Source organism: Bos grunniens, chromosome 23 (genome assembly GCF_055505025.1).
Source record: "Bos grunniens cultivar Pamir isolate PY7600 chromosome 23, Bosgru_T2T1.0, whole genome shotgun sequence".
Classification (NCBI taxonomy): Eukaryota; Metazoa; Chordata; class Mammalia; order Artiodactyla; family Bovidae; genus Bos; species Bos grunniens.
In genome coordinates this window covers 50,130,001-50,200,821 of record NC_141187.1, presented here as the reverse complement: position 1 = coordinate 50,200,821, position 70,821 = coordinate 50,130,001, and the positions used below count along the sequence as shown (strand labels likewise).

At 49.4% G+C, this 70,821-nt stretch overlaps 1 protein-coding gene across 3 annotated transcripts; it reads left to right on the top strand.

Annotated features, from left to right (window-relative positions):
• Positions 1-11,000: 11,000 nt before the first annotated feature.
• Positions 11,001-53,663, top strand: LY86 (lymphocyte antigen 86). 3 transcript variants are annotated; one of them, XM_086370906.1, is made up of 6 exons: positions 11,001-11,387; positions 12,203-12,352; positions 39,329-39,415; positions 40,636-40,764; positions 49,258-49,310; positions 53,270-53,663. In XM_086370906.1, the coding sequence occupies exons 2-6, from the start codon at positions 12,226-12,228 to the stop codon at positions 53,351-53,353; spliced, it is 480 nt and encodes a 159-aa protein (XP_086227032.1). In that variant the 5' UTR covers positions 11,001-11,387; positions 12,203-12,225; the 3' UTR covers positions 53,354-53,663. The 3 variants fall into 3 exon arrangements, with proteins under 3 accessions (XP_086227032.1, XP_086227033.1, XP_086227031.1); XM_086370907.1 differs by lacking the exon at positions 11,001-11,387 and adding an exon at positions 11,715-11,911; XM_086370905.1 differs by lacking the exon at positions 11,001-11,387 and having other exon boundaries at positions 12,098-12,352.
• Positions 53,664-70,821: the final 17,158 nt, after the last annotated feature.

Sequence of the window (70,821 nt, the reverse complement as noted above, 5' to 3'; positions counted from 1 at the left end):
AGGAAAGTCTGGGGGTCAGATCTAGAGCCATCCAGGGCTGGGGGCCCTGTATCTGCCTCCCAGAAAGGGGCTTGCTCTGCCTTTCTGCCCGTGGCTGGGCCGTGGACACAAAAGAGGTTAAGCTAATAAGATGCGAGGACTTCTTAAAGGTGTGTGTTTTCCAGTTTCTCCAACTGTCTGAAGCTTCATCCTTGGGGAAATTTTCAACACTGGTGTACTCTCAAGAGAGATTATTTCCCCTGTTTGGTAAAGGAGAAACTATTTATATATTTCCACAATTTACACTGCAACAAAGACATGTGGATTTATTTAAATATTTCCTGACAGGGCAGCTTTAACATGTTATATTAATCTGCCAAAGACAACTCATTACAGCTGCAGAAAAACATCCCCTGCTTACCCACAGGGAAAAAAAAAAAAAAAAAACATTTACAAAAATCAAAAAAGCTGATCACTTTAAAAGTTGCTCTTGCCACGGAAAATGTGAAAATTAAAGAAACACGAAATGGTTACATCAGAACAGGAAGCTGACTGAAGACCCTGTAGATATTCTTCATGGTTTGAGGAAACGATATTAAAAATGAAAGTAACGGTCTCCACTTGCAGCAACTAGTTGAACATTACCTTTAACTTTTCTTTCTAAATTGGTCAAGTGCTGTGTAGCCGCTGTGAAAGACACAAATGCTGTAGAAACACACTTCTAGAATCTCCCTCCTTCACTGCGGGTCACAGATTATTGGACTGCTGTGATGTTTGCATATATAACTTTCAGCATAAGATTCATAGTAGGCATTTCAAGGATACAGTGTTCACTTCTTGCTCAAACAGTACGAGCTTCTTGACCCTGTCTCCCTAGCTACATCACAAACCTCCTCCACGTGGAGCGTCCATCTGGGCTATCACATCGTCCGCTTGGGCCTTGGGGCACGAGGAATCAAGGCCAGCACGCTGATGCTTATCCTGCTCATTATACTGTGAGTAACCAAGGCCTTTGTCTCTGACCCTGAGTTTCACGTCTTGTGCCCACACCCATGAAGCAGTAACAGGTAAGGCCCCTTAGCTTCCAAGGAAGGTAAAGTCTGTGAATCTCCACAGTTCTTAACAATTGTTTAAGAAAAAAATCAATGCATTGCGAAGTTTATAACATATGTAGAAGTTAAATGAGTATGATAGAATAAGCAATGAAAAAGATTAAATGGAAATGTATTTACTGCAAGTTTTTATGGATGCGTGCTATAACAGAACAACGCTGTCTAACAGACACATACCACAAACCAGAAATGCAGGCCGTATATGTAACCTTAAATTCTCTAGAGACATAAAAAAGAGGAAGTTAATGGTAGTATTTCATTTAACTCAGCATCTTCAAAATACTATCATTTCAACCTTCAATCAACATAAAAAAATTCAGTTATGTATTTTACATTCTTTTCTTATACTAATTCTTTGAAAATGAGCGTATATTTAAACCACCAGCATAATCTGTTCATTTAAGCCCCATTTCAAATGCTAACGAAGCTACAGACTAACCTATTGGACAGCACAGCTCTAAAACCACTGAACATAAAACAAGGAGGGACGGCTGAAGAGTGGACAGAGATAAAATGGAATACTGATGAAATACTATACCAACCCAGAAGAAGTCAGGAAAGAAAAGAACAGGCTGAGAAGTGATGGCACAAATGACCCATTTGGATGTGGCACACTAATTCTTCACCTCCAGGGCGGAGGAAAGATGAGCACGGAGGCTCAGGTCGTGTGAAGAATTTTGGTCCTAAATATGCCATTCATAATCCTTGGGGATTTAGACAAGAGACCTCATCCTCCTCAATTTGCATATATTTCTTTATCATGTAGTGTATCTGTTTATGGCAGCAATAAATGTTACATTTCAGAAAGTGGATTTGGATGTTAGCCCCAGATTTGAGTCTGGACTCTGCCCTCATGTGACTTTGGACAAATTGCTTAATTGTCCTAAAGTTCAGTTCTTTCTTCTCCATAGTGGGTATTATATAACACCTACCTTAAATCCACACAAAACACAGTGTCCATCATTTTAGAAGCCTTCGAGAATATTAAGTGGTTTTATTATTATTATTAAACCAACTAGGACCCTGAACTATGGGTTAGACACCATTCAAGGCAGCGGTGACTCAAGGCTGAATGGCAAAGTCTCTTTCTACAAAAGAGAAGCCGGACATCTACCTGACTGCCTACTAACATGGCTATTACGGGGCTAAGGTAGGAACACAGAGAGAAGCATTAAGGTAAAAACATGTGTTCCTTATGTCAGTGTTCATACTGTGATGTGTAATCTTTTTCTTTGACAAAATACAGTATCCAGGGAGCCTGGAATAATCATGAATAAAGTTCTGTTCTGCTCATGATTTCAAAAAATTAACAGACTTTATTCTACAAGTGAATGCTTCTGCTGCTGCTGCCAAGTCACTTCAGTCGTGTCCGGCTCTGTGCGACCCCATAGACGGCAGCCCACCAGGCTCCGCCGTCCCTGGGATTCTCCAGGCAAGAACATGGAGTGGGTTGCCATTTCCTTCTCCAATGCATGAAAGTGAAAAGTGAAAGTGAAGTCGCTCAGTCGTGTCCGACTCTTAGCGACCCCATGGACTGCAGCCCACCAGGCTCCTCTGTCCATGGGATTTTTCAGGCAAGAGTACTGGAGTGGGGTGCCATTGCCTTCTGCACAAGTGAATGAGGAGCAAATTATTCTCCTTTAAGACTTCCCTGGTGACTCAGATGGTAAAGAATCTGCCTGCAAACCAGAAGACCTGGGTTTGATCCCTGGGTGGGATCGAACCCCTGGAGAAGATCCCCTGGAGAAGGAAATGGCAACCCACTCCAGTGTTCTTGCCTGGAGAATTCCATGGACAGAGAAGCCTGGGGGCTACAGTCCATGGGGTTGCAAAGAGTCGGACACAAATGAGTGACCACCACTTTCACTTAACTGAAAAGAGCAGTTTCTATTTGTTCACTAAGAAGCTCCAATCTTCTGAATCTTACCGTTGGGAACTAGCATTTTATTGATATTTTTCTTCTCTAGCATCCTTTTACAAAAGTATTGTGGTCATTCATGTGTCTGACCTAGCCCCTAGTTTATAAAGTGAGAGTTATTCCGTAGAGAAGATTACCAGGTTTTTGATGCCAAACATATAACAAGCACTTTTTCATACCTACTCGATTTAGTTTTGTTTTCAAGCCTGAAATGTGGATTTAGCAAGCTTCCTTTAATAGATGAGAGTCTGGGACTTGCGAGGGTCATACAGTGGTCGGTGGTGGGGCCAGAATGTGGATGAAGGTCAGCCTGATTGCACCCGCCCCTTGTAAAGCTTCCTCTTATGGTGGGTGCTTCAGAGAGGTTGCACAATAGTATTTCCCATTTGTTCAGAGTACAAGCAATCGGTCACATATCTTCAGCTGCTCTTACCAAATATTCGGAGGCTCTCCAAGCAGATCATATGCTCCAAGCTGCAGTAGCAACGGCGGCAGCAACAGTCTGGGGTCACGAGTTCCCTGTCAAGCCAGCGCGATACCCCTGAAGAATTCTCCTTTTCCTACGTGACGTTTAAGTTGCGTGTGTGGGTTCTAAGTCGCTTCAGTTGTGTCCGACTCTGCAACCTTATGGGCTATAGCCCACCAGGTTGCTCTGTCCATGGGACTCTCCAGGCAAGAATACTGGTGTGGGTTGCCATGCCCTCCCCCAGGGAACACTTCCTGACCCAGGGACCACACCCATGTCTCTTGTATCTCCCCTGGGACGGGGGTTCTTTGCCACCAGCACCACCTGGGAAACCTGACTTCTAGTTTAATCGTCTACAATTATTCAGGTTAATATAATGTCTTATATCAAGAATTCTCGTTTGTTTTTCTATATTCAGATCAGATCACATCAGTGGCTCAGTCGTGTCTGACTCTTTGCGACCCCATGAATCGCAGCATGCCAGGCCTCCCTGTCCATCACCAACTCCCGGAGTTCCCTCAGACTCACGTCCCTCGTGTCAGTGATGCCATCCAGCCATCTCATCCTCTGTCGTCCCCTTCTCCTCCTGCCCCCAATCCCTCCCAGCATCAGAGTCTTTTCCAATGAGTCAACTCTTCGCATGAGGTGGCCAAAGTACTGGAGTTTCAGCTTCAGCATCATTCCTTCCAAAGAAATCCCAGGGCTGACCTCCTTCAGAATGGACTGGTTGGATCTCCTTGCAGTCCAAGGGACTCTCAAGAGTCTTCTCCAACATCACAGTTCAAAAGCATCAATTCTTCCATGCTCAGCCCTCTTCACAGTCCAACTCTCACATCCATACATGACCACTGGAAAAACCATAGCCTTGATTAAATGGACCTTTGTTGGCAAAGCAATGTCTCTGCTTTTGAATATGCTATCTAGGTTGGTCATAACTTTCCTTCCAAGGAGTAAGCGTCTTTTAATTTCATGGCTGCAGTCACCATCTGCAGTGATTTTGGAGCCCCCCCAAAATAAAGTCTGCCACTGTTTCCACTGTTTCTCCATCTATTTCCCATGCAGTGGTGGGACCAGATGCCATGATCTTCGTTTTCTGAATGTTGAGCTTTAAGCCAACTTTTTCACTGTCCTCTTTCACATTCATCAAGAGGCTTTTTAGTTCCTCTTCACTTTCTGCCTTAAGGGTGGCGTCATCTGCATATCTGAGGTTATTGATAATTTCTCCTGGCAATCTTGATTCCAGCTTGTGTTTCTTCCAGTCCAGCGTTGCTCATGATGTACTCTGCATATAAGTTAAATAAACAGCACTAAATATTTCTATATTTTCTTAACAGTCTGTGTTGTCCTCTGGGTAAACCTAAGTCTTGAACAAATCTCACGGCAAGGTCTTCCTTACCTGCACCAGCTCATACAACCATTTACCCCAAAGATAAAGAACACTGGGCCGAAAAGGAGGCAGCAGTAAATGTCTGTTGATTGGATTTTCGTGAGGATCTAAATTCAGCACCTCTTACTTTCTGTCTCTCTTGTGCAAATTTGACATCATCATAGAAAAATGAGCACTAGACATGCATGAGAATTTACAAAGGAATAAGTACACATGACCGATAATAATAACATCAAAAGTGTTTAACTGTACTAGTGCTGAAATAAATAAAAATAAATTGAAGGGGAAACCAATATTTATCTACTAAATCAACAAAAACCATTTAAAAATAATAATACCTGGTTGCTGAGGGGATCGTTATACTGTTTGTGGAAAACTGTATGATAGGATGTATCAAAAGCCTTAAAATCTGGTGATTCTTCACCTTGCTGTGCCCCTGAAATGCTATAAGTCAACCATAATCCAATAGAAAAATATACATATTAAGAAAAAAGTCTGGTGATTCTTTTCATGAAGCATTTCACTTTTAGGCATTTACCCTCAGGAAGTAATCATGGCGGCACAAAAATATAGAAGAAGAACATTCACTATAGCAGCATCTCCCATTATTGTGCTGTTAACAGTAGTCTAAATGTCTGAAGTATAAACTGATTCAGTAAATCATGATCAGTCCGTGCAGTAGAATACTATACAGTGACTAACAGTCATGTCACGGAAGGGACTGTGAACGACTCACGTGAATCCTGCAGTGTGTTGCAGTGTGTGCAGTTTGCACAGTGTGGTTGTGTGTGTGAGTACCAAACGAGCATTTCACAAAATGTCAGTAGGGCTTATCTCTGGATGTTGAGATTATGGGTGATGATTTTTCTTCTTTGTCCAGCTTCCCTGCCCCATCTCCCTGCAGGGGAGGGTTATCTCCAAAGTCTTTCAATTAAGATGTATTAATTTAAGAATGAGAAGAGAAAAAGAAACTGTGATGCATTTTTGAGAAACAATGACATCACACTTTAACTTCTTGGGGAGCCCAGACTCTCAGGCAAGGGTGAGCTCTTGCTTTGCCCTACCTGGGAGATGACTCAGAAGTCCAGAAGTCCAGTCTCCAAGGCCAAAAAGACGAGTTTATCGGGTCACACCCATCCTCCGTACTTCATCCATTCAGTCTAAAGTGTTTTACCGAGTACCTGCCCTGTGCAGGGGTACAACAGGCAAGAGGAGAAGAGGGAAAGAGAAAGGAGAAAGGATGAGGAGGGAGGGAAGAAGAAAGCCTTCTAATGTACTATGAGGGACTCTGACGTCAACAACGTGGTGGCCAGGAGCAGCGCTGTGAACCAGCCCTCGGGTGCACAAGCTTGTTCTGGAGGGAGTTGCCAGGGCGGCACAGCTTCCTTCAGAGCTCAGGCACGAAGGCGAGAAAGAGGTACGCTCATCCAGTGCAAGGTAACAGGACGGGCTGGAGACACTGGCTCAGGAGGGAGCAGGGTTGCTATAGAGACAGAGAGAGGGCTGGGCCAGCAGGGGTTGGAGCAGAAGAGACCAGACCACAGGCAAATCTTGTGGCCACGTTCTGGGGCCCACTGAAGGACTCTGGATCTGGGAGCAGCCGGGGGATCTTAGGAGACCCCGAGGAGCCCCATCCCGGGCGGCGGCGGGCAGACCTGAGCGGGAAGAGAGACCCTCATGCAGTCACAAGGAAATCGCCCGGTGATGCACAGACTATTTTTAAGTGACTTCATCTTTGACTCCCTGCCAGGGAGTCTCCGATCTTAAGGTTCAAAAGCTCGAACAAAGGAAAGACCAGCTTTTTGAGTGTGAAGTGATAACGCAGGGCGGTGGCTTTCCAACACAATTAAATTCTAGGTGAGCAGAGCCCACAGCTGTGGAAAGCACGGTTTGCCTGGAAAGTACAAAGTGCCTTTTTCCCGCTTTATTCATCAATAACCCTACAATTGGAGCTGACACATCCAAGCTTCAAAGTGAAAGCAAAGAGCTCAGTTTGTGAATATTAAGCGGCTTGCCCAGAGATGGTCTGACCCTTAGGTTTCAGCAGCGTCCAGTGGTGACAGAAAAGGGGCCTAACGTTCATCAGACCCCTTCAGGGCTGGGCGGCTCACTGGCCGGCTGTGGGCTCTCTCTTCTGAATTCTCAAGGTCCTGTTTTCGATTTCTAGTGGGGAAGAGATTTCTTCTAATGAGAAGATATTTATGTCCATCCATTTAGTCACCTGCCATGGGATGCAGGGCCTGGCTTTGGCTGAAAAGAAACGTCTGCAAACTAGATTACTGAGAAACTCTTGAACCTGGCAGTTAGCACTTCTCCCCAAGTCTGCTTTCCTCTAAAAATATAAGTATTAATTTTTTTAAAAAGGTGGGTTCTCCTGGGGGTGGATCTCTCAGAGGCCCAAGAGGCGGTGGGAAGACTCTACTGAAGACCCTCGCTGGCTGGCACCAACCCTGTGAGATGCACGTTACCCACACGACAAACAGTAGATGTGAGAACAGTTAAAGAGCAAAACCTCATCGCTCAGCCCTGAAGTGGCGGGGGCGGGGGGCACCAAATGGGGTCACACAGTAAGTAGCACGGCTTCCTGCCATCTGCACAGGCAAGGAGCTGTTGTTCCTGTTGCACTCAATCCGGAAGACGAGAGTGAGAGGAGATCACAGCTGTCCCCTCCCTCCGAGGGGTGGCAGAGGCCAGGGTCAGCCCACAGAGGAAGGGAGCAGAGTGGCAGCACTCAGGAGGGGAACTATCCCCTAGTATCACAAATAGTGGAGAGCAGCCACCATCGGATGCAGTGGACCATTGCAGAATGCAGAAGACACGCTGGCGTGGGAGACAGAGTCCTGTGTAGTCAGAGCTGTTGCCCTGCTGTCGGCGCGTGAAATATATTGATGGCTCACGCTGGCCTGAAGCCCCATCCATGCACCGCAGAAGGGCTGTGTGCGCCGAGCGTGAACCCCTGTCCTGTCCTCAGTGCGCACACATGCACACATACACATGCACACACACACATACACACACACGCGTGCACACACATATGCATTCCTGGAGTGTTTAAGTCTCCACGAAACCTGTGAGGGTCACGGGGTGGCAAGGAAGCCAATCCCCGCAGCAAAAACTCCAGCATCCAATCCGTCCAGAGACGACCCTGGGCTCTGCCGCCTGCCGCCGGCCGCTTGCTCCACCCCCAGAGGCCGCGTGTCAGCGGCTCCCGCCTGGCTCTCTCCCCGACTCCTTCTCTCTCTCCCTTCCCTCGCACTCAGAGCCCGGTCACCTGCTGTCCCTTCTCCTGTGGGGCGGCGTCGCCCTCCTCCACTTCCGTCTTTGGGCTCCTGCCCTCAGGCTCCCGCTCATCCTTACAGTCTCTCCTGAAACACCAGAGTTTTCTTAAGAGCGCGGGCACTGACAGCCACCCTGATGAGAACATTCTTACCGGGCAAGAAAAGAAAGCCACCATTGCCAAGCGAACCTCTGTGGAAAGAAAGCAGCTGGCGACGGGGAGGAAGACAGTTATTTAAGAGTAGAAGGGAAATCTGAACAGGACAGAACAGTGCGGTGACTTCAGCAGGGCGTGGTCGGGGCCTCGAAGTCAACACCAGAGCTTGGGGGTATATTCAGTCACTATTTACATACACATACTATTTACATGCACATAACAATACATACATGTAACATAGTTACATACACGTAAGGACAGAGGATGAGATGCTTGGACGGCATCACCAACTTGATGGACATGAGTTTGAGTAAGCTCCGGGAGTTGGTGATGAACAGGGAGGCCTGGCATGCTGCAGTCCATGGGATCACAGAGAGTCGGACACGACTCAGCAACTGAATTGAACTGAACTGAACCATCTTTCGGGGCTTCCCAGGAGGTGATAGTGGAAAAGAACCCACACCCAGTGCAGGAGACATAAGAGGCGTGGGTTCAATCCCTGGGTTGGGAAGATCCCCTGGAAAAGGAAATGGCAACCCACTCCAGTATTCTCGCCTGGAGAACCCCATGGACAGAGGAGCCTGGCGGGCTTCAGCCTATAGGGTAGCAAAGAGTCAGATGGGATTGAAGCGACTTAGCACACAGGCCCACAATCGTCTTTCAAATAAGGATACAAACTGACTCTAATTTTATTTTATAATTAATATATGCTGCTGCTAAGTCACTTCAGTCGTGTCTGACTCTGTGCGACCCCAGAGATGGCAGCCCACGAGGCTCCCCCCGTCCCTGGGATTCTCCAGGCAAGAACACTGGAGTGGGTTGCCATTTCCTTCTCCAATGCATGAAAGTGAAAAGTGAAAGTGAGGTCGCTCAGTCGTGTCTGACTCTTCACAACCACATGGGCTGCAGCCTACCAGGCTCCTCCATCCATGGGATTTTCCAGGCAAGAGTACTGGAGTGGGGTGCCATCGCCCTCTCCGATAATTAATATATAATTATTTTAATATACTGAGGAGCAGGACCTTCTCAGTGAATTCTTTGGCTGCCTTCATGAAGCTTCTGGTTAAAGGACTCAACACACTCTGCTTTGACTGGACCAGGCAAGCCACAGCTGATTATTTCAGGCCAGTCCTAGTTCTCGGGAAGCAGGACTCCTTAGAGCAAGTGGCTGGCTACTTCTCATCTTTTTACAGATGTGCTACGTTTTATACAAAGTATTGCCTGTCATTTAGCACAGAACATTTTATTAGGAACTTAGATGAGTTTTTAAACAAATCGTACACTCTGCAACAGATCAAGTCCTCTGGCCTAGAGCAGAGCTTCTCACACTGTGGCCCCCAGACCAGCAACCATGACCTCCCCTGGAAACTTGTTAGAAACGCAAGCCCTCAGCCCCACCGCAGACCTCTAGGACTGGGAACTCGGTGTGAAGGAGCCCTCCAAGTGAGGCCGACCCCCTCGTAAGTCCAAGAACCGCTGCTCCAGACCCACCGCACCTCCAGAGCCTCTCAGTAGTCCATACTGAATATTTCTAGATGCCAAGGCGTGCGCTTGGTCACTCAGTCGTGTCCAACTCTTTGCAACCCCACGGACGGTAGCCCATCAGGCTCCTCAGGCAAGAATATTGGAGCAGGTTGCCATTTCCTTCTCCAGGGGATCTTCCTTCTCCAGGAATTGAATCTGTGTTTCCTGTGTTGGCAGGCCGATTCTCTACCACTGCGCCACCTGGAAAGCCCCTAGATGTCAAAACAGCCTCTGAACGATGACTTTTTTCACGGCAAGGTCCTTTGATTTACAAAAGTCTGCAGCCCAGTCCTCAGATGAGCTGGCCTCCCTCTTGGGGCTGCTCTTGGGGCTGCTCTTGGGGCATCTCTCCTGCCCGCCTCTCCTGGTCCTCCACCTGGTGGGTGGGGCTGCTCCCAGGGGTGGAGGGGCGTGGCCTCAGCTGCTCTTTACCCTGGCTGTTCAGAGCCGTCTCAACGAGGAGCCCTCAGAGGTCCCTAGAGAAAGGCTCCACGTCCCTGTCCTGGAGTCACTGCTGATCGCGGGCTCCCAGGGCCCACAGCTCTCTCAGGGCCTTGCGCTCTCACCTCAACTCTGTTCACAGCGCGACGCCCTCCTGCCCACTCGGACCCTGCAGAGCCACCTCGTCTCTTCTCATAGAAGTTTACTCCCCTCTCCTCTCCTCTGGGGCTCAGATTTCCCCTTGGGTTTCACAAAAAGCCAGTGGTTCTTCAATTTGAACAGGTGTCAGACCCACCTGATGGGCTTATCAAGACACAGTGCTGGCCCCGCCCAGGAGTTTCCGATTCAGCGGGTTCTCAGCCTGCAGCAGTGGAAGAATTTACATTTCTAACAAGCTCTTGGTGCAAGTTGATGCTGTGGTCTAGGAATCCTACTTTGAGCATCTCTGTTGAAAACCAACATCAGTGAACCTAAAAAACTAACAAACAAAAAAACCAGTCCCCAAATGACCACACCCTTTCATCTCCCAAGAAATCCAAAGTATCCTTCAATTAAGTCAACTTATTTCACTGGTAATTAAGTTCCACTTACTGCGAAAAAAGAAGTTTTGAAGTTACTTCAATTCTTATTTAAGCCATCAGCAGAAATAGTCAATTTACTCAATGTACTCAGAGAAATGCTTTTCCTCCCAGGGGAAATAGTGTTCTCTGCAGCTTCTAAAATCTGCTGGCCCCAGCCCTGACTCTGGTTCCCTTAAGCTAAGGAGGAGCTGGGGTTGGGCTGGGGACCAGGGGTGAGAAGTTTCGCTGTCACAATTCAGGACGATGGAGGATGGGGAACAGGGAGAGAGACTCTTGGCTTTGAATAAGAAGAGGGAGGTGACATCAGTAACCCTGCCACTGACCCGAAGCATCAGGCTCCAGGCTTCCTAGGGAAGCCCTGACTTCTCCACCCCTCCCCGTCCTTCCCACTAAGCTGAGCCCAGAAACAGAACCCAGCTCACTTCTCAGGGCTCTTGCCTGCATCTCCTCTCCAGAGACCACAGCAGCTGCCCCCAAGGACACAGCCCTGCTCCCCCAGCTGAAGTCTGAATCCTGGAGTGGAAGCCAGAGCGAAGTGCCAACAGGGTAAGAGCCTCATTCCAGACCTCAGAGGTCCTTCTGCAGCCCCCCCAAAGGCCAGACCCCCAGTTCATAACCCACATCAGAGCCCCCTTGGGACAGTATGCCAGTGATGGAAAACACGTAGAGGCCTGTGGTTTCGCTCTCCTGAGTTCACTGCTCTACCTGGGGGCGGGGTTCCAGGGAGGGTGGGTCTATATGTGGGCAAGGCTGCAAAGAGGGGCCGCTTATAACAAAGGGAGAGCTGTGTGGAGGGCGGGGCTACAAGGGGGGCGGGGCTTCAAGGGGGGCGGGGTTATAAGGAAGGCTGTTTGCGGGCCCAGCCAAAAGGTCACGCGTTACTTGCTGCCCCTTCTCTTTGAAAACAGAAAGTCAAACATGCCCCACCCCAGACCTAGACTAGCCTCGCCTGTTGATTCAAGCTCCAAAGGTTCAGGGAACTGCATTCAGAGGCCCCTGCTAGCTGCCTTTGGACTTCCCTGGTGGCTCAGTAAAGAATCTGAACACTGCCTGCAATGCAGGAGACTGAGGTTCGATCCCTGGGTGGGGAGGATCCCCTGGAGAAGGAAATGGCAACCCACTCCAGTATTCTTGCCTGCAGAATCCCATGGATAGAGGAGCCTGGTGGGTTATCCAAATCCCTGGGGTCGCAATGAGTTGGACACCGCTTAGAGACTAAATTACCACCAACGGCCTTTTGCTTCTCACAGTGGTTCCCCAGGAGCATAAAATAGGAGAAGTGAAACTGATCATGTCACTGCTTGATAAGGGCGGAGGAAGCACATGGACGACACTGTTTATTGGGCCGTGTTATCGTGCAGGTCACACACAGGGTCTCCGCGCCATGAAAGGGTTCGCAGCTGCCCTCCTCATCTGGACTCTGCTGTCTCCCCGGAGAGCTGGCGGGGAGGCCTGGCCCACGCACACGGCCTGCAGGAACGGGAATCTGCAAGTGCTCTACCAGAGCTGCGGTAAGTGCTTTCTGAACGTCGGTTTCTGTTTACGGGGAAGGCAAGGCCCACACGTGTGAGATGCTCAAGCGCTTTATGGGGGTGGGGGAAGGGCAGGGAGACAGCGGATGAATGGGTAGGTGTGGAGCACAGGAAGCCCTGGGCAGAGAAGCTGTCTGGCGGGAGAGACCTGGAGAGCACGACCAGAGGGCCAGAAAAGCACAGTGACTCTCTAGATCAGAAGGGAGAGGAAGATCTGCCTGCAATGCGGAAGACCTGGGTTCGATCCCTGGGTCAGAGAAGAGAGGTGGCTACCCACTCCAGTATTCTTGCCTGGAGAATTCCATGGACAGAGGGTCCTAGTGGGCTACCATGCATACAATCACTAACCTCACAGAGCCTGAAAAAGAGCAGACTGACCGGTGAGTCTACCAAGTCATGAAACCTTGCCAGTTCAGGATCAGGAAGAGAAGCTTCCATCAGTTCAGTTCAGTCACTCAGTCGTGTCCAACTCTGCAACCCTGTGGACAGAAGCGCACCAGGCTTTCCTGTCCATCATGAACTCCCGGAGCTTGCTCAAACTCATGTCTACCGAGTTGGTGATGCCATCGTGGTGAAGTTTCCATGACCTCCCCCAACTGCTCACCCGGGGCTCCTCTCCAGGTTACGTTGTTTGTGAGTCGAGTGAAAAGATGGTTTATGACAAAGGAGAAGACTCCTGTCCTTCTGATGATGCTGCCAGAACTCCTCTCACAGCAGCAACGTCATTTATTCATTCAACAAACACTTATCCGGCTGCTGCCAATGCCACGGTTTTCTCTAGCTCTGGACATGATAAGAGGGATGAGCCAAGGCTGTTACCCCACCGGTCAAGCGTAGACAGCAACCAGCACGCAGCCTAGTGAATAGAGCGCAGGGAGCTGCCGTGATCAGGGTCTGAGCCGAGTCTTTGGAGGGTATGTTTGTTTTCTGGGGCCATCAAAACACCACGGGCCGAGGGGCTTCAACAGTAGAGGCTGCAAGTCTTGCAAGACCAAGGTGCCAGCAGGACTCGTTGCTCCTGGGCTTGCAGGTGGCCTCCTCCTCCTCCTGTCTTCACCTGCTCTTTGTTCTGTGCCCACATGTCCCTTGTGTGTCTGTGTCCATTCTCATGAGGACATCAGTCATAGCGGATTAAGGCCCACCCATCCAGGAAGATCCCCTGGAGGAACAAGTGGCAACCCACTCCAGGAGCCTTGCCTGGGAAATCCCACGGACAGGGGAGCCTGGCAGGCTGCAGTCCATGGGGTCGCAAGGAACCAGACAGGACTGGGTGGCTGAGCACAGATACACACATTCAGTTCATAAAGGGGCCTGAGTGGGGAGAAATGAGCCCAGTCTCAGGATTGCATTGTTGAATGAAGATGAGAGGGACTGGCTCACGAAGTCATGACCTTGTGAAACATGACATCTTGGCGGTAGACAGGGGGCAAAATGCTGCTCAGACTGTAGGCAGTGGAAAGCAGATGCCCTTTAAGTACCCAAGCCGGCCCCACAATATGCCAACGAGGGTCATCAATGTTACACTGAGCAGAAGCTGGACCCTACGACTGGCACCCAAGGAGTGCCTCACAGATGTCCAGACTTGACTCTTAAAAAGAGGGAACATCGAAGATTGAAATACACACACACACACACACACACACACACACACACACAAATTTTGTTTAATGTAGAAGAGAAGGAAAGACTGGGTGCTGGAAGTGTTCATTGCCTTCCTCTTGCTCTTCCCTTGGGGATGGGATGCTTTCTGCTGGCATCTGTTCATCTTCAGGGCAGGATGAGAAGCAAAGCTTGAGATGAATGCACCGCTCAGGATTTGTTTTTCCAGTTCACCCTCCCACAAATGGTTGCCATGGCTGGTCCACCCCTCAGACCAGCCTGCAGCCTGTGTCCAAGCCTGGCAACCACCTCTCCTGCCGCTGCCAGGAGCAGATGCTCCAGGGAAACGGATCATGTCGCTGCAGCCTGGGCAGAACCCCTCCCTCTGAAGAGGCGGCTGCTCTGTGGAGTCAATGAGTGCTGGTCACAGCCTTGCTCTAAGCACTCAGTGGAAGAAATGAGGGAGACGCAGTTCTAGTCCAAGAGCAGCGGGAGGAGGGGCCAAGCAACAGGGTGAACGCCTCGTGGGAAGGGCTGGACTGGAGACGGCAGGGATGCGATGATGGCTGGAGAGGGTGAGGCTGAGTCTAAGCCACCAGGGAACCTGTCCTCAAGCTTGAGTTCAACCATGTGGGATGATGAGAACAGTGATTACAGCATCTCATGTTCATAAAGGGCACATGTGTTAGGCGTCACACTAAGTACTTTCTAAGCGTTATTTTTATTTACAGATGTGTAAACTGAGGGTGCATGCTAAGTCACTTCAGGCATGTCTGACTCTTTGCCACCCCATGGACTGTAGCCCGCCAGGCTCCTCTGTCCATGGGATTCTCCAGGCAAGAATCCTGGAGTGGGTTGCCATGCCCTTCTCCAGGGGATCTTCCAACCCAGGGATCGAACCCAGGTCTCCCGCATTGTGGGCAGATTCTTTACCATCTGAGCCACCAGGGAAGCCTGAGAATACTGGAGTGGGTTGCCATGCCCTTCTCCAGGGGATCTCCCGGAACCAGGGATGAAACCTTGCATCAGACATGATGAGCAGTGAAACAGCAACAAACTGAGGGTGAGTGACGTCAGATAACTTTTCTGACGCCACCAGGTGGCAGCGGCAGAGTGACGCCCTCCAGGGGCACAGGACAGGCATTAAGCAAATATCTGTGGAGTTAAAATGCATTGATTCCAGGCCACTCTGAATCAACTGGCGTCTAGAATGTTGTCAGAAGGCAAATGGCGTAGGGGTGGGAGCGGGAAGGAGCATTTAGGCCGAGGACCATGTGAGTGAAGGCTGGGGAGCAGGTTTAGCCTCAGGGGCTGGGGAAGGGCTGGGACACGGGGGAGGGTGAGCAATGAGGCGGGAAGGGTGAGCAGAGCCCAGGAGTGATGGGTGACTTTAACATGTCAGTGCAGCCAGGGCCCGGGATGCTCCGATGGCTGGTTAAACATCATGTCCGGGGTGTCTCTGAGAGGTTTCCAGAGGAGATGAGCGCTGGTGCGGTGGACTGAGTAAAGCAGATGGTCCTCCCGGTGCGGGCGGGCAGCTCCCAACCTGTGAGGCCTGACGCCCGCACAAAGGCGGGGGCAGGGAGTACTCACTCTCTGCCTGACTGTGAGGCTGGGGTGCCCATCTCCCACCTGCAGTGTCCCCACCCCGGGTCTCAGGCCTTCAGGCCACACCAGCGGCCTTCCTGGGGCTCCGGCTCACAGATGGCAGACTCTGAACATCTCAGGTTCCATCATCACACGAGCCTACACCGTGTAACAAGTCTCTTTCTAGGACAGATACAGATATGTGTCATGATCACCAACACGTCATGACCTGTGTGGGGGTTGGAAAAGAATCTCCAGGCAGGATGAAAGGAGAATAAAGTTTATTAGAGTGGGAGACACTCTTAGAACAGCGGGCTGGCTCCAGGGAGAGCCAACCCTTTCAAGGGCTAGTAGCCAATGTTTATAGCCTCAAAACAGAAAAAATTCCTACTGGAAAGGGTGGCATTAGGTGATGGGTTAAGATGGTATAGGGTGGCTAACAGGGTAGAAATTTTACCTAACATAGAGTCAGGGAACTAGCCACTGGCCGGAGGCTCACGGCAGCAGTTGCTATGGGTTCGGTCAGTTCCAGAGATGTTTGTCCTGTGACCTTGGGACAGGACTCCACACAGAGGGCATAGGTTCAATCCCTGGTCTGGGAGCTAAGATCCTCTATGATGCATGGTGCAGCAAAAGAAAAAAAAAACCAATAATCCAGGAAGGAATTTCTGGGAGCCTACATTAGCATCATTTCAACATCCTTAATGTCAGAGGGAGACTTTGATGTACACCGGGGTCAGCAGAGAGGAAAGTGGTGTCCTGGGAGCTCCCCCAGAGATGGGTCTCCCTCCTATCTTGCCAGCTATCGAGCTGTGGGGGACCGAATGGCTGCACCCCCCTCCCCGATGGAGAAGCCCCCTCAGCTACTGCATTCGCTGCAGGACAGACTCTCAAGGTATCCCACCAGTGAGGCCTGTAAAGACTGTGCTGTGATGCTGCATCCAGGCCTGGGCTTTAGATGTCTTTGGGCACAGCGGGCTCCTGGAATCCCTGTACAGGTGTGTTCACATCACGATCGTCCACGGATGTGGAAGAAGCAGCAATCAAGGATTCGCTGTCTTCCGGGTTTAGTGCTTCCTTTCCCCCTTCTCTGCTCGTTTTATAATCTCAGTGGGAAGGGGAGATCATAGGCTAAAAACTGTTCTGAACAATATAAAAATCCTCAAGTTGAAAGAAGGAACTTCACAAGCAGTTACTGGGTGCTGGCCTTAGACCAGGAAGTGAGCAGAAGTGTCTGAAAAAGCAGAAGTCCTGCTCCGTCCAAATGCTGGTGCTGCCGCAGAGAAGAGGGTGACAGTCTTTACAAAAGCAAAAGGGGGAATTAAAGCAGTCGGGGGGCCTTTCTTCTGTTAAATCCTAGGGCAGTTTCCAGGGCTAGAAAAAACCCAGGGCCCCCCCTCGCATACCTGCCCAAACGTCCACCAGTGAGGTTATTTCGGCTTCTGTCACATAAAGACGGGAGGTGGATCACGAGAGTACAGGTGATGAGAAGATGAACCAGAGATTGGGGGAAACAGAGCCGGGAAGGGAATAACGAAGCCAGCACGTGGGGGCAGGGAGGTCAGGAAACTTACAACAGGGGAGGCTGCGTGAGGCCTAAGAGCTTGGGGTCTGGAGTCCGCAAACCTCACTCCAGCCCCTGGGCAATCCTGCTTCCTCTCCGGTGATAGTCAAGAGGGTATGTGAGTTTCTTGCGGTGGCGGTAACAAGGTACCACTTGACACTTAGCGGCTTTAAAGAATTCTTAAATCCTGAGAGTTTTGGAGGCCAGGAGTCCAAAGTCAGTTTTGCTGGGTCCAAGAGGACCCTCCCTTGAACTCCCCAGGGAAGGAGACTGTCCTCGCGTCTTCCAGCGTCTGCATCCCTGGCTCACAGCCCCTTCCTGCATTTCCAAAGCCAGCAGCACAGCGTCTGGCGTCCACGGTCACATCCCTTCCTTCTTCTGTGTCCTGTCTCCCTCGGCCTCCCTCTTGGGAGGCCCCCTGAGATTAGGACGATCTCACAGTCTCAGGATCCTTAGCACAGTCAGTTCTGCACAGTCCTCTGTGCTACCTGAGGGAAGACTCACAGATCCTGGGGATGGAGACATGGATATCTTTGGGAACCATTCTCCAGCCCACTGCACTAGGGATAAGAATCTTATCAGCATCTCAGGGCTGTGTGAGAATCAGGTGAAATGTGATGAGCATATACTAAGCGCTCAGTAAGTCTTTGCTGCTGATGACTTGTGAGATACTTCACAGTCACTATGGGTATATTTGACCACAAGCTTCCTAGAAGTTGGGACTTCCCTGGTGGCTCAGACAGTCAAGAATCTGCCTGCAATATGGGAGACCTGGGTTCGATCCCTAGGTCAGAAAGATCCCCAGGAGAATGGAATGACAACCCACTCCAGTATTCTTGCCTGGGAAATCCCATGGACAGAGGAATCTGGAAGGCTACATCCATGGGGTTGCAAGGAGCTGGACATGACTGAGCAACTAACGTTACACCGTTTACAAAATCAAACCAGTTTTTAAGGAGATGTCCAGCTTTTCCTGACCCTGGGATAAGCCGTGAGGAACTTCTCTGTAGCGTAGATGTTACCCTGGACAGCATTTCCACAGGCAAAGCCACAGTGACTCATGCCTGGTGCCCTCAGCGTGGACCAAGGGCTCGTCACCAAAATGCAACTGGAGATGATTTTGCAAAGGGCTGCAGTGGAAGCTTCTCTGAGTGTGGCCCTTGCAGGTCTGAGTTGCTCAAGGGGAAGTTGGGTGCCCATAAGAACGAGTGAGTTACACGTGGTCCAGGACTCACTGCATCCGTGAATGTCATTGTGGCCATTGCTGCTGTTACTGCTGTGATGGGGTTTTTGGTAAGAGTTGGAAAGCAGTTGTATTTTCTGACAACAGCCTTGAGTGTAGATCCTAGTGTTGTCAGTTAACATGCCTTGACATCAACCAGACAAAGAGGAGGGTCAGAAAAAGTAAGAGACGTGTATACAGGTGGGGAACAGGTGCTCCCCTCCAAACCTCAACCCCAAACAACGGTTCGGGAGAGGAGGTTAACTGAAAGAAAAGGGCCACCCGCCCAGGAACTATGTGCCATCTGGCTTGGTTCCTTCTCTGGGAAGCCGTGTGATGCTCCAGGACTTCCCTCTAGGATGTAGAGTAGCCGAGTGAGCATCTCGGGAGCCCTCTGCGGTCCTCCAGGGACCAAGCGCGTCCATCTGGGATCTGGGTGCAGCCCCGGGGGCGGGGGCCTTCCTGTGCAGCAGGCAAAGGGCAAGCTGGCACTGTGAAGGACCCACCTCCTTGCGAGGGACCCAACAAGGCTGAGCTGTGCCTCCGCGCCTTCTTGAGAGTCTGCGCCAGTTTCCCCCGCAGAGCCTCTCTGCCTCCGGAACAGAAAGGGGTGGGGGGCGGTAACCAGCCAATGGCCGGGAAGAGGAAGAAAAAGATCCGGGGCCCATAAGGCGCTGCTTCCAAGCCTCAGTTCAGCTCAGTTCAATCGCTCAAGTCGTGTTCGACTCTCTGCGACCCCATGAATCGCAGCACGCCAGGCCTCCCTGTCCATCACCAACTCCCGGAGTTCACTCAAACTCATGTCCATCGAGTTGGTAATGCCGTCCAGCCATCTCATCCTCTGTCATCCCTTTCTTCTCCTGACCCCAATCCCTCCCAGCATCAGAGTCTTTTCCAATGAGTCAGCTCTTCGCATGAGGTGGCCAAAGTACTGGAGTTTCAGCTTTAGCATCAGTCCTTCCAATGAGCACCCAGGACTGACCTCCTTTAGAATGGACTAGTTGGATCTCTTTGCAGTCCAAGGGACTCTCAAGAGTCTTCTCCAACACCACAGTTCAAAAGCATCAATTCTTCGGTGCTCAGCTTTCTTCACAGTCCAACTCTCACATCCATACATGACCACTGGAAAAACCATAGCCTTTACTAGACAGACCTTTGTTGGCAAAGTAATGTCTCTGCTTTTCAATATGCTATCTAGGCTGGTCATAACTTTCCTTTCAAGGAGTAAGCATCTTTTAATTTCATGGCTGCAATCACCATCTGCAGTGATTTTGGAGCCCCCAAAACTAAAGTCTGACACTGTTTCCACTCTTTCCCCATCTATTTCCTATAAAGTGATGGGACCAGATGCCATGATCTTAGTTTTCTGAATGTTGAGCTTTAAGCCAACTTTTCCACTGTCCTCTTTCACTTTCATCAAGAGGCTTTTTAGTTCCTCTTCACTTTCTGCCATAAGGGTGGTGTCATCTGCATATCTGAGATTATTGGTATTTCTCCCGGCAATCTTGATTCCAGCTTGTGCTTCTTCCAGCCCAGCGTTTCTCATGATGTACTCTGCATAGAAGTTAAATAAGCAGGGTGTCAACATACAGCCTTGACGTACTCCTTTTCCTATTTGGAACCAGTCTGTTGTTCCATGTCCAGTTCTAACTATTGCTTCCTGACCTGCATATAGGTTTCTCAAGAGAAATCCAAGCCTCCAGTGGGGGGTTAACCCTGCTCCCGGGAGCACAGTGAGGTCAGTGGGGGGTTCACCCTGCTGCCGGGGGCCACAGTGAAGTCAGTTCAGGTTCACCCTGGCTGCTGCGAGCACAGTGAGGGCAGCAGGCTCCCCTGAGTGCGGCCTGGCATCTCTCCTCTGGCTGGGTGGGTGCTGCGTAAGCCCCAGGAGAAATCCAGAGGAGCACGATCAGGGCTCCCTTCAGCTGTTCACCCTTAGCATCCTTTCCCATAGCTGCGGCCTTTCTATTTGGGGGTCTTCTCTGTGTTTTAGTGTTCAATTCTATTAAGAGGTTTTCCTGGTGGTTCAGTCAATAAAGAATCCGCCTGCAGTGAAAGAGATGAGGGTTTGATCCCTGGGTCAGGAAGATCCCCTAGAGAAGGAAATGGCAACCCACTGCAGTATTCTTGCCTGGAGAATTCCATGGACAGAGGAGCCTGGCCACAGTGCTTGAGGTCACGAGTTCCACACAGTTGTAGCAACTAAACCGCCACCGTGTTCTATTAAAATATCCCTTTAAACAATTAAACTCTATTTGCATAACCAAAGCTTTGTAAATTTAAAAAATTGGTTTTATCACAGGCATACATCCATGGGTCGCAAACTTACTAGTAGAATTGTCTTAAGCAGGTAAACAAATACAACCAATTTGCTTAAATGCTTTAAAATCTTTAAAATCATACAAAGTAAGCACAGGTTATCACAGTGACTGTTCACTTACTAGGACCCTTTTCTTAAACTAGTGTCAAGATATTGGTTGTTCAGTCACTCGGTCATGTCCAACTCTTTGCAACCCCATGGACTGCAGCACACCCAACTTCCCTGTCCTTCACCATCTCCCGGAGCTTCCTCAAACTCATGTCTATTGAGTCCGTGATGCCATCCAAGCATCTCTACTGTGGATTTTACTTAATCATCTCTACACCGATATTTATTCTTCCTTGTATTCTTACTTTTTTTGGAGTTATAGCAATGGAAGTGTGAAAGTGTTAGTCACTCAGTTATGTCCAACTCTTTGCGACCCCACGGACTGTAAGCCCACCAGGCTCCCCATCCATGGAATTCTCCAGGCTTGAATACTGGAGTGGGTAGCCAATCCTTTCTCCAGGGGATCTTCCCGACCCAGAGATCGAACCCAGGTCTCCCGCATTGCAGGTAGATTCTTTACCATCTGAGCCACGAGGAAAGCCCAGTTATAGCAATAACTAGGTCAGTATTTTCCAAGGATATGTTCCAGACCAAACATAAAGCCTGTCATTCAGACTAGCCAGAACAAAGGTTTTAAGTTACCAATCAATTGATCCTGGGCCTGGTCAGCCAGCAAGTTGACATCTCTGCACTTGAACTTGACCTATTACATCCTGAAGACCTTTCAGCCCCTTCCTGTCTCAGGGCTCCCTATGTCCTGCTGCTTCTCCGGCCACTGATGCGTGTTTCTCTGGGTCATTGTGAAGCCACCGTACCATCATTATGCATCAACCTGGCCTGTCAGCATTGCTGGAAACATACACCCACCACCCTAATGTCAGAAATACAGTGAGGGGATCATTTAGCAGCCACAACGTATTTTATCTTCTGCACAGCTGAGGCTCACCTTAACATATTTAGCAAACTTATTCTCTTAGAACTAGCACTGGGTTATCTTTTTACTTTGTGTTTGCTGATGCTGGTTTGACTCTCGTCCAGCTTTCAGTCCAATTTTTACATAAGACCACTTGAGCTGATCAGTCCTTCTGTTTTAATTTTTTCCAAGCCCTTGTGTTCATATGTATATATTTATATACATTTTATATATATACACACACACACACATATGTTTTTTTTCCTGGCTTATTCACGATGCTTTGTCTTCACTCCTACCTACTTACAAAGATAGAAACAAATCCTGTGGTTCTCTCTAGCCTATCCAAACTGGTGGAAACGTTCTGGATCCCCAAAGAACTAAGAACAAGGCTTCATGCCCATCCAGGGTTTGTGATGTGACGCAACTTCCTTCTCGTCCATGCTCAGGCTGCCTCACCCAGACAGGCCTGAGAAGTGACTCTGAAAGGCAGAATCCCCGGAGGTGACGTCTTCAGGAGCCCCGCACGGTGGGCACTGCCTTTCTCCCTGGTCCCAGAATCTGCCTGGTGGCACCCGAGTCCGCAGAAGGGAGCAAGTCCCTGGCGGCCCCCTCCCACCTGCCCCCTCCCGGTCAGAGAAGGCATTACAGCTGCCCACCCCCGGCATCGGCTCGCAGTCTTTTTCAGCTCCAAGGCCAGCACAGAGGACTTGGTCTCTCCGACTGTGGTCTGCAGAGGCTGTGAAGCTGCAGGAAGGAGGCACGCTCTAGCCTGGGCGGGGTTCCTAGAGCATCTGCTGGGCTCGGCCTCACGCTCTGTGGGGCTCAGGCATCCGTCCCTGACCGGGGCCTTGTGGCCGTCTACTGTGGTCCTGGATGTTACTTGGCCTTGAAAGGAGCCTGGCAGCCAGGGTCTGTCCATGACGACCTATTTCTCCACAAGCCTGGTGCTCTGCAGGCATATGGGGAGGGGTCAGCATCCTTCCACCCCCACGCCCGCACCCAGCAGGCACGGGGCAGACAGGGGACCTCTTACAGAACTTGGAAATGTTCTGGCCAGACAGAACCCCAGGGCTTCATTCCAAGCGTCTCCTCATCCAGAAGAGGAAACTCGGAGCCAGGGAAGTAGCGTGTTCTGACCACAAGCCACGGAGCAGCGTGGCGGCCGCTCCGCCCCTGAACCCTCCTGGGCAGCCCTGCCTCCTGTCTCCTCCGTGAACACCAGGGTGTGAAACGCACCTGATCTCAGATCAAGGATGGCACCTACACTGCGACCAGACCCTCTCCTTCCTACTCACACCCCCGATCCTCTTTCTAGGCAGGCCTTCTCTGAAAGCCATGTGCCCACATCCCTTCCTGCCAGGCCCAGGCAAAACAAGACCCTCTGTGTCTGCAAGACTTGAGGGGGCTCATTTACAATACTGAGAGGACCATTTAGTTCCATAAAAGTTCTATCACTGCCAACTGTACATAGAAGTGACATGGTTCCAGAGAACAGTGAAGGCGATGCTTGTTTAGGAGGAAAGCTGCCTTCTCCTGTGGTATGAGCCCCGTCAAGGGTTCTAGCAGTACTTAGGAAGCAGATGACCGTCACAGAGGACAATGATGGAAATGGGACAGGTGACTCGGACCCCGAAGCCCACAGCTTGATGCCAGCAGCCGGCTTCTTCTGGTCCCTTCTCCATGTGTACAAAAGCTTGCTGAGAGCAGCCAGCTTCTGGCATCAAGGACAATGCCCAAGTCCCACCTGCGTCCCCCGGGATCGGCAGGCTCAGGTCTAGAGCCTGGATGGTGCCTATTCTGGGAGCACAGCACTGGAGGCCTGGTTCTCTGGCATCAATACTCCAGTCTGGCCGGCACGGAGCCGCTGGAATCCAAGCCGGATGGAGAATGGGCAGGGAGATCCTCTCCCAGGGAGCACAGCTTTTCTGCCTCACACTTAGCTTCGGTTTTAACTAAACGAAAGAGCAATTCTTGTGTCAGTGAATATGCACATTTCAAAAAAAAAATCCTGGAGGAGGACAGAGCATTGCCAGTGGCTCTTGGTTTATTTGAAGCAGCGGCTGAACAGCAAGTATCGTGTCCAATCGTGTCTGAGGTTTTAGAGCCAGTCGCCAAAACAAGGAGCAGGAGGCGCCTGTGCAAACGCTGCTGATTCCCAGGGTCTCAGGGACGCCGCCTTCCTGGGGGAGTGGACCTTCAGAAAGGCAGTGACGGAGAAGCCAGAGAGCAGAGACCACTGTTCCCTTCCTGCCTGACTCGTCATTGCCTTACCTCTCACCCGCTCCAGAGCCCGAGTCAGATGCTCAAACACCTTCATGGAAAAGGCAAGTTGTGAAGGAAGGGGGTCAGTTGCAACACACAGTAAAAGTTGCAAGGACTAGAGGTCATCTCATCTCAAGGAGGAAACTACTGTTCCGCTCCATTTGATCTCCAGGAGGGATTTGGAGACCTAAGACACCCAACCTTCTCCTTTTTCAAAAGAAAAGCTCCTAATCGAGAAGCACCGCCTCCTGATTTATGAACATGGCAGCTGGCCTAGGTGTTCCTTAACCTCGTGAAGGGCAGCGACACAGCTCTGAGAGCTAGGGGTAAATCAGGCTCTAGCAATTTACAGCCTCTGCTGTAGAGAGAGGAGATGTTAGTCTGGTCACACCTTTTTTTTTTAGATACCTCGTCCTGAAGGCCTTCCCTTCCTGGATGCAGAACATCTCAAAAAAAAAGCATCTTACTGTTCAGTTTTACCATCTCTATCCTCTGTATCAAAGTGATATCACCACGTGAATCCCCAAGAATTACAAATACGTAACTTAGGGGTGTGTGCGTGTGTGTGTGTGTGTGTGTGTGCTCAGGCATGTCCAACTCTTTCGCGACCCTATGGACTGTAGCCCGCCAGGCTCATCTGTCTGTGGGATTTCCCAGGCAAGAATATGGAAGTGGGTTGTCATTTCCTCCTCTAGGGGATCTTCCCAACCCAGGGATTAAACCCATGTTTCTTGCGTCTCCTGCATTGGCAGGCAGATCCTTTACCACTAATGCAAAGCCGCCAAAGTAAGGAATCCACCTACTCAATTCAGAGTGTCCTTGCTAGCCCAGGAACCCAGTGTTCAAGCATGTCCAGGTCATGCTATTTCCGTCAGCACCCCAACACCTGACATTGCTAGGTAGATTTTGGCCCAAATCTGTTGAACTGTTTCTTGCCACCTACAGTCATCACTAAAATGTGTATTTCTATTAAAAAAGGGCAAGAAAGCAGGAGGCCTGAATATGAAGGACTCTGAAGATAAAACTATTTCTTTGCTGTTATCTTTGAGTCCACAGCATTTAGCACCATATACGTCATCAACAGTCATTACAAATTAGTGGAGTAGGTTTAAGTTATAGGGTTTCCTGAGAAATGACCAGTGACACAAGGAATCAAGTGCAAATTTATTTGAGAAATGATTCTTGGAAGAACCAAAAGAGAGTGAAGAAGTGAGTCAGGGAAGAAAAGGAAGCCGATCAGGTGACCACTGTGGGCAGCTGAAGCCCAGTCCTTCTGGGGCTCCTGGGAGACCCGAGAGACGTGCCTGGGGTGGTCAGATCTGAAGGGAGAGGGAACTGGAGTGTTAGTCTGGCCACTTCCGTGTGTCATGGTGGTTCCTGGGTACGTTGTTTCCCCAGCACGTCTGGCCTGACTGTGTACAGAACAAACTCACTCCCACACCCAGAGAAAGCCCTCAGGCAGAGCCATGGAACTTTCAGGAAGACTTTGGAGAGAATAAATGCCCTGCTACAGTGTCCTTGTGCATTGAAATCCCTCCCATACACAAAAGCATCCATAAACAGGACACTGGTGAGAGAGACCAAGACAGCCCATAAAAAATGACCAGCGCACCCTGGAACGGGCACGCTGCGGCCTCCACAGGATGGAAAACTGTCTTGCTATAAAATCTGTGGGTAAAATGTGACACAAATCTTTCTATACACATAGCTGAGCTTGCCTGAAAGAACAGGAGATCTCTGGGAGCCAGAATGGAAAGAAAGCACAAATGCAGGGTGCAGAGGGCACTGAGGTTGTGTCTGGCTCAGGCCCTGAGTTGGTCTCCACGAGCCAGAACGCGGCTTCAGCAGCTGTGTGCACGTCTGGTCACTGCGGCCTGTACGGCGCAAAATGGGACTTGATCCCATCGTGAAGCCAGGACCTGCCGAGAGTGACAGCCCCAATAAACAGTGGATGAGAAACAAAGGAACTTACCGGACTCTGTGCGGCCTCTGGAGGAAATAACGCTTCTCTGAGAACCAGGAGCTCCATACCTGATATCAACACAGTTTTGAGGCTCAAGTGTGTAGTCCCTTCATGATCCAGACGATCCCAAATCTAGAAATCACATTAAAGTGGGCCTCACCGGGGAATACCTGAGACGTGTTGGCAGAAGAAAATGTCAGTTTTCTCCAGAGGAACACCTACTCTCAATTTAACTTTCACACGATTTCTGAAGATTCAGCTTACAGTCCAAAATTTAAGACCACAAGGAAATAAACCACCATAAGGCAAAGGCAGCAGAAAAACAAAATGCAGAATTCTACCCCGAATACATTAGATTTGGAAAATGTGAAATACAGACTGTAGAAGAGAGAACACCTGATTTGTTTAAAGAAGTGAAAGACAGAATCTAAAACACGAGAAAGGAAAAACAGAACGTCAAAAAAAAAAAAAAAAAAACCTGAAAGATTTGACAAAGAATCAAACAGAAGCCCTTAAAATATTTAATTGTTGAAATACAAAGCCTCAGGGCTAGGTTAGAACACAGATTTAAAAATGGCCTAGAGAGAGGGACCCCCCTGGTGACCAGTGGCTAAGATTCTGTGATGCCCGTGCAGGCTCGGTCTCTGCTCAGGGAACTAGGTCCTGAATGCCACTTAAAAAAGAGAGAATCCTGCCTGTCGCAACAAAGATGCCACCGGTCACTAACTTAGAGAGAACTAATGAACTGGACAAAAGGGCGGTGATATTATTCAAAATGCATCACAGAGAGATAAAGAGATACAAGCTTCAGCTACAACACAAAATAGAGAAAACAGGGAAAATGCAATTTCTGAAGAAAAATACTGGAATTTTCTAGAATTAATGAAAGACCTAAACCACCAAATTCACTGCACACAAATTCCATGTGGGATTCATAAATAGATACCAAAACTAGACCCCCTGGAATAAAATCGCAAGTTAACAAAGGAAAAAAAAGTAATTGGTGTAAGGAGAAAGATAAATCACATAGCAAGAAATTTTATTTAGAGTGATAGCAGATTTTAATATAGCAACATCAGTATACTCAGAAGAAAAAACAGCAATCAACCTTGACTTCTGTCTTTAGGTAACTATCATGCCAAAACTAGAGGGAATTAAAGACTCTTTTGGACAAACAAAATCTAGAGTTTGCCACTAAAAAACTCTCAGTAATGGAACTTCCTAAGGAACACTTCAGAAAGAAGTAAAATGATCCCAGAAATAAGTTCTGAATTGCAAGATGGACTGGGACAAAAGAACTGACAAATTTAAATAAGCAATGAATGTGAGGATGATAAAAATATCTAATTTGAAATAAGAATTCATTTATTTCTTATTGTAGCATAATGAATTACCCTAAAATTTAGCCGCTTAAAACAACAAACATTATCTCACAGTTTTTAATGGCTGACTTTATATGTATATATATAATCACACCTTTTTATCCCTTCGTCCACCGGTGGACATTTATGATGCTTCCATGTCTGGACTCTAGTCGGTGATGCTGCTGTGAACATGGTGGTACAGATCTCTTTTCCAAGTTCGCGTTTGTGTTTCCTTTGGATGTACTCCCAGAAGCAGAATTGCTAAATCATATGGTAGTTCTATTTTTAATTTTTTGAGGCTCTGCCAGCTTGGATTTTGAAAATCAGCTCCCTGCTCTTTAAAGAAATGCACCTAAAATGCTGTTCTACAGCGAGCGTCCCATTGAATGGTGAAACGTGGGAAGCATTCTCTTTAAAACCAAGAATCAGGCAAATGGGAGTGCCTACCGTCACCGCTTCCGTTCAGCGTGGTGCTGAAGGCCGTCACCAGCACAGAAAATACAGCATTTAAGGGTCTGCAGAGAGGATACAAAATAGTATTGTAGGCATGCAGTGTGACAACATAGAAACGTGTAACCTAAAATGTATGGAATTAATGACAGTTGAGTTACAGTTTATTTTGAAATCGATGTATTGCATTATTCCAAGAGATAGCTAGTATGTGTAGCTTTGGTGAATTCACTTTCACAGCTGTAGAACATATCATTTGTGCATAGACTACAATTATATACATTCTCCTTCCAATAGATATTTAGGTTGCTTCCAGTTTTTCACAGTTACAAACTGTTGTGAGCATCTATTATTTACGTCTCCTTATCTCAGAAAAAACTTCCTAGCCCAGGACTTTTCTTTCCGTTTTTCTGAGGCTTAAGCCTGGGCAAAGGTAGCGCATTTCTCTCGTTTCACCAGTTTTGTCTGGTAATGTTTCCATACAGAAACGGTTTTTAAACGCTATGTTCTGAAAACACAAGAGCAGATGGCAAGAAAAGGCTGAACGGTATCCAAATGGTTCCAGCCGTGGCGCGAAGGAGACGGGTGAGGTGTTGAGTCAGGCCTGCCTGAGACTTTACTTTGATCAGCTCACGGGCAGCCCTGAACTTGTGTGCAGCCCGGTGGGAGTAAGAAGGCTGTGGGTATTCAGCAGGTGCACGGCTCTCATTTATCAGTCTGAAGTCAGCTTTCCCATCTTATTTTTCATTTCAGTTTGCCATCTTCTAACAGAACTCTTTTTATATTTTTAGCAAAAGTATATTTAATCCTCTAAACAGGAGGAAAATATAATAGGATTGTGTTGGTCCAGGAAGCAGAGAAATGATTCCTCTTCTCAATTAAGAATTTATTTTGCTGGCAGAGGGTCCAAACCAAAGGCAGCTGGTTCTTCTCTCCTCCGGCATCTGGCAGTGAGTGTTTGCAGACCTGGGTCATTCATGCCACAAGATCCTACTCCTGGGTGGTCCATGCCCTGCAGACGAGAAACTTCTCCCTCTTTCCCATCAGGGAGAGCTCTATTGCAGAGTTGGAACGTCCAGCAGACTCCTTCTGGCTTCATCACATAATGTGAGATGCGGGGGGTGGGGGGGGGAGTGGTTTGTGGTTCTAGGAATGAGGATTTTGTTTCCCTGATCAGTACAAGACATCCTGGTAGAAACTCCCGTTAGGTAACCTCTCCACCTTGTCAGGAGAAGGTTCTTGAGAGTCCCTTGGGCAGCAAGGAGGTCAAATCAATCAACCCTAAGGGAAATCAACCCTGAATGATTGGAAGAACTGATGCTGAAGTTGAAGCTCCAATACTTTGGCCACCTGATGTGAAGAACTGATTCTTTAGAAAAGACCCTGATGCTGGGAAAGACTGAAGGCAGGAGAAGGGGACGGCAGAGGATAAGATGGTTAGATAGCATCACTGACTCAATGGGCATGAATCTGAGCAAACTCAGGGAGATAGTGAAGGACAGGGAAGCCTGGCATGCTGCAGTCCATGGGGTCACAGAGAGTAGGACATGACTGAGCGACTGAACAGCAACAGACACCTTCTCAGGGAAGGTCCATGGTCTCTTTAGGAAGAGTCAACTGCATGTCCTGGAGATGCTGGAGAATGCTGTGTCTCTAATTTTCGGATAAAGAATGAGTCTGTGGTCCCCCCTTGAACACCGCCCTCCTCATTCCAGGGCCTTCGTGGGGCACTCATGCTCATTCTAAATCAGGGTGGCCGGACTCAGAAACAGTGCCACTCTCTGTCCCCTTTGCCGAATGCTAACCATGAAGAGGAAGGTCTTCACACGTGTTATGTACTGAATGTGTCCCCTCAGAATTCGTATGCTGGGGCTCTAAACCCCGATGTGATGGAGTGTGTGTGTGTTTATGTTCTCAGTCGTGTCTGACTCTCTGCAACCCCATGGACTGTAGCCTGCCAGGCTCGTCTGTCCATGGGATTTTCCCAGGCAAGAATACTGGAGTGGGTTGCCATTTCTTCCTCCTCTTCCCCACCCATGTCTTCTGCATTGGCAGGTAGATTCTTTACCACTGTGCTACTGAGGAAGCCCATAAGGTGATGGTATTTGGAGGTAATTCGGGTTAGATGAGGTCAGGAGCGTGGGGACCCATGATGGGATTAGTGTCCTTCTGAGAGGAAGAGACCAGAGTGGATGCTCTCTCTGCCTCTGCTGGGTGAGGACGCACAGAGAAGTCTGCAAACCTGGCAGAGGGCCCCCACTAGGCACCAAATCAGCTAGCATCCTGACCTTGGACTCCCAGCCCCCAGAACTTTGAGAAATAAGCATTTGTTTGTCATTTCAGCCACTCAGTCTGTGGTATTTTGTTATGACAGCCCGACAGACTAAGATAGACCACCAGCTCCGTCAGTAGTCTTGCTTCTCAGGGAAAGTGTAAATTGGTGTTTCGTCGTGTGGCTCTGATGGGGGATTGGAGACAGCAGTGGACAGTTTCTTACCAGGCGTGGGGAGGGCAGTACTCGAGGGAGAAGAACTGTTTAATAAACTGATCTCATACTAGAAGCACGGGAGAAATGAGTCTTAAGAATTCTGCCCGCCTCTGTGTGACAGAGTATGGCCAAAACTGCCTTAGGGGTCTTGAAGACAGCGATGGGAAGGAGACGGGAGGCTGAGCAAGGAAACCCCCACATAGCTGGCTATCCAAGCCACCCTCTCCGACACCCGTTAACAGCAATGAGCCACTGCTGCACGCCCAACTCATGGCTTCCAGGATTCGATCTTCCTGGGAACAGTCATCTCATGTCAGGGAGGGAGTTTTGCCTGAACCCGGAAGGTTGAGTGGGCATAGAAGTTGTCAACCCCATACTGACCACAGGCCTCTCCTGATTTCTCCCAGGGAACAAGCTTCTCCTGGGAGAACCTGCCTACCATGCTGGAGGGAATGGAAAATGCACAGCCACTCTGGAAAACAGGCTGTTTCTTGTAAAACCAGACATACGCTTACCATAGAACCCAGGAACCTCAGTCCTGGGTATGTATCTCGGAGAAATGCAGACCGTGTTCACACAAAAACCTGAGTGTGGAAGATCATGACAGCTTTATTCGTAATGCCCCCAAACTGGACAGATGTCCTTCTACATGAAGGACAGGTGCGCAGCTAGGCTGTGAAATATCCACACTGCAGAAAAAAAGCTCCTGAGATACACAGCCACTTGAATGGGTCTCCAGGGCCACTTGGAGAAAGAAAAAATCCAATCTTAAAAGGTTGCATATGTGCTGATTATTTTATAATATCTACAAATATTGAATCACTACACTGTATGCAGAAAACTAATATGATACAGTATTGTAAGTCTACTATACTCGATTAAAAATAAATGTGTACATGTTTTTATATTTTAATATATATATGACGAGTTAAAAAGAACACTTCCATACTTTATGGTTCCACATGTGTAACTTTCTCAAGATGACAGAATTGTGTTGCTGAAGCAGTGATTTGTGGTTGCTGGGGTGGGAAAGGGGAGCTGGAGCCACAAGTGATTGTCAAGGTGCAGAACGAGGAAGGTTCTTCATGTCTGTGTCTTGACTGTAGCGGTGGAAGTTGAAGCTATGAATAGCAACCCCACCACTAAGATTGACTTTAACCTGCAAAGGGATCAGCCCAGGTAACGTGGGGTGAGTGTGCAGACACGGCTTGCACACAGAAGACCGTTTGACTCTATGTTGACCATAAAATAAGAGATTTAAAGTACATGTGTATCTTTTATTGAGTTTATGTTTTGGCCATGTAATGTCATAACTAGATGATGGAAGCATTATACTCCAGATGAAAGCAGAAGCGTTTTCTGGTTCGTCCGTGTATCCCCAAGGCTGTGTATCAGGTCCTCAGCAAAATGAATGAGGAGTTGAGTTGCATTTCCCATTCTTCAGCCACTAATGTGCACTGTCAGTGGGAAGACAAGTTCAAGTTTGTTTGTACTCTTATGGTCAGATTTTATGTGGCACCATGATACCCCCAGGTCTTCCCAGATGGCACCAATGGTAAAGAATCTGCCTGCCAATGCAGGAGACACAAGAGATGCGGGTTCGGTCCCTGAATTGGGAAGATCCCCTGGAGGAGGAAATGGCAACCCACTCCAGTATTCTTATCTGGGAAATCCCATGGACAGAGGAGCCTGGTGGGCCCCAGTCCACTGGGCTGCAGAGTTGGACACGGCTGAGTGCTGAGCGCAGGGCATGTGATACCCCACGATAACACACAATAAAACTGCATTTAGTGTTTGAAGTGCAAAAGATCAGTCGTAAGAGCTTCGAATGGGTCGTTATTTCCCTTGAGATATTTGGCAAGGTGTTTTCGATGAAAGCTCATCTCCATTGCTTTTTAATCTCTTTTTGGCCTCAAATGTTTATAATATAAAAAACCACGTCCTCCTAAGCTCGTGGAAGTCAGGCTCCGGTTATCCCTGGGGAATGGAATTCAGAGGCCAAAAGAGGGTGCAGATTCACACCCTTTATCTGTCAGTAATGAGTTCCAATGAATCCCGTTTCTTTTGCAGTTAGAAGTAAACAAGATAAGGGATACAGACTTTTGAACTTGGCAGCCAAAACCTACCTTCACACTCAAAAATGCGTTCGCCCAGCTTCCAGGCGGGCTGTGGGATGTAGGCGTTCTTGCCCGCAGTGTTACGAACAGTAGCCGTTCCACTGGGCTGGTGCTCATTGCGTTTGGTTGTGTCTGAGATTAGGAACCATGTTTAAGCATTTTTGAACACCCAGTCTATGTATCCAGGCTTCCCTGATGGCTCAGGTGGTAAAGAATCTTCCTGCAACGTGGAAGACCCGGGTTCAATTCCTGGATCAAGAAGATCTCCTGGAGAAGGGAATGGCTCCCCACTCTAGTATTCTTGCCTAGAGGCTTATATGGACAGAGGAGCCTGGCAAGCTATACAGACCACGGGGTCATAAAGAGTCGGACACAACTGAGTGGCTAACACTTTCACACTTTCACTTCTCTACATAACCACGCTGAAGAAACAGAAATCCAGATCACATACCCGTCTTTGGCTGTGTGAGTCAATTCTCAATGAAATGCTGACCGAGGAGACTGGAATGGGGGCAGAACTGCTATTATTTGAAATGCAATGGCCCGTCGGGAGCTTTGCGTGCTATTCTGCAGTAATAAGATTTGACAGGTGGGGAAAAAGGAGAGACCAGGAAATAACAGAACAACTAGCTAGAATGCATTTACCACCTCGTAAGTCATTTCTTTCTCTTCAAAGGCAGGAAAAGAGGATGGGGCAGGGGGGAAAGGAACACACCACAGCACGTCAAGGACAGAAAAGAGGAAATTAATTTTGTGTTGCCATGGTAACGGATTTCCAGCCATGGCATCTCACGGAAGCCTTCCCATCATCTTTTTTTTTTTTTCAAGGATCCACAATGACCCTTGAATGTTATCATAGCAATCACACAAGAAAATTAAAATACCCCATCAAAACACAGCCATATAAGAAGGCAAACTTTCAGATCCACGCACAACTAGGCCTGTATGGCGAACAGAACACAAGCTTGCAAAACTAGTAACCACCCCACCTAAAGGAAGAAGTCAAACGCAAGATCTGTTTATTTTGTTTTATTTGCAGAAGAATTCTGAAAGACAGCAGAGGTCCATCTGCTAATATTTGGCCTGAGACAAGATTTTCATCCACACTCAGAAACTCCATCCTAAGCGCCAAAGCAAATACCTCTGTTATGATGATAATAAAGTTAATATGCACTAACACCTTTCCGAAGAGTATTCCAAGTGCAGGGGAAATTAGTCACTGGCTTCAAAACTCAGGCTTCCCAAGTGACTGCTGGCACCCACCAGCGCCAACATGAAAGTCCAGCTTCCCTCCTGCTCTCGTTCAACTGCTTGACCTTGCCTCTTTTCCGTGTATTTATCCAACCAGCTGAGATATGTGGTTTGTGGACACGTCCACTGTGATCAACCAGCCCCATGTCCACTGTGATCAAACCAGTCCATCCTAAAGGAAGTCAACCCTGGATATTCATTGGAAGGACTGATGCTAAAGCTGAAGCTCCAATATTTTGGCCACCTGATGCAAAGAGCCGACTCTTTGGAAAAGACCCTGATGCTGGGGAACATTGAAGGCAAAAGGAGAAGAGGGCGACAGAGGTTTGGATGGTTGGGTGGCATCACCAACTCAATGGACATGAGTTTGAGCAAACTCTGGGAGATGGTGAAAGACAGGGAAGCCTGGTGTGCTGCAGGCGACTGGGTCACAAAGAGTCAGACATGACTTAGCGACTGAACAACGACAACAGGCAGAGCTGTGCAATTTGGAAAACGGGACCAGCTGCATGAGACTTGTCCCCTCCTGTGTCCCTCAAACCACCCAACCGGCAGCACAGAGGCTGCAGGGAGCAGAGTGACTGCCGTGAACTCGAGGCCTTCGGGATACGCGTGTGCCTGAGACATATCAGCAGCAGCCCAGCCCGGTGCGCCCACCTGGCCCCATCGGGCCCCACCGACCTCGGAGAGGAATCGCACTTCCCCAGGCCGTGCCGCTGGGCTTTGTTTTCTTGCCCTGATCCCAGCTGAGAGCCCAATGCTGGCCAGAAATGCCCCAGGCCAGCTCATCCTCTCCCGGATGACCGCTTGAGTCCAGCCCCTCCCGGGAGAGCACAGGCCATCAACAGATCTTAAGGCCCCAGAATGGCTCTGGAGCTGAGATGTGTGAAGACCCTACACACACTAAGCCGCATCTGTCTTTCTAAGTCTCTTCTACTCCAACGAAGGAGTGCGAACTGGTTCAGGGACGCGTGTGACCAGCACTGCCCTTAGTGAGAAGGCAGATGCTCCTGGCTGCTTCCCCAGCTGCTCCCTCACCCTTCTCCCTGGGGATTTAGTGTCCGCTGTTTGGAGGAGGCTGCCTTCCAGACACACCTGTGCCCCGGGCGTGGGGGCAGCGGGGCAGCTTGGGGGGCATTACGCTCACCCACTGTAACTGCTGCCCTCTCTCAGGCGGACACCATACAGGAGGACTGAGCAGACAGAATAGAGGTAGAGCTTAGAGGCTAAGGAAAAAAAAACTCGATGAAGAGATCATATATCTCACCCTGAAGCTTCTCGTCTTTTCTCAGCTCATTCGCTGCCGTACAGCAAAGTGTCAGGAAGAAATATTTATCTCCGCGCTTGAAGCCCAGGAACACCACTCTCATTAACTCCCCAGTTTTATTCTTTCAGAAGATCCAAATTCAGATAATCTCGTTTCTATGTGGTCAAATTACCCAGGGCAAGTGTCCAAGGAAAAACCCCCCACCCTGGTCTCCAGTCAACTCTCACTCCATATTAAGGAGATCTGCTTTAAAAATGCAGCCCACTTTCTTTATTTTGGTAGCTGATTCTGTAGATGTTTGTCTGGCAACTGAGAAAGCAGTTCTTCAAAGCAGTGGTTCCTCACCAGGTGAGTTCATTCCCAAGAGGGTATTTAGTAAAATCCGTAACCTTTTTTGTTGAACTTGGGGCTGGGATGCTACTGGGTCTAGTAGGTTAGAGGTGTAGGTAAGATCCTACAGCACACAGAAAAAAAAAAAAAAGGATTTTCCTCAAAAAGGATTTCTGACCCAAAATGTCCATGGTGACAAAGTTGAGAAATCTGGCTTTCAAGTTCTCCATAAGTTTACTGTATATAATCCCTATTATTCATTCAACAAACTACTACTTGGAACCTAGTATAATCTTTTTCTTATGAATGTCTTTGTTTTCTTATTTAATTTATTTTGTTTTTCGGCCGTGCTAAGTCGTGTGGAATCTTATTTCCCAGACCAGGGCTCGAACCCACTTGCCCAGCAATGGAAGCAGGAAGCTTTAGCAGCTGGGCCACCAGGACAGTCCCACGTAGGATGATCTTAGCACGTGACGCTGGGCTCTGAGGCTGGGCCGCTTGCCCTGAAGCATCTAGTAGAGGAAAGGCAGAGGTTTACAAGAAAATAAAAAATATTTTTTACAGAGCGTGCTAAGTGCCCGAGTGAAAATACCAGTCGATAGAGGAAAGGCCGTAAGTGCGTGAGGGTGTGCTTGGGGGACAGAGGAACAGATGTTATTTTCCCCGAGACAACTGTGAACTACATGTTCACTCTAAAGTACAAAATTCATTCTCAAAAAAAAAATTAAATTAAATTCACTCTCAAGTATAAAATTGAAATAACTGCTAGGAAAGATCACCAAAGCCCTAAGCGCTTCTTAAGCCGTCTGTCTTTCTGTGTTACAGTCACATCCTCAGAGAGAAGCGGCCCGCTGTTTCCTCTGTGACTTTGCTCCTTACTAAGATGATTTTCTTCACAATAGTATTTTTCCAGCACCAGGGAGATGTTTGATTTTCTTCTTCTGGCCTCACTTTATTCTCTCCAGCTATGCCTTTAAAATATTGATCCACACAGTGTGAGTCTGTGCCTGATAATTAGCTAATCGACACATGCTTATCCCCTTTTATCTTTCCTCAAATCGCAACTTAAATTTGTTCACAATCTTGAGGATGCATTTTTCTAAGCCTCTGTTGGTCGGCCTCTTTTTTAATACCGAGGGCCAAATATGTAGCGGGAAAAACTGTCTCCTTAAGCCCTGCTCCCATATTCCAAACTGAAATAAATGCCAGGAAGGCACAAACATGCTGATGAACGAGTAAAATGGGCATCAGAGAAAATGGCTTATCCCTCCAGGAAATTGGTGACCAGATCATAGGCGTTTCATCAGACAAAAGTGCACCTAGATTAGATTCGCAGGGCTGAACAGCCTAGTGATCATTTCCACGGCACACACCACAGACAATTATGCGTCTTCCAGGCCAGCAGTGTGATGATTAAACTGTCTGGAATGCTCCCACCAACAAATGTGAGCTCATAGCTAAGCTGAAATTGAGGCCAGTTATGAAATAGAAGTGCCAGGTGCCACAGGCCGGCACACAGAGTATCCCAGGCATCGCACTAATCGGTCATTAACATCCACCTTCCGGGCTCTGCTTCACGTGCCTCTGTGCAGTAGTGGGTGGCAACTTTTTATTTGTTTGTTTTTAAGTCTGAGTTTGAATCCTGACTCTGCCATTTTCTAGGTCTTAAACCTGGATAAGTCAACACCGCCTCTCTGAGTCTTAATTTTCCCATCGGTGAAATGAGGATGACCAGGCCTGTCTCTCAAGATTGTCATTCTTTCCATCAGTCCAGGTCCAGTCAGAAATTCAGAAACCCCATCAGTTATTTCAACAGAAAATTTAATACAAGGTATTGGTTAAGCAGTTGTTCAGTTCAGTTCAGTTGCTCAGTTGTGTCTGACTCTTTGCGACCCCATGGACTGCAGCACACCAGGCCACCCTGTCCATCACCAACTCCCGGAGTTTACTCAAACTCACATCCATGGAGTCAGTGATGCCATCCAACCATCTCATCCTCTGTCGTCCCCTTCTCCTCCCACCTTCAATCTTTCCCAGAATCAGGGTCTTTTCAAATGAGTCAGCTCTTCACATCAGGTGGCCAAAGTATTGGAGTTTCAGCTTCAGCATCAGTCCTTCCAATGAATATTCAGGACTGATTTCCTTTAGGAGGGACTGGTTGGATCTCCTTGCAGTCCAAGGAATTCTCAAGAGTCTCCTCTAACAGCACAGTTCAAAAGCATCAGTTCTTCGGTGCTCAGTTTTCTTTATAGTCCAACTCTCACAAGCAATTTTTAGGGAACCAGAAAAGAAAAAAAAAGAAAAAAACCACCAATGAGGAAGAAGCTACCCGCCAAGGGCTGTGAGCAGAGGACAGAGGTGAAGGGTGTTAGAATGTAGAAGTGTGACAGCAGAGCCCTTGAAGGGCTGAGATGCAGGCAGCCTCGGAAGAGGTGCCACCCTCTGAGTTACCATCGACACAGAAGCTTTGGGGGCGGCAGAGCTGAGCCTCAGCTGATTCTAGGAAGGTACAAAAGAGAGCTGGACTCTGGAACCAGCTGCCACTGCCAGGCAATAGGCCTTCAACAGGGGACACGCTTGAACATCGGCAGGAGTGTGAAGGAGAAGTCCTTCTCCCGCTCAGCCCGCCTCTTTCTGGCGCATCTCTGGCAGGTGGCAAAGTAGAAATGTTAATGCAAAGAGCCCCCAGCTTCTCACAGCAGAGCCCTGAAGGCCAATTTGAAGCTGAGAGAAAATAGCTTAATACATAACCCATTCATCCACGCCTTGTGCGCATTTATGGAGTGCTTACTTCGTGTTTGACCTCAAGGCTCTGCGCTAGGCGCAGAGAATTAGGTGGAAACCCCGTGAAGTGCCCTATGGCTCAGCGACTCACGTAACGCAGACCCTCACTTAAAATCAGCTATCTTCTCTGGGGCCCAGAGGGAAACATAAGTGAAAAGGAAATGGAAAACAAAGCAACACGAAAGAAACAGAACTCCAGCTCCTGCCTGTCGAGAGGTCTGCGTTTAGGTTAATTATTGTGAGGCAAGCCAAACGTCAAGGCACAAAGTCACACATGCTTGTGCGCCTTAAATAGTACTTGAGACACAACTGTTTGAAGAGCTCAGAGAAGCAGAAGAATATCTGGGGGACTGTCAGGGAAATCGGGAGCAGGGCGTGGCAACCCGCTCTGGGATTCTTGCCTGGAGAATCCTATGCGCAGAAGAGCCGGGTGGGCTACGGTCCATGGGGTCGCAAAGAGTCAGACACGGCTGAAGCGACTTAGCACAGTACAGGGAAACCTTCACCAAAAAAAAAGTGGGAATGAACGACTTTAGTTTGTAGACAATGGCCTGAACTGGTGAGACCAGGATACAGCAGAAAGCGCCTGGAGCTTGCTGGAAAACTTGCCAGGTGGGGCTGACGTTGCCACCAAGACCTCTGAGAATGGAGTGTGGACTTTGATGCGGGAAACGGAACTTGGGGCCAGCAGAGCATTTCTTGATTCTCTCTAAGGCATAGATGAGCCACTGGGATGTTGAGAATGAGCAGAAATTATACGTAAAAAATATTGTTTTTGTAGCTTTTCGATTTAACACAATACCTTTCAGATAGTGGGATATTTGGAAACAGTTGCTGTGTTGAATGGGATGGGGTGGGATGAAGTGATAAAGGCAGGTCTTAACTTTGAAGAGCTGCCCTATTTTCCCTTGTTTGAAATATAGTACGACATGCCTTGTGAAGTACTTCAGGCAATCAATTTTAAGGACAAAAGTTCAGGAAATAAAAGCAAGCAATAATCAGAGTTTTAACAAGTAAAGATAGAACCCACCTAGGATTTTTCTGGTGGTCTGGTGGTTAAGATTCTGCGCTTCACCGCAGGGGCCGCAAGTTCGAGCCCTGGTTGGGGAACTAAGATCTCATGTGCTGAGTGGTGTGGCCGAAAAGTTAGCAAAAAAAGATGAAACCCACCCATCAGGACCCTGCGCTCATTTCTTAGCCTGAGACCTGCCATCAGCGTGAACATGGCGTCGAGTTTGCAGAGACGGGGAGGGGCAGTTGAAAGCATCATGGACTTCGGTGAGAAGCGTGCTGGGCAATGTGCTGCCAAGTCCATTCCAGGGACTCACGTGGGAAAAAGGCACAGGATGGGTGTGAGTCTTGAGTGTGAGCATGCAGACCATGTGGTGTCCTCACGTCTAACCCGTCGCTTTCTTCTTGGCAGACCCATTGCAAGATTTTGGCTTTTCTGTCGACCAGTGTGCCAGACAATTAAAACCAAATATCAACATTAGATTTGGAATGGTTCTGAGTAAGTAAACATTGCTGACAGCACATAAAACATGACACAGCCTCTTCGTGGCTCAGACACCCGGTTATTTGTATTTGCTGTGGTGGCTGAGCCGCTGCGTCCCATCATTCTCTGGAATTAACTATTTCCATTTCCATTTTCATTTCTCTCTCTGGGTAATATCCAGATAGAGCAGAACTCTCAATTAAAGCTGTTCTTTTGTGAAAAGAGACCCTAGACACTCATTTGGGTGCTATAAGCACCTGGAATCAGTATATCCAATAACAACAACAAAAAGAAAATATTTTGAGCCTAAGTATCAATGTTTGCTCAAAAGAAGGCTTTTTTGCTTAGTTGTCTCAGCCACAAACAAGTCTGGTACCAGCAGCATGGTTTATCCTCGCATTATTTCATTCCACAAATAGCTCATCTAAGCTCTTAAACCCGGACACGGGCAAAGACGTGGAATATCTTCTCCCTCCACCAAGTCAATGAGCCAGGATGCTTTCAGGTTGTTTATTTTTATTTTTACGTGGCCATGTCATCACAGTTGATCATCACATTGCTATAGCTGCTAGACTCTCTCCTTTCTCACAGTTTCCTCAAAACAAGAGCAGAAGGATTTAATAAATTGAGCATATGGACTCTTTCCAGAGAAATGGAGGGAACATTCCCGGACGCCGAGAACTCTCAGGCATCTTGGCATTTCCAGACCTTGCACAGTGTCTGGGCTCCATACCAACAGCTCCGGGAATGCTGTAGGGAGAAAAAGAGGACTAGAAGGAAGGGAGTGAGCAGAATCTAAACAGGGAGGAAAGGAGAAAAGGGCGGAGAGTCGGGAGCCGGCTGTGCAGAGCGGCCAGAAGCTTCCTGTGTGATAATGGACATCAGCAGTGGGGATTACAGGCTGGACCGCAGCCCGCCACTCTTGGGGGAGGCACCTGGGACCACGTAGCTGAGAAGCTGTAGGAGCCAGGTCCCCAGGGTCCACAGCGTCAGGGCACGGGTGCAGGTCAGCTAGCAGCTCCAGGCAGGTGAAGTCAGTGAAAGGCTTTCATCCACAGGCATGTCCCAGTCGCACTGCCCAAAGGCTGTTTTACCAAAACAGAAAGCTGTTCGCCATACGGCGCAGACTTCTGGCGATGAAAGGTCCTTCAGCTCAGGCTTTTATGATTTCTGAACACTCTGATGCTCAGCGAAGCCCACACTAACAGGAAAGCTGGTCTCCCCTTTGCCCCCAGGGGAGGACATCGAGCAGCTGTTTCTGGATGTCGCGCTCTTCAGTAAAGGACTGTCCATCCTGAACTTCTCCTACCCCGTCTGCGAAGTGGATCTACCCAAGTTTTCTTTCTGTGGAAGAAGGAAAGGAGGTAGGTGTTTGGCTGGCTGACGGCCGCTGGGGCCCAGAGAGAGGTGGACAGGAGCTTGCGGCCAAGGCCACGATATCCAGGCCGGTGTCTAGGGTCCCCTCTCCCCTGCGGTTAACCTTAGCCTCATGGATCATCACATGTTGTATAAAAATGACCACATGGCCCATCCCACAGGACCTGCCTTACAGGGCAAGTGTGGACATCAAATGAAATGCATTTATCGAGTGTTTGCAAAGAGAAAATTGTTGTTAATGTTAGCAGTGGCACCTTGTGAAAAATAACCGGTGCAGTAAGTAAGCTACATGAAAACATTGGATATGGACTTAATGTTAAAGGTATTGCAAAGCTTGGAGGTAAGATAAACATGACCCTGACACCTTTTGCAAGCTGATGAGTCCTTTATTCAAAGAAATAATTGCTCCCTGGTTCATCTTTTGTGGCAGTCCGATCTTACCTATGTCAAGTGTTTGTCCAAAGCAGGGAATACATCATAATTAGATGAATTTCAATACACAGCAGAGAAGATTCCCTGAGAGCTGTTTTTCAGGTCTGACATGACATCGCCCAGGAGGCAGGTGTCATTCCTAACAGCAGCTGGAATTGTAGGGCTTCCACGACAAAGTTCGCTGATCTCACACCTGCAAGCAAGACAAAGCGGGAAGCTTAGTGGGCACTGGGGCTGGGCACCTCCCCGCCCTCCCTTTCACAAACGTGGGCATTTCCTGTTTGTTCTGGTTCACGCTGAACATGTGAGCCTGGCCATGCCCCGAGATTATTGAATGCAAAGGCCTCTCAGTCTCACTGCCTCTAGCTGTTCAAAGTCAGTCGTAACAGCTCTATCTAGGTCAGCAATTCACGTTTCATCAGCCAGAGTTCCACTGCCTCACTGTCTCTAAGTGCTGCTTTTTGTGGGTCTAAGAAACGAAGAACTTGCCTAGATTTGGAAAAAGTACCCTGAATACTTTCTGCAAAACACCTTATACCTCACACAGCTGTAGTAGAAAATAAGACAAAGCACCTTCCAGGCAGAGGCCATCTTGATGCGTCCCACCGGTAATCCATGCCAAGGACCGGACAGCCTGTGTCAGCACGCCCGCAGCCCCACCCAGGGCCTCCCTTTGCAACTGTTCACGGCACACGTTAGTAACAAATGCAGTCCCAGGGACTGAGCCACTCATTTCTGCTCTGAAAGAAGGGGAGCAAGTGGCTGTGTCTGAGGCCTCACTTTTAAAATACATCTTCTCTGGGTGGGGTCCCCTACCTTTTGCACATCCGTGATTTCTGGGCCACTGTAGACCTCCTATAGTGGCCCTGTGGTGTAAGGGTTAGCACTCTGGACTTTGAATCCAGCAATCTCAGTGCGACCTACTTATTTGGGGCTTCCCAGATGGCTCAGCAGTGAAGAATCCACCTGCCAATGCAGGAGACCGAGGAGATGCAGGTTCAATCTCTGGGTCGGAAAGATCCCCCGGAGAAGGGCATGGCAACCCACTCCAGTCTTCTCACCTGGGAAGTCTCATGGACAGAGGAGCCTGGCGGGCTACAGTCCAAGGAGTCGCAAAGAGCAGGACCCGACTGAGCGACTAAACAACAAGACTTCTGCATCTCCTGGTTGCTTCGTTTTTTCAGGCTTCGGTCCTGCGGGTCCCCGGGCCTTTGTTCTCGGTCTCTTCCAACACAGGGTTGGAAGCCAGGCTTACACAGAACCAGACCTTTGCTGTCTCTTATGGCTGTGTGACTTCAGGCAGAATTACTCAGTGTGTCTGAGCCTCAGTTTCCACATCTCCACAGAGACCTCATGGGATTCTTAGTAAGGATAAATTGGACAATTATACAAAGTCCTTAGGACAGAGTCTGGCACACAGGACTCAGTAAGTGATAAATGGCAGCAACTGCCGGCAGGTGATGAGGGATTTCTCAAGCAAGGGCTCTGAGCCCCTGAAGTCATCAATCTCAGAGTGGAAGTCTGCATTTTAACAAGACCTGGAGAGGCGGCAGAGCCTCGGGGGCTTAGAAGTTTAAGACCGTTTTTCCTTGGAGGTAGCAGGAACCTGACTTAGGCCCAGGTTGTATATCCTCTGCTGGCTGAGAGCAGAGCCCCCGCAGCCCCCTTCCACCTCTGGGGAGAGAGCCCCGCCTGCAGTTCTCATGAAACTGGAATTTGGAAGCACCAGCAACTCAGCCTTCAGCCTTTCTTCTCTTCATGTTTTATTCTTTGTCTGCATACTTCAAGCAGCTGTGGGTTTCCTGCTTGCAGTGACAGGGCAGCTGCAAATTCATGAAGAATCAACAAAAACAGCGCTTTATTACTGCATTGGCAGCAAACACCCACCCTTGAACTGCAAAAAAAACATAGAAACAATGATCACCTTAGACTTTTTTTTTTTTTACTAAGAGAAGGAAAGGAAGGAAGGAAGAAAGAAAAGACAGAAAGAAAGAAGGGAAGGAAGGAAGGAAAGAAGAAAGAGAAAGAACAGTGCCTGTTCAGGAATTCTGTAACCCTGGGAACTTCCCTCCATCCTCAACATTAAGCCTCTTGTAAATGATCCAAGAATGTGTTGAACTTGTCCTTTGAAATCCATCAGTTCTTTTTGTTGATCCCAAAATATTGAGATTAATAATGACATAGGACCTAGGTCCGGATAGTCAAAGCTATGGTTTTTCTAGTAGTTATGTATGAATGTGAGAGTTGGACCATAAAGAATCTGAGCATCAAAGAATTGATGCTTTCAAATTGGGGTGCTAGAAAAGACTCTTGAGAGTCCCTTGAACTGCAAAGAGATCAAACCAGTCAATCCTAAAGGAAATCAGTCCTGAATATTCATTGGAAGGACTGATGCTGAAGCTGAAGCTCCAATACTTTGGCCACCTGATGCGAAGAACTGACTCCTTGGAAAAGACCCTGATGCTGGGAAAGACTGAAGGCAGGAGGAAAAGGGGATGACAGAGGATGCAATGGTTGGATAGCATCACCGACTCATTGAACATGAACTGGAGTAAACTCTGGGAGACTGTGAAGGACAGGGAAGCCTGGCACGCTGCAGTCCATGGGTTGGCAGAGAGTCGGACACGACTTAGCAACTGAACAGCAACAAAAGGCCAAAGTGTTTTTAATTCTCTAAGGTAATACGGGATCCTTTACAAACTCTCAGCCTGTTGTGGAGTTTCATTAAATCTAATTGAAGTGAAGTCAGTAAGTCATGTCTGACTCTTTGCGACCCCATGGACTGTAGCCTACAAGGCTCCTCTGTCCACGGAATTATCCAGGCAAGAATACTGGAGGGGATTGCCATTTCCTTCTCCAGAGGATCCTCCCAACCCAGGGATTGAACCCAGGTCTCCTGCATCACAGGCAGATGCTTTACCGTCTGAGCCACCAGGGAAGCCAGTACCCACAATTCTGTGTAATCATCATGTAGGAAGCTATTTGAGAAGGCGGACTGGCAGCTCTCCTGTGGACCCCGTGGGTTGCTGGTGTTTGCATTTTAACAAACGTCCTGAGAGCTCTGATGTGCACGAACACCTGAGACCCCCAATCTGAGGAAGACCACCCCCTGTGACATCTGTTTCATGACTTTCGGTCACATTGCCCTTCCCTGTGGCTGCCCCAGATTTCTGAAGATCAGCTGAGTTTCTTCCCTTTCTTCCCATCACCATCTCCTTTGCTTCTCCTTCTGGCAATGCAATTAGCCCACCAATTCACAAGCTGTATTTTGAGAGTTATATTAAGTGTTTACACACAGAAATCCAAAAATAGATTAGTAAGGAAAAAAAAAATTTAAATCCTCCTTCCCTTCTTGCTGCCAGAAGTTATAGCTCTTACAGAGAAAACCTGGGCGGCAAATGCAGAAAGCTCTTGTAGGAAGAATGAAGTTGGAGAAAATCATTTCACCTCCTAGGCCATCCATGGCTCCATCGTTGGCCCTGTCCATTCCAGGAGCCATGAGTCATGTGTGGCTCCTGATAATCAGAAACGGGGCCCATCCAAGTGAGATGAGCTCTGAGTACAGTTTGCACCAAATTTTGAAGACTTTGTACAAAACATAGATTGAAAAAAGAATTTAAAAATCTCATTGATGCTTTCTATATTGGTAATCTATTGAAATTATAGTCTTTTTTTTTAATTTTGTTGAAAAAAATCTTTCAAGCAGAGATGATTCACATAACTTCAAGATAAAATTATTAATGGCATATTTTAATTCATGCATGTTTTACTTTCAATATGATCCTAAAGGGTGCCATTTTTGAAAAAGGATTTTGAAAGGCTTGATCAGTTTTTTCAAGTTTAACTTAACTTTGATATGCATGTCATTGTCTTATAGGCATCATTGGGTTTTTTTCCCTTTAATTGTTAGCTGGTCTCACTCTGCCAGATAAATATTCATTGTCAATGGCTTTAAGTTCTTTAACACTTTCTTTGCCTTTAGAGACCTAGATTTTTTTTTTAATTAAATTCAAAATTTGTATTTTGTATGCAATGTGTTAATTATATTTTCCATTGCCAAAAAAACCAGTTTTTGTTGAAGTATAGCTACTTCACAACGTTGAGTTAGTTTCTGCTGTAGAGCAAAGTGAATCAGCTACACGCGTACATATACCCCCTCTTTTTCGGATTCTCTTCCCGTTTAAGCCACCAGGGAATGCTGAGTAGAGTTCCCTGTGCTCTGCAGTAGGTTCTCATTCGTGATCTGCTTCACACGTAACACCCATAGTGCGCATGTGGTTCTCATTCTCGATCTGCTTCACACGTAACACCCATAGTGCGCATGTGGTTCTCATTCGTGGTCTGCTTCACACGTAACACCCATAGTGTGCATGTGTCAGCGCCGGTCTCTCACTTCATCGTCCCACCCTCTTTCCCCTCCTTGGTGTCCGTTCATTTGTTCTCTATGTCTGCGTCTTTATTTCTGCTTTGCAAATAGGCTCGTTGAAATTATAATAATTGTAATATTTGGGTTAATATGCACGTATTATTAAATTAATTTCGCTTGTTTCTTTTTCCTTTTTAAAAATAATACAAATTACAAATGTGGCTCACATTATATTTCCATTGGATAGTGCTGACCTAAAACCAAATGTCCAATACGATAGCCACTCACCTCGGGAGGCCACTGAAATCACTTACATTGAAATTAAATTAAAACCTTAGCCACACTACCCACCTTTCAAGTTCTCAGTGGCCACATGTGGATGGCGGCTGCTTTATCTAATGATGCTGATGCAGGATAGTCACACCTTTGTGGAATGTTGCACTAAGCATCACTGACCTGGTAGGCTCTGCATCACTCTGCATTTTTCTTAACCACCTGTCCTGAGTTTAGTTGGAATTTGTGTTGGAAATTTCACTGTCTAGACCAGGGACTTTCTCTTTTGTTCAATACCTAGAGTATGCGGGTGTCATGGTTCCAAAGAGGTCTTTGCTGGAGCCCAAGAATCCGCCTGCAGTGCAGGAGGCCTGGGTTCGACCCCTGGATTGGGAAGATCCCCTGGAGAAGGGAAGGGCTACCCACTCCAGTATTCTGGCCTGGAGAATTCCAAGGACTGTATAGTCCATGGAGTTGCAAAGAGTCAGACGCGGCTGAGCGACTTTCACTTCACTTCACTTCAAATATATGTAAGCCGCCACTCTTGGCCCTTCTCCGGCCAACCGCCCAGCCTCCTCTCTGGGCCCGAGATCAGTGTATCAGTGCCCTACTGCTGCTGTGAGCCTAGTGACCTGCCACACAAAGGTGTTCTCTTACCACTCTGGACACCAGAAGCCTGAAACCAGACTCAGGAGGGCTGTGTTCCTTCTGGAGAATTCCGAGGATGGATACAGGTCCATTTCCTTGAGGTTTTTAGTTTGTGGAAGCTGCTCACTTTCCTTGACTTGTAGCCACATCCCTCCTCTCTGATTCCATCCTCACATCCCCTTCTTCTTTTGATCTTCCCCAGCTTATGAGGACCCTTGTGGTTACACTGGACTCACCCAGAGAATCCAAGATAATCTCCCCATCTCAAAATGCTTAATATGACATCTCAAAATCCTAATTTTGCATCTTCAAAATCCCCTTTGCCTTGTAAAGTATCTACAGGTTCTAAAAATCAGGACATGCACATCTGGTGGGGGGAGGGGCAGGCATTAGTAGCCTGTACAGCCTCCAAACAGAGAACCAGCACAGGTTGTCTGAACTGCGCATACTATGACCTTGTGAAGAGGCCATGTAATTGTGCGTCATCAGAAGAAAACTCAAACTCTGTATGCTTCCAATGAAAAGGCCCTCCAAGAAGTTCTGAGAGCTTCACCGGTGATACAGCTACTTGTGTAGCTGGGGTGAGATGTGAGTTTCTCTGTTAGGGGATCCTATCGCTGCTCAGAAAGGTTTGCCTTCGTGGACTGTTCTTGTTGCCCTTCCCAGACCCCATAACGCTCCCACCAGTCAGGTTCCCTGCCCAGAGGAGAAACTATCTGACTAGAAGTGGGGGACACAACCCATGTGTCTGTCGGAACCATTCTTGGCAGAGAAAGAGGCTAAGATTGTCAACGAGTCCTTATAGGAGTTTGTCATTGAGAGGAGGCCCAAGTGATATTAGGGCAGAAAGACCAGGGTAACGAGCACATCTCTGAATGCCTGGAGAGGGGGCATGGCGGGACCCTACTCAGCCCTAGAAGGCTGCTCACTTCATAGTTTTATAAATGCCCATTGCAAGTGCACAGTGAATGTGTCTAAGTTTAAATAACGTTAGATTACTCTCTTAGTGAAAGGGCAGCCGTCTGGTCCACGACTCTTCGGGAGCTGCTATTTCCACATTTTAAAATCCATTTCCTCTCTAAAAATACACTGTGTGCCAATCACACAAATATCTGGGTTCCCCAAAAAAAGTCGATTGGCAGAAGCAACTTCAAGTATTCAGAAGCAGGAGGGTGAAATTTTTAATCCACTCCGTATTAAAAACTGATCAAGATTCCCAAAGAAGGAGAGAAAGAAGTGGGTACAGATATACCGCGGCTCTTTTTATAGCCCTGGAGTGTGAGGATGTTAATTAAAGGAATCTCAGAACCCGAGATGATCTGGAAAAGGAAGGAGCAAGAATTTAATTTTAGGTGTTGTTTCATCAGGTTTAAAAAAAAAAAAGTTTCGCGAGTTACTTGCAGCAATTCTCAGGAACTTCATGGGCCCACAGAAAAGCTCCAGTTGAAACTGTAAAATGAGGACCGAGTTCGTGGCAATCTCTCACCCCACAAAGGTCGCTCATAGTGAAGCACAAATCAGCAGATGTTGGAGCATTAAATGAGCATAACAAAGTGCTTGATAGCATTTGTTTGGTATGCTTCAAAAGACAGCACTTGTCCATTTTTTTTAAACCGGAAGCTAAAAAAGAAAAAAAAGACACCAGTAGAACTTAGCAACTGTTCACAATGGCTCAGGAAGAAGGTTCCCAAACCCAGCCTTGGCATGTTTCTCTGCGTCCCCCTGGGAACCTTCGCGTCCCTCTCCTTCACACTGGGAGGTAAGGTGAGAAACGTGCAGGAAGACCTGCTGGCTCCCCCTTCCCAGGGCCCCGTGCTCCGCGAGCTCGCACACGAGCTCCTAGTCCCCTCCGCGCCCTGCAGAAGAGGCCTTCCTACTTCTGCATTGCAAGTGCAGGCGCTGCGTCACGGGATAGTTAGCAACTCGTCCACCAACACTTAGTGAGGAGGAGAGCTGGGTCCTGCCTCCAGGATCCAGCCGTTTGCACTGTGTCACCTTAGAACACCAAGTAGATACGTGAAGTGGGTATAAAATGCGTCCAGGGGAATCCAAGCAGAATCCAGCCGCACCTGACGGGAAGGGGCGCGCTCACTGGTGTGCTGGGACTCTGCTCCTCTGTCAGCTGGGTCCCGTTCCCTGAGGGACTTCAAGTGGTTCGTGGTCCCAGCAGCCATGGTTCTTGAGCTGCAGGCAGCAGAAACCTACTCCTGCCGTCAGCAGCAAAGGGATTGTCTTGAAAGGCTACCGAGAAGTCACAGAATCAGCGAGAAGCCTCGGGGAGATCTTGTCATTCAAACGTCCCACACCAACCATCGTCTCAAACACAGCATCTGTTTGTAAATTTAGCAAATCTTCCCAAACATCATTATCAGGGCTTTATACGGATTAGCTCTCTTCATTCCTCGCAACTCTGTTGTTGTCCTTACTATACCCGTCTTAAAAACGAGGGTGCTGAGCCCAAAGTGATCGTAACTGTCCAAGGTCGATCAGTCACGGGAAGTTGTCTTAGGATTTAACCCTGAGTATCCCAGGACCAGCCTACCCTCTGAACCCTCATCCTGCCTGGCTCTCTCGTGACCTGCATGTCTCCTGCTACTTGCTACGGCCTGGATTCTGTCCCACTTAGGGATTTATGTACCACAGTCAGAGACCCTTTGCTTCCATCACTGGATCCCCAGGGCACAGTAAGCACAGACAATAGTAAAGTCAATTCTGTTTCAACACTTGAATGACGTGATGTGCGCTTTGTCTGTCTTTCCAGAGCAGATTTATTATGCCGGCCCTATCAATAATCCTGGATTTGAAATTCCCGAGGTAAGGGTTTGGTTTGCTGTTTTATTTTGTTCCTTAATTATTGTATCGAGCAGTTTCTTAAAGAAGGAGGTGGGCAGGGAAGAGACAGCAGAGGAGGAGAGGGAATTAAACTAAAACCTTCAAGTTTTTGCACCGCCTTTCACTGAGAAGACCCTTTCTGGGTGAAGCTGTTACTTCATTGTGGGCACTTGCTAATTAAAGCTTGACGCATGGGTTTTGGCGTTTTGGTGTTTAACATTTTTGTCCGGCGGGATCCTGGGGCACCCCTTGTGGAGACAGCGCCCCTAGAGAGGGGCTCTGGGGCCCTGTCCTGCTGGAGGACTCTGTCCAGGGGCCTCCGCGTGGCCAGACTGTTAGAGGCGAGGCAGGCAGCCACAGGCGGGCTGGCCATTCGGAGAAGGGAAGAGAGACAGCCCAGAAAGCTCTAAGCTCCCCAGTTACTGCGCTTGCTCAGTACTCACAAGCTCCCACCCCGTAAATAAAATGTCCACGTCTTGCACCTTCACTGTTTTTCCAACAATTCCTTTTTATTTAAAATACCATTAGTTTATGAAACAGCCGAATTCCAGCGACTCAGACATAGCGATCCATTCTCAATAGCTACTCCTGAGAGCATCCTTCAGAAAAACATCAAGAGAATCACAGAAATGTAATCGGTTTGTTTCATTTTTTGGTTTTCAATTTCATCCTTTTCATCTTCCAAAGCCTGAGTATGACTCTAGAAGAGGACCTCCTGCTCCATAAAGAATCTCTTGAACTCGTTTCATCCCCCAGGACATGTTCCCTTTCTGTCCCAGCCTCTGCATTCCTCCTCTTCAAGCCGCCAAGTCTCCAGACCACCTCGGTCTTTCTCCAGCGATGCTTTGGCAGCTGGGGCAGGTCCAGCTTTCCAGAGTCTTCTCCTCAGGCCTTTCAGGGTAACACGCAAGTTGTACAAACTCTCTTCCCTTCTAGGATGTGAGACCAAATTTCTCCCACAACGTTTTTGCTTTAAATCTTTGCTATTTGAATTCTTTTTCTTTCTCCATTTTTTTCTGTGGATCCTTCCCATGCACCCCCAATCCATCAACTTGAAATTTGCAAGCAATTAACTTTTGTTTTGCATTACTAACTTAAAAAAAAAAAAAAGCAGTTACTCTTAGCAACTGGAATGAAATAGAGAGAAAGAACTTAAAAGTCATAGGATCACTTTGAAAGAAATGAAGCCCAGATGTACCGAGGTTTATTGCATCCACGTAGGATACGTGGGTGAACGCATCACCTGCATCCGTGGCCCACTTGCATTACCTGCATCCGTGGCGCACTGACGATGGTCCTTGAGATGTTGCCCAGTGTGAGGCTAAGACAGTGGTCAGGTTGCCTGCCCCCTCCTGCCTGTTCAAGCATCCACAGAAGCCCTCTGTGCCATCCTCCTACCTCTTCAAGACTTTCTGGGCCTGTGGAGCAGGAACCTGGCCAGTCCTGACCCCCGAGGCAGGCCTGCAGGGGACAGAACCAGAACCACATGTGAGCCATCATGTGAGCCGCACAGGCAGCTGGAGGCCTTAATCCCAACCTGGGCTCCCCTGCTGGCCCGAGACCAGCCCGGCCTCCCAGGCGCCCCTGGCTGGCCGCCAGCCTGCAGGCCGCAGAGACGCTGCTTCCTAACGTGGAACAGAAATGGTGTGCAGACTTTTGGTTTTAGAAGACCTTGCCCAGGTGCCCCCTTCTCCCACCAAACCCCCCAGAGGTGGGCTCTGTGCTAATTCCATCCCTGCTCGGCTGAAAACTGCCCACTCGGCTGCCAGTCTTCAGTGTGTTGGTATTATTTTCTTTTTATCACAACCAGTCCTTGGCCCCACTGAAGTCCCGCCTGCAGCGGGCATCTGTCTATGGCGGCTGCTTTCTGACTTAGAGACTCTATGAACTTCCAGCTTGGCTGCCAACTTGGAGGTACAGCCTGAACCCTCTAAGTGCCAAGGGTGCAACTACAGCCTCCTACCTGGCGAATCCAAACCGCGGAAAGGCCCCTGGTCTGTGCCTCGTCCCTTCTTCCTGCCCGCAGATGGGCACAGCTGCCTGAACACTTTCACCCCTTAGAGCAGAGTCTGTATTAATATATCTTGTGATTCAGAATCCCGAACCCCTTCCTTCAAATACTGCATCTTTTGTTAGGCTTCTAAAGCATGGATGAAAGACTCAGTTGGGTTACAGTAATTTCGTGTAGCGTGTTCTTAAAGGCACAGGAACAGTGAAAAGTAGATGATGGGGATGACGATGATGATAGAGAGGAAGAAGCCCACTCGGGTGCACGTGTGAGCTGGTCTTTATCCAGACCTAATTCTCTGACTTTTACACTGTGACTGACACCCCTAACACTGCTTCTGAAGTCATAGCTGCTGCTATTTGAGCAGGCCTAGGGAGCCTAGACCGTCATAGAGTCTTTAAGGTGAAGGGTGCCTAAGGTCACCTTCAGCAGCCTTCACACCCAAGACCCCATCAGTGCTGGGGAACCCGCTCGCTCCTGGGCCTCTGCTAATTGCTAGAAAGTTCTTCTTTCCTAGCCCGAGACCAGTCATGCACCATCCATCCAGTGGTCTGATCTGGCCCTGCCCTCCAGCTGACACAGATTAAACACCCTCCCTTTCTTGGATGGGGGCTTCCCTGGTGGCTCAGATGGTAAAGAATCTGCCTGCAGTGCAGGAGACCTGGATTTGATGCCTGGGTTGGGAAGATTCCCTGGAGAAGAGAAAGGCAGCCCACTCCAGAATTTTTGCCTGGAGAATCCCCATGGACAGAGGAGCCTGGTAGGCTTTAGTCCATCGGATTGCAAAGAGTTGGGCACAACTGAGCAACTAACACACACTTTCCCTTGGGTGACTGGCTCCTTAGAGATGGGCCAAGAGTCCCAGGAGCTTCTTCCACCCTCCACCATGCAGAGCCTTTCTCCTCGGGACAGAGTGTCTGCAGCCACGGGCTGTGGGGTGGGTAGGGCTTCGGCCACGAGCACTGCAGATGTGGCTCCTGCCCAGGGCCTCTCTGCTGCACCACACACAGCCTGGGCGGCCTTCCCTGACCGCAGGCAGAGGGGCTCCTCTGTGGCTGGCCATGGCCAGAAAGGACCCTGAAAGGCAGGAACACGTTCTCTAGTGGCGCGTTCAGGTTCCGTGCCGTTGAGTTTTGCCCCCCAACTGCCTCCTCCGTCTCCACACACAGCACTCCATCTTTCCTGTTGCTCAGGCCAGGATCCTTGGGGTCAGCCTTCACCCCTCTCTTCCCCACCCACGTGGGTCTCCTCAGCAAACCGTCTTGGCTCTTCTTTGCAAATCCAGCCAGAATGCCCACCTCTCCCCCGTCTCCCCCAGCTGCTCCGAACCGTCCCCACCTCTCACCTGGCTCTTGCAGCGCCTCCTACCTGGTCCACCACTTCCTCCGCATCTCCCCCCATCTCCTTCCAGTGTCGGCAGGCATGCTGCCGACAGCCATGTCGGGACAGGCCACCCCCCAGAGTGGAGGCTGGTGCCGCCCCCCCCAGGCCCTTGGGGCTGTCCCCTGCCTCCTCCCTCTCCTCCTGCGGGCCTCTCCCAGGAGTCCCGTCTGCCTCCTCAAACGCGGGGCCCCCAGCCTCCAGGGGAATGGTGAGCTCCCGCACTTCCTTCAGATCTTGGCCCCAAGGTCACCTGCTCAGGGAACCTGCCTTGAGCACCCTACTCAAAACCACACAGCAGCCCCACCACCCCATCGGTCCACTCCCCATGGGAGCGCCATCTGAAGCACCAGCATCTCAGGCTTAGCCAGCCATCCCGGGCGCCCTCTGCTCTCCCGGCCAGCCTGGGGGCCCGCAGGGCAGGCATGGTTCCTCCCGCTGACCTGACCCCCAGGGTCGAGAGCGGAGGCCACATGTGATGGGCTCACTGAGTGCCCACTGCAAGCCGATGGCTTTGCCAGTCTCACAGCTGCTGCTTCCCTGTGCCCCTCAGGGAGACTACCAGGTCCTGCTGGAGCTCTACAACCAAGACCATGCCACCGTGGCCTGTGCCAACGCCACCGTCCTCTATTCCTGAGCCTCTCGAAGCATGGTCAGCAGTCCCGTGGCAACAGCGCTCCTCCCACAGACCCTGCTGAGAGGGAGGACCAGCAGACCACACAGCAAGCCTCCTGGAAGGTGCCAGCGCTGATGTCAGCCGCAGGACCAGAGGTCCCCGCGCTCCCTGGATGCAACGAAAGCCCCGCAGTATCCGCCTCCCAGGAGCTCCTGGGGGTCAACCCAGCAGTCCTGAGGGACCGTCCCTCATCCCTAAGTGCTCTCCTGACAAAGCTCACCTCTTTCCAGCTCCTGGGAGCCCAGGATCAAATAAAGAAACTGGCCCACAAGGAGTGCCTCGTGGTTTGTTTAAGAATCCTGGTACAGCCCTGTAGCTGTAGCGTGAGCTCCTCTGCACACAGAGCCACGGGCTGCCACAGCATAAGTGATGCTGAGAGATGCAGGAAGGTGGGGGCACGCCTGCAAGGGCAGAGCTGGGATAAGCCCCACACTCTGGACGTGAGGCCCAGAAGCTGGTGAAACCTCACACACAGACATCACAGTCTCCACTGAACTAACCTCTTGAAAACTTCATCCCGGAGTGCGGCTGTCCTGGCCCCAGCGCACCTCGGCTCTCCTGAGTGTGCTCCTTAATTCACCCCCCGCGTCACTGCCGGCCACTCACATAGCAGGCCCTCTGCTCAGCACTTAGGCTACTCCAGGGGGCAAAAGAGAGCTTGTCTCTGCCCTCATTGAGCCTTCAGGCCCCCAAAATATTAAAAATTCCAGTCCCCCACAGTCGTGCACATGCAGAGCCGCCTCCTTCAATGCCCCCCATAAACGGCGAGGTCGCCTGCTGTTGCCAGAGCCCATGGGTGCCCTGATGTCTCCTGTCCCTGGATGTGCAGAATCCCCTGGGGGGCCCCGCCCCCTGCCACACCCTCCTGCTCCCCCGCTTCTGCTTCCAGCACCCCGGTCCCACGTCTGTCCCTCTTGCTCCTGCGAAGGGGCTGGAGTTGGGAGACTGGGGTTGACTATGTGTTTGCAGGCCTTTTACAGCCATAAAGGTGCCACTGTGCTAGTGATGAAAAGAGCAAAGAAATGCATAGTTTTAGAATCTCCGTTGCTATTAATTACCATCCGTCCATAGTTGAACTACCCGGAATAGCAGGCCATGAATGCCTGGTGAATCAAAACCTTAAGCCCAGCATCTGAGGTTTCCTGGGTTGTGGAGAGACGAAATTACAGCAGTGTTCTCGCTGACGCCTAACATGCTCCGGGGCAAAGGCTCGCTGTGGCCATGCCAGGCTCAGGGGCAAAGCTCAGGGCACACACGTGGCCGGGGGCAGGGGGAACAGTTGTGGATCCAGACGGCAGACTGGACTGCTGGTCCTTCTCCATTCCTCCCAGCCAGACATTCCCCGTTCCCTTTCCAGAAACAACCCCACGTCCAGTAGGGGCCCTGGGTGGAGTCCAGGAATTCACAGGTTCCACAGACGGCTCAGGATAGCTGTCGCTGCCTTCCAAAGATGGGGACGGGGAAGAAGCAGAGCACATCTCATCTGCCTCTATTCAGCTGCTCCTTTTTCTATTCTTTGCTCTCTTCTTAAAATTCATTGATGGTGTTTGTGTGTGTGTGTGAAAGAGAGAGAGAGGGAGAGGGAGAGAGAGCGAGCCAAAGAGGCAGGGGGAGAAAGAAAGAGAGTTTTCAAGGCTGTAGGTTTAGTTAAACAGAGACTTACACACACATGTGGGCTGACCCTGCCTTGGCTGAGCACACAGGAGCTCACAGCAGTTGCACTAAGGGTGTGATTTGAGGAAGAAAAAAGTGTTTCTCAGCACCCAGATATGTCTGCCCTTACATTTCACTGAGTTCCACTCCTGCAAGTTGAGAAAGTTTTTCCCTGTTTATGACTCTCCAATTAAAAAGTACAAACCGTCCTGGTAGGCGAAATGCCAGAATAATTATCATAACTCAGGCAGAGCATCATAACCAGGGTGAGGCTTGGAGTTGCCAACATAGGAAGCGGGAGGTATTAGAGGGCAGGTGGGCAACCCACCGCAAGCTCTTAGGCTGGTCACCCACGTGTGCCCAGGGGGCAGGGTTGGGGATGTGGGGAGGGAGAGGGGGCCGTGCCAAAGAACTTAATTACTTCTTATCCATGATTTGCCATTGTTTCAAAATCACCATCAAGTATTCTAAAAATCTCTCCTAAATAAACTTCGCTGAAAAAAAAAAAAAATTCCCTGATTTAAGATAATGCTATGATGCCTCCAAACCAAGGGACTCAAGTGGAAATAAGCGAGCTCCAGTCATTTTGGTGTCTGTAGGCCCTTCCTAATATTTTAAGAGCACCTCTGTGTATGTGTGGGTGTGTGTGTGCGTGTGTTTGTATTATTTTTAAGGAAACTTTGGTGCCCAAGGAGAACTTCCCCAAGCAAGGTTCAGGCAGAAAGCTGAAGATCCACTGGGTCAGTGTGATCGCCCCACTTGGAATGTTTGTAAGGAAAGGAGACCAGCTCCATCTGGTTATACACATGGCTCACCGCTCACTGCTGAGGTCATGCGGTTCAGGCTTCAGCCACGGTTCGCTAGAAAGCTTCACATGGTCATCACCATGTCACCTCTATTTCTCTGCAGTTCTTTTACCTCTGGCCTCCCTGAGTATCGGCTTCATCCTTCGACAGTCCTTCCTATAATAGTAAATAGTTTCACACTTGTCCAAAGTACAGAGGAGGGGGGCCTTTCTCCCCAGCCCAGCATTCACTCTGAGTGCAATGGTTTGGATCACGTGACCATTCTTGGCCAATCACCTTGCCCCGGTGCTGATTGGCTTGCCTGTGTCACATGACCCACCCGAGAGCTGGATTGGCATTAGTCCCACTGGAACCACACCATCCCCTAAGTGGGCACTGGGGAGGCTAGAAATTGTACAGAGAGGAAAGAGTTGTGGAAGAAGCATCTAGAATTAGGCCATCTTTTCAGCTGTTAACTGGGCGAGGGCCTCAGATTCTCGAAGCCTCTGTTTGTTCATCTGCACACGTCAACAGTAATAATACCTGCCTTACTTACAGAAATACCTTGAGAAGTAAATGAAAGAACAGTGCCAGGCATGTAGCTCAATGAATATGAGTTATTATTCTGTTCAGGAGGTGCATGAGTCAGTTCAGAATGCTGTAATAAAAATACCATAAGCTGGGTGCCTTACGGACAACAGACATTTATTTCTCACATTTTTCTCATTTATTTCTGGAGCTCAGAAAGACCAAGCTGCTGGTAAATTTGATGTCTGGTGGAGCCCGCTTCCTGGACCGCAGACAGTTGTCCTTCTGCTGTGCCCTCATGTGACAAGGTGGGTGCTGGAGTGCTCTGGGGTCCCTTTTTATAGAAGCACGAATCATGTCATCACCTCCCAAAGACCCACCCGCTAACAGCACCATGATGGAGGTTAGGATTTTAACCTATGAACTTAGGGGAGACACAGACATTCAGTCCAAAGCAGATGGGTACTCACCTTGGAGCTGAAGGCCTGTTGCCTAATTTCCCTTCGACATCATCGGATGCAAACTGTCTCTGAGCCTTGACCTCACCCAGGAGCCTGTGTTCCTTTTATGTCCTGACGTGGTTCCTTGGCACCTTGATTTCTTCTACCTGTGGCTGGTTTAAGTCAATCTAGGTTAAGGTCATGTTCACTGAACTGCATAAACCCTGAGAAGAATTTAAGGGAAATATTCAGGGACAAGTTTCCCCTGAAACAGAAACTTTCCAGGCCAAAAAAAAAAAAAGAGGCCTAAGAAAGAAAATGCATGTAATTTTTAATTAAACTTGCTTCCTGTTTAAAAAAAAAGAAAAGATACACATTGGGGATGTGAAGAACTAAATGTAACATCTGCAAATGTAACAATTACGTCTGCCTCCAGAAAAAATCACCCAAAATAGCTAGTGAGAGAATGGAAAAGGCCACGTGCTGATTTTAACCTGACTTGTCAAGGAGGGAAAACATACCATCCCAGCAGCTCAACTTCAGATTTGAATCATCTACAGTTTTCTCAGCCAGGTTTCTCAGACAAGTTCCTCTGCCGAGTTTCCCCATCATTTGATCTGGGCAAGCAGGGATTCCAGGGGAATTGGGAATCAGCCACTTAACATCTAGTTTGTAAATAACTTCAGTTGTTCCATTGGAACTGAAGTCCTCAGCTGCCTTCAAATGTACCAACCTGATTTTTTTTTCCTCCCCAAACCCAGATTTCCTTTAAAAAGTAGGACAACACCAATTTCTTTCTTTCAGTTTCTTGGTCCCTCACTCTTGAAAAAAAGAATATTTGCATCGATCTTATTTCAGCTGAAAACAATAATTTCTTCCTTCAGCTGATGTTTTTATGGATTCCTTGAAACTCAACCAAGGATGCAAAGAAGGAAAAAGTCCATGCCGCACAAGCTCATATCATTTTATTGTGGTTTTCCCTCCTTGTCTTCTACTCAATGGTTGGAGAAAACTGGAGAAGGGGCCAGAGAATATTATTGAAATAATCAAAGAGTTACAACAGGGATTCCACATCAGTTCAGTTCAGTCGCTCAAATTGTGTCTGACGCTTTGTGACCCCATGGACTGCAGCACGCCAGGCCTCCCTGTCCGTCATCATCTCCCGGAGCTTGGTCAAACTCATGTCCATTGAGTCGGTGATGCCATCCAACCATCTCATCCTCTGTCGTCCCCTTCTCCTCCTGCCTTCAGTCTTTCCCAGCATCAGGGTCTTTTCAAATGAGTCAGCTCTTCCCATCATAAATCAAGGATTCCACATAAAGGTAGACTAAAAAGGTTAAAATACGTGATATAGAAAAATAACGTTTGAGAAGGCAGAACAACTGCAGTAGTAATAGCGCCAGTTTAAAAGCTAACAATTTTTTGAGCACTTGCTATGTTTTGGTGTTGTGCTAGGGACTTTGTGTTCAGTTACTCAACGTTGTCTGACTCTTTGAGGCCCCATGGGCTATAGCCCGCCAGGCTCCTCTGTCCAAGGGATTTTTCCAGGAAAGAATACTGGAGTGGGTTGCCATTTCCTACTCCAGGGGATCTTCCCCACCCAAGGATCAAACACGAGTCTCTTGCGTCTCCTGCATTGGGAAGCAGATTCTTTCCCATTGTGCCACCAGGGGAGTCCAGCCTCCGTCTCAATACTTAGTCTCATTGAGCCCATGGGGGATAATCCAATGGCCCACTTTATAGAAGAGGAAGTCAAGGTTAGCGAAGTGAAGAAGCAGAGCCCTGCATCTTCAGGGATCAGTGGGACTGCAGCGGCCCTGGCACCCTGACAGGCGCAGTGGGGCCCCTGGGGTGCTCGGTGTCCATCGGCTCATTCCCGCGCTTACTTCTCCAGCCAGATGCAGTAACACCCTGAGTCACACCTTTCCCCAGAAAAGGGTCACGTGCTTAGTTCGTTTTGCTGCTGAAACAAAAACACAATGGAATGGGCAGCTTAGGAGCAGCAGAAACGCCCCTTTTCACATTTCTGGAAGCTGCAAGTCCAGGGTGTCTGGGGACGGCCCTCCTGGCTCCTGGTTCTGGGCCGATGGCTGTCTTCCCCCTGGGTCCTGAGTGCTGGAAGCGGGGAGGGGGCTCCCTGTGGCCTCTTTGATAAGCGCTCCACACCCACCCAAGGGGAGTCCAGCCTCTTGACCCAACCATTCTCCAAAGCCCTCACCTGGCAACACCATCACAGGGGTGGGGTCTGTTTCAACCTCTGAGGTTTTGAGGGATGCAAAGGTTCAGACCTCACACCTGCTTTCTATTTTTCCTTTTCTCACCTCCTTTTTGGTCATGAAATGGAAGAAACTGAAGGCCGGCTTAACGATGAAACTCCCCTATTAAAAATGAATTGTCCAGACCACCAAAAAGAAAGAAGAGTTATGCAATATGATCGAAGCAGTAAATGTCACTTTGACAGCAATCATTACAATATATGGCTGTATTATTTAATACCTTGTACATCTTAAACATACACATTGTTGTATGTCAATATATTTGATTTTTAAAAAAATAAATGAAGGAGTAAACCACCCGTGGTCACCTGTCCATGTCTGCACTCTCGGTGACGACCCTCTCCACCATCCTGGGCGACACACGCCTGGTCTGCTGTCATTTGGAAGAGAAAGGTGCTTAAGTCTTGCCTCGTTCCCTGTCCACAGTTTTTCATCATCGCGCTGGATTGTCCCTTTGTTGCCTGCAAAAGTACCAGACCATTTGTTTGTCTGAGTTGCGTTTTTTCCCTTCCCTTTCACAGGCCCTGAGGGCTGTCTGTCTGCAGCTGTTTGCTTCTTGTTCAATTTTTTAATTGGATCTCACTGTTCAATATTTTACATGTTTTGACTTCAATATTTCACAGTCACGCTCAGGCTGTAGAACCCTGGACTTGGAGACGAGCCTTTAAGGTCACCCCTGGGAGGGGGTCATACCTGCCCCACTTAGGGAGCTGGCTCCCAGATGCTGGAGAAACGGCCCTAAAAATCAGAACCTGAGACTCAGCACAGCTGTGGAAGGAAGCCGATCCTCCCTGGAGCAAAGGGCACACGTCGTCTCTTCTGGATATTTTGGGGTGGAAGTCGTGATGTGGGCTCTGCCTTGTGGGCGAGCTTCTGAGGACAGAGGCAGAAGGGAAGGGGCCTGGGGTCCTACGCCCCCACCTGGCCCTGCAGATGTGCATTGAGCCTTGAGGAGAGAGAACGCCCGCAGGAGTCTGGGCTGGTAGCTGACACACCAGGCACTCAGGGCCTCCAGGCCCCCCGTGGCATGTTGTGGGGTCCGCATGGCAATGGGGTACAGGCACCAGAGGGTAGAGTACCGCATGGTGTCTCTACAAACCGGGGGACCCAGCACCAAGCAGGGCGGGGAGAGCCAGGCCTGGGCACGGCGCCACGCGCCCCAGGACACACAAGGGCAGCGATGCTCAGCCTTCTTGCTGAGATGCTTCAGTTCTTCTTGCTGAGAACCTGGGTCAGGGCCCCGGGGAGGCGCCCGAGAATGAGACAGGAAAGAACTGCTCTTCTGCTGACAGAGGCCCCAGAAATAACCAGCGGGGGCGGGAGGAGAGTCTGCAGAGATCCCTTCACATGTGAGATAAGGGCTCCGTCAGGGACGCTTAATTCAGCTCTCGTCGTCAGAACGTCTTCACTGGAACCCACGAGCGGACGCCTGAGACGTTCCAGCTTTGCTGGTGGGCGCGGGTCCCTTCCGCAGAGCCACTCCCCCTTCCAGGGCTGGAATTCCGTTTCTTCCCCACGTGCTCCCTCCTCGGCTCCTTCAGTTTCCCTGCAGACACGTGGGGGTCCATGTGGACCTCCCTGGAACCTCCGCTCTAGCCCCGTCCTGTTGTTTTCCCGTCTCCCTGATGACAGGAAGGATGCTCTGCTCTCACCCTGGACTCCCTCCCTCAGCCCCTCCCGACAAGAAGCACTGGACTCTTGTCTGTTTACGGTCTGGACCACACACTCCCCCAATCCCTACAGCCCCTCTGTTCTCCTTACTCCCAAAGGAAACTTGTGGTGGGGTGTATAGCAGGAGAAACTCCAGACCCAGGGTAACTCGCAACATTGTTGTTGTTCAGTCACTAAGTTGTGTCCAGTTCTTTGCGGCCCCATGGACTGCAGCATGTCTGGCTTCCCTGTCTGTCCTCATCTCCAGGAACTTACTCAAACTCATGTCCATTGAGTTGGTGGTGCCATCTAACCATCTCATCCTCTGCCGCCCTCTTCTCCTCCTGCCCTCAGTCTTTCCCAGCGTCAGGTTCTTTTCCAACAAGTTGGCCCTTTACATCAGGTGGCCAAAGTATTGCTTCAGCATCAGTTCTCCAATGAATATTCAGGACTGATTTCCTTTAAGACTGACTGGTTTAATCTACTTGAAGTCCAAGGGACTCTCAAGAGTCTTCTCCAACACCACAGTTCAAAAGCAGCAATTCTTTGTCGCTCAGCCTTCTTTATGGTCCAACGCTCACATCTGTGCATAACTAGTGGAAAAACCACAGCTTTGACTATATGGACCTTTGTTGGCAAAGTGATGTCTCTGCTTTTTAATTCGCTGTCTAGGTTTGTCAGAGCTTTCCTTCCAAGGAGCAAGCATCTTTTTACAATGCATTACAGCATATTAGATCTTTACTACGTATAGGACAAGAGTGAACTGCGTAGGGGACAATGTCCTACCTACATAGACAATATTTATGAGTTATTAGCTAACCACTCAGAGAAATCGTGTCCTCTTCTCTCTAGGCTCCACAAAAACCAGATATTAATCTCAACCTCAGGGTTGTGGGCCAAAAGACATATAGCGAAAGTTCAGACTAGCAAGTTACCTGGGAGGAAGCGATTTAGCCAACGAGATGGGCGTAATTCGTTTAAGAAAGAAAAATAAGGTGATGATGTGCTAGTTTGCTAGGGCTGCTATAGCAAAGAATGCAAACTGAACGGCTTAGAACAGCAGCAACGTGTGTTCAGTCCGTTTTACCCGGAACCAGGACCAGAATCCCAGAGTGTTATCAGAAAGATGTTTCTAAAGCACAAACCTGGTTACAGCACTCCTCTGTGTAAAGTTCTTCAAAGCCCCCTGCCCTGTGCCCACAGATTCCTGCTTATGCGATGCTGAGACTCTGTAAGCCAGCCGCTCTCCGCTGGCCAGCACCCGCCCCTTGCACATTGCTGTGAAGCTCCCCGGCGTCTGCTTACACCTCCTGGAGCACAGAGTTCTCCTGACTTTGACGCGCCCTCAACCTAGAACCTGCTTCTCCCTTCTTACCTGGCTGCTTCCCACAGAGAGGTCTCTGTTGGGATGCTGCTCTCTCCCGGGAGCTGTCCCTCATCCGAGAGAATGGGTTCGCTCTCCCTCATTGAGCTCCCTCCCATCCTGCTGCTGCTGCTAAGTCGCTTCAGTCATGTCCGACTTTGTGAGACCCCATAGGCGGCAGCCCACCAGGCTCCCCCGTCCCTGGGATTCTCCAGGCAAGAACATGGAGTGGGTTGCCATTTCCTTCTCCAATGCATGAAAGTGAAAAGTGAAAGTGAAGTCACTCAGTCGTGTCCAACTCTTAGCGACCCCATGGACTGCAGCCCACCAGGCTCCTCCATCCACGGGATTTTCCAGGCAAGAGTACTGGAGTGGGGTGCCATCGCCTTCTCCGCCCTCCCCTCCTATCACAGCACTAATCCCTATGAGCCATGATCACCTGTTTGTCTCTGTCTTCCTTACATCACTGGGACCACCTTGCAGGCAGGCTCTATGTCCCATCTGGTTTCTAGCAGAGGGCCTGGCCCAGAGTGAATATTGACCATCACCTGTGGGGTTGAATTGTTTCCGTAGCAGCAGCGACCCCAGAGTGGGCTTCCTACCCCTCCATGGCCACCCCTTGGTTGAGGTCCCTGATACCTGCCCGCTGTGTGGTTTCCTGTCAAACACATGCTCCACCCTGGGGCTTGGTTTCCCCCGGGGTATCCCAGTGTGCCCTCTCCAGAACCCCCTTATCTGAGCCCACCGATTTTCAGCTTGTCTTCAGACTCACGGGGCAGAGAGCTGGTCCCTGTGAGGACCGCCCTTTAACCCCCAACGTCATCTGTGGAATTAAACTGCGCCAGAGTCCACAGTGCCCTGGGGTTAGACTTCCCCCTCTGCGTCTCTGCCTCCTTTGTCTGAATCTGACCACCAGTACTGACCGTGTGGACCACCATTTCCCAGCTCACTGTTTCCACCCCACCCCACCTGTCTGCCTGCACCCACACCATCCCGGAGAAATCTGATGTGGAAGCCATCCGTGCCATTTTAGATTTTCTAGAAGCTGTATTTCAAAACACGGAGAAGAAGGCTTCCCTGGGGGTAAAGAATCCGCCTGCCAAAGCAGAAGACGGGTTCAGCCCCTGGTCTGGGACGATTCCAAGTGTCTCGGAGCTCCCTAGCCCGAGCACAGTTGTTGAGCCTGGGAGAGCCCAGGAGCTGCAACCACCGAGCTCACGTGCCAGAGAGCCCGTGTCTGCAGGGAGAGAAGCCGAGCACCGCAACCCCACTCACCGCAGCTAGAGAAAGGGCACGCAGCAGCCAAGACCCACCGCAGCCGATCACAAATAAGCAAACAAAATTAAAAAGGAAAAAAGAAACTGGTAAAATTAATTTCAATAATATGTTTTGTTTGACACAATATGGCCACAACGTCATCATTTCAACATGCAATCAGCAGTTTTAAAAAATTATCCAGACCACATCTGACCTTCTTGTTTTCGTACTAAGACGTCGCGATCCAGTCTGCACTCTCCACCGGCAGTGTACCTCGCTGTGGCCTAGCCTCGTCTTGCTCGGTTGCCCAGTGGCTACAGGTGGCCAGTGACTGCCGCCCTGGACAGCAGAGGACAGGCAGCTGGTAGTAATAGTGATAATAGGGGAGACGACGTCCTTGCCACTTGCCCAGGACTGTACGGAGCCTCTGAGACTTTTCATGCTTATCAAGCTTAATCTTCACAGCAGTCCCACAAGCTAGAGACTGTTGTTAACCCCATGGTGCAAGCGAGGAAACAGTCTCAGAGATTAAGAGACTGTACTTGCCACTCGTCTCCACTGCCCCCTGACCTGTGGAACACTTGGTAAACACGGGATTTGCTAAGTCTTCGAAGTCGCATATCAAGAGTGCACGTAAAGGTTAAAGATGCTGTGGGTGATCTAGCAAAAAAATAAAGTTTCGATGAGCAAATCCACGTTTTGAAAGTCGTCAGAGAGGACAGCCGTATACTTCCAAAAGCTACCTCCTGTGCCATGGCCAAAAAAATAGATGAAAACATGACAAAGGGTAGCCTTCATTATGTTCTTAGGCTTTGAAAGCTTCAAAAAGAATTAGCTGAGAGAAAGTTCATTTTCAATGGTTTTGACAGATGATTAAAATCAAGCTGGTTTCCTTTCGGTCCCTTCATTGAGCAGACTCTGCCAGCCTCTGGGGCCAGTGCTCTTAGCCGGGCACACGGCTGGGGGTGAGGGGAGCTGCTTTCTCACGTGCTGTTTTCAAAGACTTCTCCGGGACGGGCATCTGTGGCTTCCTTCTCGTGTCCTTGAGAACCAAGAGAGATGACTTCCTAGCAACAGGAAGGGGAGACCTGTCCCCACCCTCAACAGATGGAAAAAAGATCACCTCCCAGCAATGGTCTTGGGCAATTACACCTTTCTTTGTGCCATAGTTTACCCTCTGGGAAATGTTTACCTCTTTAACCTTCAGACTTCACTAATTGAAAAGAACCTGTGAAATGTAGGAGGATTAAGTTCCATTTCCAGGAACAGAAAATCAAGTAGTGATTTACACAAGTTAGAAGTTCAGTTCTCTCCTCCAAGAACCCAGGCAGTCTGTGATCAGCAGGGCTTGAGTTTGTCTTATTTTGGGGCTTTATCACCCTCCCCAGATGGCTTCTGTCTCGTGGACCAAAACGGCTGTCCAGATCCAGTCATCTCATCACATTCCAGCCAGCAAAAGAGGTGAAAGGGCAGGGAAGGAATAAGCCCTCTCTTAAGGACTCTTCCTGAAAGCTGTGTATACAGCTTACACAGATGCCGTGCTGACCAGAGCCCAACACAAGGCCATCAAAGCTTCCAGGGAGGACGAAGAAAGTGATCTTTGATCTGATGTGTCTGCAGCAGCATACGAACGTGCCTCTCAGACTTCTGACTGCAGGGAGTACAATCGTTTGAGGTCCCCAGCTGTTGTGTTCCAAAATCCTTCACTGCGTTTGCAGGGAGGTCATGCTTCCTGCAAGCTGCCCCAGCCTGAGTGCATCAGTAACACTAAGGCAGCCCTTTCCTGCGAGTCGTACAACTTCTCTGATGGGGAGCATCAGCTAGAGGACTGTATGAATTACCTCTTTCCACGTAACAAATTAGGTCTTCCCTGATGGCTTTGGTGGTAGAGAATCTGCTGGCAATGCAGGAGATGCAGGAAACCTGAGTTTGATCGCTGGGTCTGGAAAATCTGCTGGAGGAGGGCATGGAAACCCACTCCAGTATTCTTGCCTGGAGAATCCCTTGGACAGAGGAGCCTGGCAGCTGCGGTCCGTGAGGTCGCCAAGAGTTGGACTGAAGGACAGCACGCACGCAGGAAGTCCATACTGTGTAGTTCACAAACGTGGCCAGGAGGTGGCAGTCGTGACCAATGAGAAAATCCTGCTGCTCTGCATCTATCAGCTTGTTCACTGCCCGGTGGATGCTTCCTGGACCTAATCTGATTCTTATGAAAGCGATTTCCTTCTTACGAAAACATCAGGCCCAAAGAGAAACTAACCTCATCCTGCAGATAAAGACTGTTTGTGCCTCACAAGCTCTTTTAGCTCTAGCCAGACCCTCAGTAAGTACTTTCCCAGCAGCAAGAGACTGGTACGTCGTGGGAAGCCGGGTGGGCGCAGGCCTCTCCCTGAAGCCCCACTGTCTTATCAGAAGGGACCCAAAGGGGGCGGGCTCCGCAGACTGCCAGACTGATCCCAGCCCCAGGAAGGCTGAGCAGCTGGAGGATTCTGCAGGAAATCACAAGAAGCCAGGCGGCTGTTGCGTTGAGGTCACGGAGCCGAGTCTCTGACACCAAGTGCTTTCCCAGCAGCAACGCCCCAGTGCTGGCCTCGTGCAAACGCGGGTCCAACGGTCTCTCCCGAGAGGCGATCACTGAATCGGCATCGTCGCCACCTCTCTAGCTACAGATCTAGGCCGGCTGCTCAGACAGCGAAGGGTTCTGGGAGGATTGGGAAAGCCACTTAAGGAGTCCAGACCTGATCTGGCGGCTGCCAGTTGACGATTTCCAGCCGGAGAGGGCAGACAGAGCAGAACACAGATGAGGTGATTGAGAGGAGACAGAGGAAGCTCTCCGCCACCCCTGACTCTCAGCATCCAGTCCCTCTTCTCGTGCTTCTCATGGCACGCTGTGACGAGCAGAGATGTTTCCCAGGTTCCTTCCTCTGCCTCATCTTTGCAAAAAAATAGCCCTGTTTCCACTGAGTCCCCAGCGAGACAAGTGATGGCAGAAGAGCATCAGAGGGACCCGGCTTCAGGATTTGGAGGCATAGCAGAAGCCCTCAAATCTCTGTTTCCACGTGTGTTACATGGGGGTGAAACTATTTACCAGAGGGGCTGCTGTGAGAGTGGAACAGGACCAGACAGATAAATCCTTGGGACGGTGCCTGAGCTAGAACACGTGCTTGGTAAGCTGGGCACCACAGACCGAGGCAACCTGGGAAGTGGTCATGGAGCAGAGCAAGCTCACCAGCAGGTGCTGATCCAGCCCTGGGGCTCATCCCATGCGTGCACGATTCTATACACTCTGCACAGGCACGCACGCACACACACACGCACACGCGCACACCCGTGCACACACACATACACACCCACCTGCATGCACACACACACACCTGCACACACACACACCCTCACATTGAGACACAGAGGGCCCCTGCTCCTTCACACACCCCCAGGTCTGCTCTGAGCTGACTCTGCCTCCTCCGCGGTGCCTGCAGTGCTCCCTTTTCCGTCCGCATGGGTCTGCGTCTGGAGGGCCCACCCGGAGGTCAGCCCCCTGGGGTTCTGCAGTGCCCCTGACTCCTGCCACCATCCAGGGCTGACCCAAGCAGGCCTGCCCCGCTCCGTGGCCAGAGTCGAGTCACCTGCTGCCTGATAGAAATGTTTGCCTGTGGGATCAGACACCTTGCGGGATCAGACACCTTGAGGCCAAGCCCAGGCTCTGCACGCACTGGAACCACCAGGAAGGGCAGGTGTCGCGTGAGGTTAGGAAGAAGGTGGCCGCTCACGGGAGCCTCGCAAGAAGAAGCCCTGCTGATAAACACCGTGTTGCACCTGCCAGCCCGGGCAGGGGCCTGTCCCTTGGAGGAGAACCCGGAGGAAAAAACCTGCTTTTTCCCGCCCGGCATCCGCGGAGAAGCGCACGGTGTAGAGCTCAGCCTTTGCCTAGGTCGAGTCCAGATGCCTTCCCGTGACAAATGGGGTGGGCAGCAAATGGGTCGGCTTGCCCTGTCCACACTGCCAAAGCTCTGAAGAGCGGTCTCCCAGGACCAGGGGCTGCTGCCAGGCCCAGACCTCCTAGTGCAGCTGGACTCGTGTGACGGAACTTGTGAGCCCTGGCCCGCCGCTTCCTATGCACTGAACGTGGTTCTGAAAGTTGATTTGAAATGGGTTTCCCCATCAAGACAAGGGGGCTTGGACTGCGTGTGTGTAGGACTCCCTAAAGGAGATCAAACCCTTTCTAGGCCTTGTGTGGATTCCAGAGGTTGGGTAAAGCCTGACAAATTTCAGGGGACCAGACCAAGGTCAGAGTTGGTGGGGGGGGAATTGACAAGAGAGGTCAGGGAATGCAGAGGATGAGGGGGAAGGTACACAGATACCCAGGAAGATGAGGAAGGATCCTGGAAGCCACTTAAGACTTCGGATCTGCCTCAAGAGCAATGGGGCACCATCTGGAGGTTCTCCCACGGGGAGCCCCCTGACCACAGAGTGAAGCCCTTCTCCCCTCAGGGCTGGAAGATGGGTGCAAACTCAGCAGGGAGGAGCATGCACTTAGGAGAAAGGACCTGGGCTTCTCCGACAGTGGGCAGGGAGGGGGACCCTGAGATCTCGGCTTCAGTATTGGGGGGCGGAGGAGGGGGAAGGGTTGTTTGTTCAAAAGGCCAACAAGCCGCCAGATCCGAGGTCAGGGGGCTTGTTTTAGTTCAGGCGGCAGGTGTGCACAACTAGGGGAGTCTGCATTTTGCTTCCTTGGAAACTCCGTCTCCTCCCAGCCTGGAAATTTCCATCAGCCCAGACCCAGAGCCCGTGGGGCAGTGCCAGAACTGAGAGAATGCAGCACGGCAGAAAGAAGGGTCTGTTTTCTGGGAGGCGTTTGTTGTCTCTCCACGTAGGACAAAACCAAAGTCCATCGTCCTTCAGGCCGAATAGATTGGTTTCTCTGTGTCCAGACGAGTCCCGCGTGGAACTCGGGGCCTGCGGGAAGTCATTTAAAGCTGAAATACTTTCATGATATCATAGTGCTTTTCTAAAAGGAAAGATAGTGCGAATAAATACACCTGCTGCACCCATGGTAAGTTTAATTTTTTTTTCTATTTAATGATATTAGTAAACAAACCCAAAAGCGCTCAAGGACACATGTATCTCTAACTACCGGTCAGTCAGTGCAGGAGCAGACAGGCCAGGCTTTTTGAACTGAAACCTTTTTATCGAAGCCACATCGACTTTGCACAAATGACTCTTCATTCTTCAAAGTGCATGTTTTATAATACGAACATTTTAATTTTTCTCTAAGTGTATTTTATTTGTTAATGTCATGTATTTATATATTTTTCATTTATTTAGGACAAAAGCTGGGATTAACAAAATTGAACCAAAAATACACCCAAAAGCATAGCCTTACATAGTATCAGAACCTCCTCTCTCAAAAGCAAGAAAGTTCCATAGCTAAATTATGAAAACTTGGTAGGCTTCCATGAGATTTTGAAAACAGTTTCATGGCAAGATGGCTCACATATTTTTCCATGAATAGATTAGAAACAGATTGATAACAATTGAAACAGAAAACATAAATGCTGCCGTATTTCACAGACTGTGAATCTTCACCAGTGTAAGATACAAGGTGATTTAAACAAAGCGCCACGCACGAGAAAATGCTGACCGCCCACTGCGTGTGGCACAGTGCTGACTCAGCACTTGGAGTGTTTATTTTAAACTTGTTAAAAGAACTCTTGGACCTATTTGAACATAGAAAAGTTTTAAACCATGTATCACTCTTCTACATGCACAAAAAGGAAACGGAGGCTAAATAAGTAGGTTTAGCTTCCCAGGTGGCTCGGTGGTAAAGGCCCTGCCTGCCTGTGCAGGAGACGTTAAGAACTGCAGGTTCGATCCTTGGGTTGGGAAGATCCCCTGGAGGAGGGCATGGCAGCCCACTCCAGGGTTCTTGCCTGGAGAATCCCGTGCACAGAGGAGGCCGGCGGGCTGCTGTCCGCGGGGTCAAGACTGAGTGACTGAACATACACCCACACACACGTGCTAGCATGACTCAAGTCTGCAGAGAGATGAGCTCTGCTCTGTCCTTGGCAGCCATGGCTGGAGTCAGACCGTTCCCCGGCGATGGCAAGTCCAGTCACGGGCAGACAGCAGCGATGACGCAGCTGACCCCAAGCGGGCCGCTCGGAACGGCGCGCCCCTCCCGTTCCCAGACCCGCCTCCCGCAGCATCCTCCCGGCCACGCCAGGCAAGGGCCCCGGCGCAGGGCGTGCCAATACCAAACTCTGCCTTCCAGGAACCTCACAAACCTCCTTCCCTGCTGAGACTCGGTTCCAGTCAAAGGTGGGGCTTGGCTGCAGCGGGCAGGAAGCCCAAAAGGTAATCTGAACTCAGCACTGACTGTCGGTCATGGCCCTGGGAGCTCGGGGAATCCCTTTGCCTTGGTTTCCTGTCCCCATAATGAGAGCGATAGCCTCATCTTCTCTGTAAGTGTGTCTGTAGGGCTAAGAATTTGCAAAACATGACCGCTTTGTACCCTCTGGTGGTGGAACACAGAGGGATTGTTCAGTACCACTAAGGCACGATTATGGGTGACCCTCCAGCTTGACCATTCAGTAAACAATGTCCTATATTCCCACAGGTATATAAACAGAGAGAGAGAGAGAATAGCCCTGTCTCTCAATCTCTCCTTCCTCTTCCTGGTGTGTGCAGTTATTTCCCTCTGCTTCTGGAAACAGCCTCCCCACCACACCACAGCACCACATCACCCCATCCCATTTCATTCCTGTCTGCGGTAGGAAAGGCGAAGACCCAGGGCTCAGGTCTGGCAGGTTAGAAGACCCCATCGGCCCCCGCCTGCGTTTCCCTGAAAGCCGAGTGTCACGTGTACATGTGGCAGTTTATCTGGGAAGAAGGTCTGGGGAGCAAGAGCGAGCGAAGGAGGAAAAGTCAACACAAGGATATGTTACCAGACTGGCCACCAAGGCGACTGCCTGGAAAGAGATCCTGCTAGGCTGGAGCACCCCACTGAGGGCATCTCAGAACCATTGGCCTGAGAGGTGGGGCATCCCTCCCGTGCCCCACCCTGTCACACTGGCCCTTATTTCCAGGGGGGACCTGGAAGGGTGTGAGTGCTGGGAGGGGCCCTGCAGGAGTCCTCCCCAGGCTTTAGGGGAACCCCAGTGGGAGCTGGGAGCACCCATGCTGAGATGGGACCCATGCAAGTGTTCTCAGTGACCGAGTGTGGACGCGGCCTCTAGACGGCCCTGCAGAGCAGGAAACATCGAGAGCGGAGGGCTCACCCCACTAGACAGGCCTACCTTGCAGCTGTGAGCGGTGAAGCAGGAGCCCCCAGACTTGTACTGTACTTGCAGACCAAGAGTTTAAGCCTCTAATGAGTGTGGTGAGTTTTCTGTGAACATATTTAGACAATCAGAAAATGTCAACAAGATCTTAAGTTAGGAGATTCACAGCTCATAAGAGATATCATGTCTATCTATAT

What these genes read in the sequence shown, in the direction of transcription:
- LY86 (XM_086370905.1), top strand. Translation starts at nt 12,133, where the DNA reads ATGTCACTGCTTGATAAGGGCGGAGGAAGCACATGGACGACACTGTTT. An exon ending in CTGTGGAAGAAGGAAAGGAG is followed by an intron (nt 40,765 to 49,257) that starts GTAGGTGTTTGG and finishes CTGTCTTTCCAG; the next exon opens with AGCAGATTTATTATGCCGGC. An exon ending in CTGGATTTGAAATTCCCGAG is followed by an intron (nt 49,311 to 53,269) that starts GTAAGGGTTTGG and finishes TGTGCCCCTCAG; the next exon opens with GGAGACTACCAGGTCCTGCT.